This window comes from Ranitomeya imitator, chromosome 4 (genome assembly GCF_032444005.1).
Source record: "Ranitomeya imitator isolate aRanImi1 chromosome 4, aRanImi1.pri, whole genome shotgun sequence".
Classification (NCBI taxonomy): domain Eukaryota; kingdom Metazoa; phylum Chordata; class Amphibia; order Anura; family Dendrobatidae; genus Ranitomeya; species Ranitomeya imitator.
In genome coordinates, this window is record NC_091285.1 from 44,107,444 (window position 1) to 44,179,532 (window position 72,089).

At 43.7% G+C, this 72,089-nt stretch overlaps 2 protein-coding genes and 1 long non-coding RNA gene across 3 annotated transcripts in view; 2 read left to right on the forward strand and 1 right to left on the reverse strand.

Moving 5' to 3' along the window:
- PCDH12 (protocadherin 12) overlaps positions 1–2,463 on the forward strand; it is a 16,736-nt gene extending 14,273 nt beyond the window's left edge. Inside the window, exon 4 of the mRNA XM_069763612.1 lies at positions 1–2,463. This exon is cut by the window's left edge and continues 1,066 nt beyond it. The gene's annotated coding sequence lies outside the window, so the exon portion shown is untranslated.
- Positions 2,464–17,207: 14,744 nt separating this feature from the next.
- DELE1 (DAP3 binding cell death enhancer 1) lies at positions 17,208–40,376 on the reverse strand. The gene is made up of 12 exons (XM_069763613.1): positions 40,284–40,376; positions 33,676–33,784; positions 32,564–32,687; positions 30,440–30,581; positions 29,271–29,429; positions 29,088–29,176; positions 28,877–28,979; positions 27,175–27,320; positions 25,264–25,410; positions 25,038–25,130; positions 24,369–24,528; positions 17,208–20,902 (listed from the first exon to the last, which is right to left on the reverse strand). The coding sequence occupies exons 1-12, from the start codon at positions 40,357–40,359 to the stop codon at positions 20,643–20,645; spliced, it is 1,608 nt and encodes a 535-aa protein (XP_069619714.1). The 5' UTR covers positions 40,360–40,376; the 3' UTR covers positions 17,208–20,642.
- An 11,435-nt stretch (positions 40,377–51,811) lies between these two features.
- On the forward strand, positions 51,812–52,180 carry LOC138673936 (uncharacterized). The gene is made up of 3 exons (XR_011320379.1): positions 51,812–51,894; positions 51,964–52,031; positions 52,107–52,180. It is a non-coding gene; the product is annotated as an uncharacterized lncRNA (long non-coding RNA).
- Positions 52,181–72,089: the final 19,909 nt, after the last annotated feature.

Genomic DNA, 72,089 nt, shown 5'->3' on the forward strand with positions numbered 1-72,089 from the left:
GTCGACAAAGGAAATGTTGTTTTGTGTCGAATGCAAGCTGGAAGTAGACATAACGAGGACTAGGACTGGAACTGATGCCTTAAGTTCAGGGAACACTTGAAGTATTGAGACATGTTAGTAAGTTATATAAATTACTATTTTGTATGTGTTTATTAGCCAATATCAATTACACTTAAAAGAAAAGAGTAAAAGAAATGATACTCACCCTCACTGTTCTCCTATATGAACTGTCTTGGCCCGTAACCCATCTCCGGTGGTCTATACTTCCAGGTTCCATCCTCAACAGAAAGGATGACATGCCAATGGTTAGCTGAGCTGCCTTTTCCTGGTCCAGGAAGCACAGTCCGTAAGGACCAGAAAGGGACCTGCATGAGATCAGTATGGGTATCAGTTCTTTATTCACCTGTATGAGCCAAGTTAACTAGAATTTTGATAAACTGGAAAACTCCTTTAACCACATTCAAGAAATTTGACTGATGATAGTTGTAGAACAATTGTGGCATATTGTGTATAAACTATTCACATGTCTACAGATGTTCAACTGAACCCGGCACTTCTGAAGCTAATGGACATGTATGACAATTCATAAGATAGAAGGCGATTAAACATACAGTACTTAAGTGAAATGGTTTGACAACCTAGACTAGACGACTTATCTAGAATTACTTTCTGCGGTATTTTGTAGCCTGGCGTATCACACCATATTTCATTTAAACACAGTTTATCCCAGAATATTTGTTATTAAAAAAAAACTAAAAATTTTTTAGATTACATTGAAAACTCACAAGGCTCTTTCCAGGGTCAAACTTACAAGGAAAGTTTCCTCCAGTGAGTGGTGCTAGCGAAGGTTTTCTTGTGTTCTGGGTAATTTGTATAGTTTATTTTTTCCATGAAGCACTGCCATTTAAACTCCACACAATCCTTAAAGAGGATCTTTCACCAGGTCAAAAGTGGCCCATTTGTTTACCTTATTTTAAACCATTTGGTCCCCTATGTATTACGTATATATATTTTTTTTAATCTGCCATATGGTTCCAGAGATATGTGCCTTTTCAGTCAGTGTTAATTTTTATAAACTTTCCCAAAGGGTGTTGTAATTATTCAGAGCAGCCTAAATACACGCCCCAGAGGATCCTATGGGCCACGCCTGTTTGAAAAGCCCCTTAAAATTTGCGGCAAATAAAAAGGCCCTTATCGCTGGAGCCAAATGGCAGATTTAATTTAAACAAAAATGAAATATTTAGAGAAACAGTGAGAATGAAATGCAAGGAAAAGCTGGCCACATTTGAGCTGGTGATAGATCCCAAGTTTATTAAATGTTTTACATTGGCTGTAAAGTAGATCCATTCCTTAGCATTACATTTTTATGCCGACATGCAAATTGAAGGTATTTAATAGCATTTCAATATACAATGAACATTTTTTTAGACATGTTTTTTTCGTTTTTTGCATATAATGTATATAATTTTTCACTGTATAGATCAGTGTGTAGGTCACAATATGGAGGCCTCCATTGCCGACACTCTGTCAGTCACTCAGCTACTGTGATATATGGGAGGAACAAGGATCACAAATACAGTTGTGTGAAAAAGTGTTCGCCCCCTTCCTGATTTCCTATTTTTTGTATGTTTCAGATCACCAAACAAATTTAAATATTAAACAAAAGATAACACAAGTTTAGACAAAATGCAGTTTTGAAATGAAGGTCATAATTATTAAGGGAAAAATAAATCCAAATCTAAAGGGTGCTATGTGAAAAAGTGTTAGTCCCCTATGCATAATAACTAGTTGGGTCATCCTTAGCAGCAACAACTGCAATCACGCATTCGCGATAACTGGCAATGACTCTTTTACAACAATCTGGAGGAATTTTGGTTACTCATCTTTGCAGAACTGTTGCCTTTTTAAGTTCATGCCACAGCATCTGAATCAAATTAACCTCAGGACTTTGACTGGGCCACTCCAAAGTCTTAGGGTATGTTCATACGTTCCTGATTTCCATCCTTTTTTTTCAGGACTAAAAACCGCAGAAAACGCAGGTCCTTTTTTTGGTGCTTTTTTGGTGTGTTTTTTTATGCAGTTTTCTATGCAGAGTCTGTGTGTTTTCTAGGAAGTTTTTTAGGGTTAAAATGGCTGAAAATACCCTAACCCTAACCCTACCCCTAACCCTACCCCTAACCCTAACCCTACCCCTATTCTAACCTTAGTGGAAAAAAAAAAATTCTTAATTTTTTTATTGTCCCTACCTATGGAGGTGACAAAGGGGGGGGGGGGTGTCATTTACTATTTTTTTTATTTTGATCACTGAGATAGGTTATATTTCAGTGATCAAAATGCACTTTGGAACGAATCTGCCGGCCGGCAGATTCGGCGGGCGCACTGTGCATGCGCCCGCCATTTTGCAAGATGGCGGTGCCCAGGGAGAAGACGGCCGGACGGACACCGGGAGGCCGGGTAAGTATAAGGGGGGGAGATTAGGACACGGGGGGGCATCGGAGCACGGGGGGGCATCGGAGCACGGGGGGTGGGCATCGGAGCATGGGGGGGTGGGATCGGGGCAGCCACACTCCACCCACGCAAATCCGCCCGCTTCCCCGCACTTCCTGCTGCAGCGGTTCGGCACCACAAACCGCAATAAAACCCGCAGATATATTTTTGATCTGCGGGTTTTACTGCGGGTTTGACCTCACAATGGAGGTCTATGGGTGCAGAACCGCTGTGGCTCCGAAAAAAGAAGTGACATGGTACTTCTTTTTTCCCGCAGCTATTCAGCGCGGCTTTTTTTCTGAATTTCAGGATCGTGTGCACAGTGGTTCCTGTTTTCCATAGGGTACATTGTACTGTACCCTGCATGGAAAACAGCTGCGGAACCGCAGCGGCAAAAACGCTGCGGTTCCGCAGAAAAAAACGCACTGTGTAAACATGGCCTTAATTTTGTTTCACTAAAGCTATTCAGAGGTGGACTTGCTGGTGTGTTTTGGATCATTGTCCTGCTGCATAACCCAAGTGTGCTTTAGCTTGAGGTCACGAACAGATGGCAGGACACAATCCTTCAGTTTTTGGTTAGACAGCAGAATTCCATTTACCACAGCAACTCTTCCAGATCCTGAAGCAGCAAAACAGCCCCAGACATTAAACCACCACCATCATATTTTACTGTTGGTATGATGTTCCTTTTCTGAAATGCTGCTTTACTTCTACGCCAGATGTAATGGAACATACCCCTTCCAAAAATGTCAACTTTTGTCTCATGAGTCCAGAGAGTATTCTCCTGAAAGTCTTGGGGATCATCAAGATGTTTTCTTGCAAAACTGAGACAAGTCTTTATGTTTTTATTGCTCATCAGTCATGAACACTGATCTTAACTGAGGCAAGTGAGGCCTACAGTTCTTTGGATGTTGTTGTGGGGTCTTTTGTGACCTCTTGGATGAGTCATTGCTGCATTCTTGGGGTGATTTGGTCAGCCGGCCAATCCTGGGAAGGTTCACCAATGTTCCATGTTTTTGCCATTTGTGGATAAAGGCTCTCGCTGCAGTTCACTGGAGACCCAAAGCTTTAGAAATGACTTTAGAACCTGATAGATCTCAATTACTTTGTTTCTCACTTGCTCCAGAATTTCTTTAGATCGTGGCATTATGTCTAGATTTTGAGAATCTTTTGGTCTACTTCACTTTGTCAGGCAGGTCCTATTTAGGTGATTTCTTGATTGAGAACAGGTGTGGCAGTAATCAGGCCTGGGTGTGGCTAGGGAATTTGAACTCAGCTTCCCAAAGATGCAATAAACCACAGATAATTTATGTTTTAGAGGTGTGTGTGGGGCAATTACTTTTTCACCCAAGGCCCTGTAGGTTTGAATTTCTTTTTCCCTTAATTATAAAGACCTTCATTTAAAAACTGTGTTTTTTGTTTACTTGTGTTATCTTTGTCTAATATTTAAATTTGTACGGTGATCTGAAACATTTAAGTGTGACAAACATGCAAAAGAATAGGAAATCAGGAAGGGGGCAAACATTTTTCACACAGCTGTATATTTAAAAAGAATTATAAAACACACATAATAGCAAACACAACTTTCCTTGGAAATGGTGAATATACCACAATGCCACCATAGCAGAGAGAAGCAATGCTTGCATAAATGGGCACGTATGTGCCATATGCACCTCCCTTCCATTGGAGGCATCACACCAGGCACTTGAGAGCTCCATGTGGCCTCCCATCACTGATCTACATGCACTATATCAGGTCTTCATTACCATAAGTTACTAATTACCATAGCTCTTAGTGAACTACAGCTAACCACTAATCATCACCGAAAAAGTCAATGGCTTTCTCTCCGTGCCATACTATTCTTTCTGTTGAGCCAAATCCAGACCATTCAACATCCCGGGCTGAGGACATATGTTAGACTCGTGATATTCTTTCTTTATTTATGTTATTTATCGACGTTTAGCTTAGTTTTCTAGGTTTTTTGTACCTTTACATTGTTGCCTTATATGAACTGTGTTCAATTCAATAAAAATAATAAAACTCTACCTTGTAGTGGAAAATGATTTAACACGCAGGCGAGGGCCTGAGACATTTAATTAATTAGTATTTTGATGTTCAGGAAGTTTTCATAGGCCAATCATTCATGTACATTGGCTCAATGTTCTGTGAGTAATTGGCGGTGAGTGATATCTGTGCACTCCCAACCACCGAGCGCTTCCTATAGTCAGAGGACATGCCTGATATCAGCGAGGCATTGCTGGCAGAGAGTCTGTGCAGCGTGGTGAGGCGCGTCACTGACAGCTCAGCAGATAGGAAACGTTAATGACGTTGTGTCTTTATGGTCGTTGTTTCCTTCATGAAGAAACTGCACTTCAAAACTCACGGAATAACTTTTCAGGTTGGAATCTGCTTTCCCTGGGAACGCTCATCTACAATAGCGCTTACAAAATAAAGGGAAATTCCCCTGTATTTGGTCCTTATGGTTAGGACATCCAAGATCATCGAGAAATTGAGGAGCTGCTCATGACAGCCATGTCTAAACCTCATGAAAATGCATCTATTTCTTACCTACATTTTTTTCTACCCTTTTCCCTTGTCTTATATTTGCTCAGTTGTCTTCCAGCTGCTGTTCTCTCTGTCACAGTACATAGATTGCAGAGTGCCTGCAGCTTCATCTCCCCACCCTCCCTGCCAAGTGTGTACATCAGTTTTTCACAGCACAATTGAAGCTATTGAAGAGTTTATTTAGGACTAAATTATTTTGTTACTATTAGCCAAAAAACTAAATAGCTATCAAAAACTTGCCTGTTGTATCCAGCGCCTGCTCAGAGCAGTCACTGGCCATTCCTGCCGGCGATTCAGCTGCTCCATGTCAATAGAGCAGCTTTTCTTCTTTCAGGCTGCTCTGTCAGCAGGGTGTGACTGCCACCATCATGCTGATTGACAGCCAGCTTCCTGCAGTTATGCAGTGGACAGCCGGATGTCAAACAGCATGACTTCGGCAGTCACACCCTGTCGACAGAACAGCCCAAAAGAAGAAAAGCTGCTCTATTGACATGGAGCAGCTGAATCGCCGGCAGGAACGGCCAGTGACCACTTTGAACTGGCACTGGATATAACAGGAAAGTATTTGCTAACTATTTTGGTTCAACTAATTTCGCAATATCAACTGCCTACATTAGTAAACAGATCACTTGGATCTGATGAGGTGGGTGTACTTACTTTTAAAATCCATGCCGTAAGAGTTGTACACTCTTTTTTGATAGTTTCCCTGACTAATAATAAAGTGGTCATTTGTATGTCAGGATTATATGGCCAATCTAAGACTAGATACTCCAGGCTCATCAGGTCTAAAAGAGCTATTTAGTAGAGTATTTAGTTTGTTTTGATAAATCTGGTGACAGATCTGCTTTTTCTGCAAAGGGACTGTTCACTATTTGATACCATGATGGTTTTAGTTTTGTGCTCATAAATTTTGGAATATTTAATTATAGGTGTCCAATAGAAAGCTCAAAATCCTGTGTTTCCTATCAGACAGTTGGTACGGTATGCGGTAAGCGCTCCCTAGTGGTGGCTGAAGGCAGCCAAAAATATTCTTGTTTATGAGGGGTTCACTTTAAAGGCGTGATCACAAAAGTATAAGGGGCTATCCGTACATTAGTTAATCATTATCTGATGGGTAGATACTAGTAATGAGCGAGCACTAAAATGCTCGGGTTCTCGTAGCTCAGGTCGAGCAAATTGGAATACTCAGGTACTCGACCCGAGCAACGAGCCCAATGTAAGGCTATGGGAGACCCAAGTATTTTTACCACGATCCCCCCGGGGGTCATTTTAAGGTCTAAAAATGTCTGAAGATGATGGAAACACTGCTCAAATGACACAGGAACATCATGGGGATCGCCCCTGGAAGCATTCCTGGCTCCTAGGTCACAGCTGTAAGCAATGCTGTCAGAGTTTCACGCCATTTTTACAGGTGCACCAAAAAACATACAATAAAGTAACCAAAATGGATTTTGCTGGGAAATATGTTAAGGTACATCCTTTCCAGGCTAATGACTTGTATATAAGGCAAAATAATTTACCCCAGACCAAAATGTTCCTCCACCACTTGGGCTATGTTCACACGCAGCATTTTTTATGTGTTTTTCAACTTTAACATTGTTTTCAACCAATACAAATGCATTCACTGAGAAATGTCATTGTGACATATAACAACCATAGCTGGCCATGTGGTGTGTGACACATAAGCAGATACATCTTGTTTCATTTATGAAGAAGGGACTCCTAAAGTCACAAAGCCTACTTTTAGAGGGGCATCAGGCAGCATTAATCTTCTTAAAGAGCCATTATTAAACAGTCTCCTATGCTGTTATTGCCTATGCAGTGAGTGGCTGGGCTGCCAAGAATTACGATGCACCCCAATACCCCTTTCACGAGAGGTACAGGAGGGCTTCCTGAAAAAATGTTGCATTGAATGCAAGGCCTGCCCTGCTATCAAGTCATATGCACCCCAAGAATCCTTTGAACCCAGGTACTGGATGGCCACAGGAAAACCCACTTCACATTGTTCAGTTGGTCCTACCATACTGTTTTCTTATATATTGACTGCAAGGCCTGCCCTGCTACCAAGTCATATGCACCCCAATAAGCATTTGAACCCAGGTACTGGATGGCCACAGGAAAACCCACTTCACATTGTTCAGTTGGTCCTACCATACTGATTTCTTATATATTAACTGCAAGGCCTGCCCTGCTACCAAGTCATATGCACCCTGTAACGGGGTCTACCAAGCTGGGGTACCTCTTTCAGTACCACCCCGTGTTTCAGGAGGTCCACTCTGCTTTGGCTGGAGTCTGAATGAAGGACGCTGGCTGGAATTGCTTGGTTACATGGGCGCTTGTAAAAGATCACTGCTTCTCCACGTATTTCCAGTCTGACAACCCTTTACTCACAGGACACAGAATATATCATACAGATACAGAGGGCAGACCAATAGAAAAGCGGCAGGCCAGACATACATTACAATAGCCGCAGGTGGCCGGAGCCTGCCGATATTTACTGTGGGAATTACAAAGGTGGGGGGCGGACAAAAGGGGAATATCGTGTCCCCTCTGCCCAGGGGCGCAGCGTGTGGGCTGATGCATTAGGGACATGCATCTCACATGGAACCTATTATACATACATATAACTGCACAACATATTCTGGGTGCTGAGTGGTTCCGTAACACGTAACACACCCCAATAAGCCTTTGAACCCATGTACTGGATGGCGACAGGAAAACCCACTTCACATTCTTCAGTTGGTCCTGCCATACAGTTTCCGGTCCGCCTTGACCCAAATTTGCACGCACCCCAATCCCCCCTTGGAAGAAACATGGAGGAGGGCCTCATAGAAAAAACTGTCCCATTACAAAGGAGCGGGTCTCCTAGACTGGTAATGCCCATACACTAAGTGCATGGGCTGACAAACATTTCCCCATGGGGGGTAAATTTAAAAAAAAATATTTAATGGGGATTATAGACACCCTTGCCAAAAAATTGACTGTCTGTAGCAGCACGGATCACGTGAACCCTGGTGATCTAGTGGTGGAAAATGATGAGAGGTGGAGAAAGGCCTCATTAAAAACTAGGCCCAATTTAAAGGAGTGGGTCTCCTAGACTTGTAATGCCCATACACTAAGTGTATGGGCTGACAAACATTTCCCCATGGGGGGTACATTTTTTAAAAAATATTTAATGGGGATCATAGACACCCTTTCCAAAAAACTGACTGCCTATAGCAGCACAGAACACATTCAGCGTGTTGATCTAGTGGTGGAGAATGAGGAGACATTGTTAAAGGCCTTATTAAAAACTAGGCCCAATGTAAAGGAGTGTGTCTCCTAGACTTGTAATGCCCATACACGCAGTGCATGGGCTGACAAACATTTCCCTAAGGGGGATGCATTTTTTAAAAATATACTATGGGCATCATAGACACCCATGCCAAAACTTAGATTGCCTGTAGCGGCACAGAAGACATTAAGCCTGGTGATCTAGTGGTGGAGAATGAGGAGACATAAAGATAAATCATAATGAAATCAAACAAAGAAATAAAGGATGTGAATCCACAGATGAAACTAAACAATAAAAGTGAGGGGCGAACACAGGTTCATAGATTTGAAGCCAGAATGTGTCCAACGAGATATGTTTGTCCCTAGCAACAGCTCAGAGACAGGGCTATAAATAAAAATATAACATAAAAGTCTTTAAATAATTTTCTATTGTAAAGGTATACACTACATCATTAGAAGACTGTCCAGAGATAGGGAAAATGGAAAATATAAGAATAAATGGGAATAATAGACATACAGTATATCTCTTTTTTATGACATTTCTCCCTGTGGGAGTAACATTTGTTTTGGTTTCCAATTAGTAACAGGCATCATAAAAACACCCTTGCACAAAAAAATTTGTGACTTTGGCATCACGGAATCCGTTCACACTGGTGTTCTACTGGTTGTGGATGATGAGGATAAGGAGGAGGATAACAACAAACAGACCAAATCTGGAAGCGTATACCCATGTGTGTTTGTGAAGAGGTGCATGAGAATACACCACCCCAAAAAACAGAATGTTTTAGAGGTTATGTTTCGCTGTTTTCACTTGGTGGTGTACAGAAGTATTGCCCAATCCAGCCCTTGTTCATTTTTATAAGAGTCAGCCTGTCAGCATTTTCAGTTGATGGGCGGATGCGCTTATCTGTTATAATTCCACCAGCGGCACTGAAAACCCGCTCAGACAGAACGCTAGCAGCAGGGCAGACCAGGACCTCCAAGGCATAAAAAACTAGTTTATGCCACGTGTCCAGCTTGGATACCAAATAATTAAAAGGCACAGAGGAATCACGGAGGACATTTGTATGATCTGCAGGGTACTCCTTCAGCATCTTCCCAAACATTGCACTTCTTGTGACAGCACCTCTTGCCTCTGTGCCGGCACGATGGGAGGGTCTGAGAAAACTGTCCCAGAACTTTGCCATTGTTCCCCTTGTTGTACTTCTCACATGAGAATTTTCTAAGTAATCTCGCTACAAGGGCCCTCTGGTACTGCAAGATTTTAGTTCACCTCTCTGCCTCTGGCAGAAGAGATTGAAAGTTATCCTTGTAATGTGAGTCTAGAAGTGTCACCAACCAGTAATGAGTGTCACCAAAAATTTTTATAATGCGAGGGTCACGTGAAACGCAGCGCAACATAAAGTCAGCCATGCGTGCCAGACTGCTACCAGCAAGATTTCCGTGTCCTCACCAACAGGATGACTAACCATGCTGTCCTCCTCTTCCTCCCTGTCCTCAGGCCATCCCTGCTGAACAAACGGTATGACAGCTGTGCTTGTAGTACCATCTATAGCGCATTAAAGTAGCTCCTGTTCTTCCTCCTTCTCATTGCCTACCAATCCACGTTGGGAAGACATGAGGCTGGGCTGAGTGTAATCCCCCTGTATGGTTCCTTGATCCATGTCCTCGTGCTCTGCCTGCAATGCATCCTCTTTAATTGTGAGCAGAGAGGTTTTCAGAATGATGAGAAGCGGGATGGTGATGCTAATTATGGCATCATCGCTGCTCACCATCTTGGTGTAGTCCTCAAAGTTTTGTAGGATGGTACATACAGTATGTCTGACATCCATGTCCACTCCTGAGGTCTTATGTGTGGAGACTGAACTGAATATCGATGAGCTTGTTGATGTTGGTAGTCAACAACTGCCCTCTTCTGCTCACAAATCCTTTCCAACGTATGCAGTGTTGAGTTCCAACGCGTGGGGACATCACACACCAGTCGGTGAGCCTGAAGCTGCAAACGCTGCTGAAGCGCGGCAAGGGTGGCTGAAGCTGTAGCTGACTTTCTAAAATGGGCAGACAGACGGTGTGCTTTCACTAGCAGATCCGGCAGCTCCAGGTAGCTTTTCAGAAAATGTTGAACCACGAGGTTAAGCACATGGGCCAGACAAGGTATGTGGGTTAGCTCACCTTGCCTCAGAGCCACCACCAGGTTTCGGCCATTGTCACACATGACCATGCCTGGCTGTAGGTTCAGCGGTATCACCCAAATATCTGACTGCTTTTTAAGCGCGATCCACAACTCTTCAGCATTGTGCGGTTTGTCACCTATGCAGATTAGCTTTGCACAGCCTGTTGCCGCTTAGCTGAGGCAGTGCTGCAGTGCTTCCAGCTCCTGACTGATGTGTTGATTTCAGAGATGGAGGCTGAAGAGGAGGAGGTGCAGGAGCTGTCCACTTTTGGGCAACCCTGATTGACGTAGAGCAAGTGCCGAGTAGTGGCGAGCACGTTCGCTCATCACTTGTGTTCAAGCTTTTAAGCTTCAAAAATGCCAAGAGGATAACATAAGAGATCCGACCATTTTTCTGGCATTTTCAGCTTAGAAGATGCTGAATACACCCAACATAAAAGTCAATGAGAAGGCTAAAAAGACTTTCAGGATACATCTGGGGTTTTTAGAGTGTTTTTGGAGTAAAGAAAACTTGTACTTAGCCTTTAATGCTTAACGAGCTGAAAAAAACACCTACAAATCTCACTAAAAGACGCTACAAAGAAATTTGAAGATGGAGGAAAAATGTGCAAAGAGAGTATGCAGAAAAAAAACCACAAGCATTTCTTGAAGTCGTTTTCTCTTGAAAAACCCATTGGTTTGGTGGCAGAGACTTCACGCTTGACCTGAAGCCGGAAAACCCTAAGAGTTTATGTGGATCTACTCTACCTCTACTCTGTCATTCACATTAGTGATATAGTTGTTTTTTTTTTTTTTTTAAATATTCTCAATTCATCCATACCGACCCTCTGAGGATTTTTTGTTATGTGCTGTATATGTGAATTTGAGAAACCAAAACAAACAGAAAATAACATTTACATCTAAGAAGGCCAAGAATAGCAGTTGTTTGACACTTGAGAGATAGGAAGACATTCCAGGAACATAATATTTAGGTTTGACGCAATCTGAGTTTTGTTTCCTTACAATGGTGAATATACTGTAAAAAAAAGAAAAATATTAACATTGCCCCAAACATAGCGAGTGAGACGACAAACAAGAAAATAAAGGGAAGAGGTAATGAGCGATGGCTTCCTGTTGGTTTGTGTCTTGTGGTTAATGGCTATCGGAAGAGCGTAGGATGAGACATCCGGTGCGAGCTTCCAAACAAGCAGTAGAATAAGTTGACGTCTGGCGACATGCCTTGACGGAATGCTCAGTTTCCTTATTCTGTTTAGCAAAATTCCTTCATTATTTAGGGTCTGGTAAAAGATGTCTAACCTAACATAAAGGCGAATATAACTGAAATAATAAAAAATAGGTTTTTTTTTCCCGAGTAATAGTGGGGTGACCAAAGGCAATGGTACTCACCTGGTATGGTTGTGCGACCACAACCACAAATACTGTTGGCTTAAAGGGGTTTTCCTATGAATAAAAGTTAATTTTAATCAATAGATCTTGGAATAATAAAAATTTCCACAATTGGGTGTGATTAAATAAAATGTTCCTGTGCTGAGATAATCGCATACCTGCTGTGCACTGTGTAATGGCCGTGTCTGACCGTGCAGGGACATGGACTGATCATACCACAGCTCCTGGGCAGGGAGAGGGTATACAGACAGCACAGGGTCACAGCTGATTCTTTCTTTGAACTAAAACATTTTTTAAAAACAGACAGGGAAAGGTTTTACCTCACAAAAAGAATTATTTGTGATCCTGTGCTGTCCTGTCTGTGTATTCGCTTTTTCTCCCCCGCCCCCCAGGAGCTGTGGAATGATCAGTCCATGTCCCTGCACAGTCAGACACAGCCGTTACACAGTACACAGCAGGGACACATTTATAAGATTATCTCATCACAGGAACATTTAATTTAAACACATTCATTTATAGAGGTTATTATTATTCCAAGATCTATGGATTGAAATCAACTTTTGTTTGCGGGGAAAAACCCTTTAAGGCTGATGCAGACCCACAAATCGATATAAACTACAATAGAATCAAAGGGTTAATGCTGAGCCACCAGTGGATGAAGGACGAGAGATGTCAATGTCAGACATTGGCTGGGACCAAAACAAAGATTTTAGTTTTGAACCACAACGCGTTTCAACGGTTAAACCGTCTTCATCAGGTGGAAGTTCCACCTGATGAAGATGGTTTAACCGTTGAAACGCGTTGTGGTTCAACACTAAAATCCTTGTTTTGGTCTCATTTCCAGTGCTCCTAGGACCGTTATTACTATTTACTGCATTTTGTATCCTCCTAGAAGGTTAATGGCTGGAGCTGCGGTGGACCTTTTGCTTCCAATTGTAACTGTGACCCTCACAGCGCTCCCTAGTGACCGCTTTCTTTTCCCTTGAATTTCATAGACATTGGCTGGGGTCACACACAGGCTACTTTCAGACTAGCGTCGGAATCTCCCCGTCGCAATGCGTCGGGCCGAGATTCCGATGCTAGCGTTTGATGCGCTGCACAACGGGTGCAGCGGATGCATTTCTCCGGCACATCCGCTGCCCCATTGTGAGGTGCGGGGAGGTGGGGCGGAGTTCCGGCCGCGCATGCGCGGTCGGAAAAAGCGGTCCGTCGGCAGCAAAAAATGTTACATTTAACGTTTTTTGCTCCCGGCGGTCTGCCACAACACGGCGCAACCGTCGCAAGGCGGTTGCGACGTGTGGCAATGCGCCGCTAATGTTAATCTATGGGGCAAAAACGCATCCTGCAAACAACTTTGCAGGATGCGTTTTTTGCCGTAAGCGACGTATTGCAAAAAACGCTAGTGTGAAAGTAGCCTAACAAGTGCAATGCGAAAAGCTCGCATCAATACCTGGCACTCGGGACCAGAGCATGCGGCTGCGTGTACAGTATTGCAATGCAGCCGCATGCTCCGGCCCTGAGTGCTGGCGGCAGTGCCGAGTATTGATGCGCGAGTTTCTCGCATTGCACTCGCAAGTGTGACCCCGGCCATTGTGGTTTGTCCCGATGAAGAAGTTGTGAACTTCGAAACGCGTTGACAACCCGCATTTCTGGATATCAATTATCGCTCATCCTTGATCCACTGGCGGCGCAGGATTAACCCTTTCATTCCATGTTAGTTTATCACTTATTCTAGAGGAGTCCTGCGTTTCACTAGCTACAAAGAGCCTCTCTTGGGACCAAGAAAGTGCAGTAAGCCTCATTTATGTGTTCAAAAACAGTCCGCATTTCATCAGTATTTTTCAGCTGTGTTTCAACAGTATTTGGTGCGTAATTGTAATTTGTATGAAAAAATAAATTGCCAAGATTCATTACAACAATAATCATGGCAGCACACAGATTGGACATTTTCCAGAACCCATAGACTCATGCGAGTAATTTTGATGATGATGATGGGGATCGTACTGACATGTCTCAGATTTTTTTTTTTTATGGACACACGGCACGTGTAAAAACACTGACATATGAATAGCTCCAAAGATTATTATGGGTACATGTTCTGTGAAAATCACAGATAGAAGACATACGTGGATGTCTGAATAAGACCATACAGTCTATTGTTTTAAAAAAAAGCTTTTTTTTTTTTTTTTTCACCAGAGGGGGCACTGCAGGGAAATTGCAAATCAGCAGAATTTTGCAGGGAATTATGCCAGAAGCAATGTTGAACCAAGTTTTGGGGATTTTGGTACCAATATCCATCTGTCAGCTTTGCAGAAAAAGAAATATTTTATGCATATGTCCGTGGAAGAGCAGGAAATCCACAGAATATTTTGATTTTGTTGTGTATTTTAACTTCTGTAATGAGAAAATCTGCAACATACAATGAAACGAAAGTGCCATGAATTTAAAAATCTGACCATTTTGAATGGAAAATATTTCATCCTCTTTGCTGCTACTGCAGTCCGATGCAGATCTTAATGGATATTTTGATTCTTGTCATCATATCCTAAATCCACTGCCTAATTTGGGGTACATTAATAAACATTAAAACACTACTCCTGTGTTTTTTGTTTTTTTTTTAGTGCCAGTGTAAGTTCCCTGACCCTAGTCTTCACCTTTTAACAGCACTGCTTGGGCCCCGCGGCACCATCTTGTGACCCTGGAGCGATCCGACAGGTCACAACCTTCTGAAAACCAATCGAAGCAGGACTGATCGAAGGTGAAGACGGCGACTGGTAATTATGATACTAGGGTCAGAGACCTTAGATTAGAAGCACCACTCCAGCACTGCCCTAAAAACCCCCGCTGGAGTGGTGCTTAAATTATTTAAGGATATGTTCAAGATTTAGCCTACAGTCAGTAGCTCTGTCATGGCTTCTGTCTGAAGCCCTGAAAACAGGATTCCGGCTTATTCTCCAATGCGGCCATAGACTTTAATTTAGGAACATACAAGTGCTTCTCACAAAATCAGAATATCATCAAAGAGTTCATTTCAGTTCTTCAATGCAGAAAGTGAAACTCATATTATATGGAGTCATTACAAAGAGTGATGTATTTCAAGTATTTATTTCTGTTAATGTTGATGATTATGGCTTACAGCCAAGGAAAACCCAAAAGTCATTACATCAGTAAATTAGAATACTTTATAACACCAGCTTGAAAAATGAAAAATGATTTTAAAATCTGAAATGTTGGCCTACTGAAATGTATGTTCAGTAAACGCCCTCAATACTTGGTCGGGGCTCCTTTTGAATCAATTACTGCATCAATGCGGCGTGGCATGGATGAGATCAGTCTGTGGCACTGCTGAGGGGTTATGGAAGCCCAGGTTGCTTTGATAGCAGTCTTCAGCTCTCCTGCATTGTTGGGTCTGGTGTCTCATCTTCCTCTTGACAATACCCCACAGATTCTCTATGGGGTTAAGGTCAGGCGAGTTTGCTGGCCAATCAGGCACAGTGATACTGTTGTTTGTAAACCAGGTATTGGTACTTTTGACAGTGTGGACAGGGGCCAAGTCCTGATGGAGAATGAAATTTACATCTCCAAAAATGTTGTGGACAGAGGGAAGCATGAAGTGCTCTAAAATTTCCCGGTAGACGGCTGCACTGACTTTGGTCTTGATAAAAACACAGTGGACCTACACCAGCAGATGACATGGCTCCCCAAACCATCACTGATTGTGGAAACTTCACACTAGACCTTGGAAATCAAGGTCGCAGAGTCTGGAGGAAGAGTGGAGAGGCCACAATCCAAGCTGCTTGAGGTCTAGTGTGAAGTTTCCACAATCAGTGATGGTTTGGGGAGCCATGTCATCTTCTGGTGTAAATAAATTTGCCCCGATTACTTTTCGTGTTATATTTTAGAAATTACATTTAGTTTAACCCCTCCCGCCATATTAATGTTTAAAGTGGAACATTAATTCAATCTTTGTTATATCAGCACATGCCATTAAGATTACTCCCAGGACTAATCTGTCCGTGTCCCTTAGCGTGAGAGGACATTTAGTCATTTGTTGTGTTCTGTAACCAATCACAGTGAAGCTTTGATTTGCCCAGAGCAGTTTAGAAAATAAAAGCAGTGTTCCCATTGGTTGCCATGGACAACGAGGCCTGCTCTTCTGCTAGACAGATTTAATACATAAGGCCCATGGGTCGGGCTTGTCTGGCAGCAGATGTTATGGTCCCAGGTGGTTGCCATGATGTCATTGGGGGGATTCCTTCTAATAGAGTAGTTTTAGGGCAGCCTGTAGTCTCTATCCATGCTGGCGTGTAGACACCAGACATTGGTCTGACAACAGGATGACCAATAAATATGACTGTGATAATATGAAAAGGAGAATTTATAATATTGAGGTAAAGATTCCCAGGTCCGGCATCCATTCCTGCTACGGCTGGTGTACTAGGTTCTGTGATGTAATGACCTTGCTGGGACCCCAGGATGCCGGCTACCTGCACACTACGTTGATCTGCACATACATTTCCAAAAACCGCAATCTAAGACGGGGGTACCTCTATTTGGCACTGAAAGCGCCACTCCCATTTTTTTTTATTTCAGTGCTGGAGTGGTGCCACTAATTTGTGCTCTGTACCAACCTGCACCTCTGGATTGGAACGTGGCATGACACAAACGCTAAACAAATCAAAGAATATGAGCCCCAATTCATCATTTCTCTGAGAATCTGCCTCCAGACTAACTGAAAAGGGGCATTACTAGGGTGAGACATGTAATGATTGACAGTCTGCTCTCCTATCACCCTGTCGCACACTGTTAATGCCCCTGGAGCAGATTCTCTGCCAGATCTATGTACCGCCCATAGATCTTAACAGCTTATTTACATATTAAGAAAAACCTGGATTACTGTGGATCACAGATATGAAGGTCTCATTTTATTCAGCTTCCTATGACCTACATGCCCATATAGACGGCTTAGGGGGGTTGATGCCCTTTAAGAAGTTTTGCTTGATATATGTAAGGTCACTTCTGGATTTTCGCGCTGTTTTACGTTTTTGCTTACTTTGATTCTCTGCACTATTGGTCTTACCACTATTATTATAAGTTATCGATTCTATGTTCTACTGATATCATCACACTGATTATCTGTACGTTCAGTATGATGAAGGTCTTCTAGACAAACATCACATGTATTCAGATTGTCTACCTACATGTAATTCTGGAGAGTTTTTGTCAAGTACAAGACCACCATTAAGTGTGAACTTGGCCTGAAGACTGGACAGAGTCAAGATCTAACAGTTTTTAATTCCATTAAATCAAATTTCTATAAAACTGGGTATTAGAATCTTATTTATTATATTACAGTGGATTAAAAAGGCACAAAAAAGATGAAAGATTCAATACAATAAAATAGGACTTGTAGTAGGTTTCCTATTATAAAGCTTATCAGAGTGCATATATATTTTTCTTACACTTATGTGGTTCTTTGAACACTTGACATAAGTGCAATCCACGCTAAACATCTCATCATACCGCAGCATCAGCACAGACCACGGTTATGGCTTCTAGTGGTAGATGAAGGCTACCAAACCTCTTTAGATGAGCAGGTCACATCTACGCTTACAATGGGACCGCTGCAGTAAGTGCTAGAAAAGCATTCACACCAGACACCATTCACATTTGTGCGTTACGTTTTTACCATTCTGTGCCAACGACGCTGTGGTACCATTTGGGTTCTGTGCACACTTTACGATTATTTCTGTTCTACTGAGGACCCGGTAGCAAAATCACAGCAGATTGCCGTTTTATTTTTGCAACCTCAATGGAAACTTGACCAAGTTGATTTAAAGTACTCAGACAACCTGTTTTGAATCCCTACGTTTTCCCCCATTAAAATAGTAACACTTACAGTGGTTTGCAAAAGTATTCACCCCCTTGGCCAACCAAAGTTAGATTTACTCTTTTCTATGGGGGCAATTGACAGTAAGATCATCAGCAGCTCTCACTTCCCGCGCTTGTCTTGATTTGTCCGAAGAGAGGAGAGTGAAGCCACCACCGATTGGCTGCAGGGGTCACGCAAGCCCTGGGAAAGCCAGTGCTGACACCACTGGAACGAGGTATAAGTGTTATTATTTTACTGGGGACAAATAAAAATTCAGAAGGGATTGTCCAAGTAACGGACAACCCCTTTAAGTTAGGAACCATCAGGACACAATGAACATCATACATTAAAAGGGCGATTCCCATCTTCATAGGCAAAAATTGTCAGTGCTTGTAAAAACAATTTACCACTTATTAAAAATTTCAGCTGCTATTGAGATAAACACTTTTTTCCTTCCGTTTACAACTTGTCGTTTAGGAGACCGACCACCGCTGCTGTCCAGCTAATAAGCACTGCGCCGGGACTAGGAGATATCAGCACGCTCCTGTGATCCTGGCCTGCATAAAAACAGTGCTTACAAGCTTAATAGAAAAGAGCCTGTAAGCAATGCGTATGTTCTTCTGTCTAGCAGTGGTGGCCGGTCTCCAAGGCAACTGGGTTAAAAACAAAAGCAAACAAAAATGTTAATATTTCAAGAATGGCTGAAATTTTGATAAAGCGGTAAATTGCAAAACTGCTTGCATTTACAAGCGCTATCTGACAACACCCATCAATGAACAAGGGGAGGATAACCATTTAAGGGTATGTTCACACATGTTGGGTTTCTGTGGGTGGAAAATCTGCAGTACAGTAGCATTAAAGTGGATGACGTCAAATGCAATTCATGTGCTGCGGACATTAAATATATAAGGTGAAATCTATGGTGAATCCCTACCAACAAATCTGCATCTGCTTTGGCAGGATTCACTAGTGGCGTGCTTGGTTGCAGATTTTCCACATTTTCAATCTGCAGTAAAGTGAATGAGTTTTAACTTAAACTCTTTGTCCACTAGTCACACAAGCCCTTCTGAATCCCTATGTCCCCCCCCTCCAAGTAAAATAACACTTCTACTCATCCCCGGGTTGGGCCCTGTTCCAGCGGGTTGGGCCCTGTTCCAGCGGGTTGGGCCCTGTTCCAGCGGGTTGGGCCCTGTTCCAGCGGGTTGGGCCCTGTTCCAGCGGGTTGGGCCCTGTTCCAGCGGGTTGGGCCCTGTTCCAGCGGGTTGGGCCCTGTTCCAGCGGGTTGGGCCCTGTTCCAGCGGGTTGGGCCCTGTTCCAGCGGGTTGGGCCCTGTTCCAGCGGGTTGGGCCCTGTTCCAGCGGGTTGGGCCCTGTTCCAGCGGGTTGGGCCCTGTTCCAGTGGGATCACATGAGATTGTTAAAATGCACAACCAAGTGTGGAAAGTATATTAATTTTAGATGCAGAAATTCTGCGGATTGTAGCTTGTATACAGTCCACACTAAATACACAATGTGTGAACCTGGCCTAATGCAGATTCTTTGGGAGGGGGGGAGAGAATATTAGGATTCCATGCAAATACACAGCAAAACATTGCACGTGTAAATATACCCCAATACCAGAAACCATGACAGTAGTGTGAACAGAACTCTAAGAGCTGTCCGAAGAGCAGATACGTCCTTTACAAGGGTTATCCTTAAGAAACAGAAGACAACATGATTTTTGGTAAGGATGTGTAGTAAAATAAACGAATATTTGCTACTCTGCTGAGCCTATCCCCCTTTGGCTGACTGGTGACTATTAAAGCCAGATATATATGGCCTAAAACCATTTATAGGATCTGAGTGATCGCTACATCAGTGTAAATGAATGTGACTTATAACATGGGCACTAATACGACACCTGTGTGAGGCCAGCAGGGTACGGGTGACACATTGCCAAACACTGATCATGCTAATTACATGTGAATGGCCGTCATCAACCCATTAGTCGGATCATGGTTTTATAACTGTACGGAAGGATCATTAAGCGACGGCGATCGCTCAGGCTTTTTGAGCAAGTCGATGCCTAAAAGCCATGTTGTATATAGTGTTTGTACAGTCGCTTTGTGCAAGTGTTTTATGTTTTTTCTCTTTCATCTGAGGTTCATGAACAATTTGTATAAGACAGTGCACCACAATTGTGGAGTTACAAAGTTGCACTCGTTTTGATGCCCTTTCCGCATTTTTGGTGACTGGCATTAGTTGGAAGTGCGGGGCTATCTGGACGTATTAAAGGGCTTTAGGGATTTTGGAAATCCCGTCCCCTAGATTAGTTTGAGGAGACCACTGATTGGCAGCAGCGCTGTCAATGTGAAGTCAGAGCTGCAGGCAATAACAGAGCAGCGGCGGATACTCAGCGCTGGACCCTCGGCGTTGGAGAGGGGGATGTTGGGGTAGACTTTGGGATGTGGCGTATGGGCTCTGCGCGAGGTTTTTGGGTCTCCTGGGACCTGGAGGTCTACACCCGCCTTCGGGGTCCAATATTAGGCATCAGCAGTCTCCTATGAAGGAACAGGCAGGAGCGTATAAAACCAGATGCATTGCAGAAACAGACGAGCAAAGATCTGTTTTTAACCCTTTCGCTGCTTAGGACATTTGTAGTTGGCCATGATTATAAGTTGGCAAGCTCGGCTCTAGGCTTAGTACAGTCCATCAGTTACACAGTACGGATACAGGAGCTATTGCCGATACTGAATGAAGGCTCATTAATCATATACACAGCTTATTAACACCAATACATCAACCATGGTACGAGGGCAGCGGCTTGTCTCAGGTCCCCAGGCCACCTACACACATAGCCCATGATTGCGGTGAAGGGTGACGCATCCTGACCCGCCAACCAGAAAGCTCATCCAACTCCGATAGCTCTTAGCGTGGCCATTGGAGGGGCCAAGCCTTTCATGTGAAGAGGCGCCAGGAGGTAGCTGCGGCTCTCTGCTGGGGACATCAGCAAGTTCCCAGTGCTCAGTGAATGAGGTAGGCCCAGGGGGCTCGCGCCGATGGCAGAGAAGCCGAAGTTGGGATCCAGCCGGACCTTCACCCGCTCCAAAACAGGAAGGCAGGGGCTGGAGGTTGTTGTGCGAAGACTGGAGAGCGGAGAGCCGAGTCCTGCGGAGGAAACAAGAAGAAGTCAGTCTACAGCAGACAACAATGGCTCCGGAGGAAGCACCGAGGAATGCTGGAGCAACAGGAAAAGCCTGGGAAGCCACAGAACAAGACCGAAATATTGCTTTCTAAAGTGCAGGTGTGGGGGTCCGACCATAGATGTAGAGATACAAGAACTGCATAAGTAATTCCTTAAAGGGGACCCGTCACCAGGTTTTTGCTACGTAATTTGGGAGCACCAAAACATATGGACAGAGACCCCAATTCCAGCAATGTGTCATTTACTGGACTGCTTTAATAAAAAAAAAATAAAAAAAATCAGCGTTTTATCAGTAGGAGATTTATCACTACACAACTAGTTGATCTGTGCCATACAGTCCTCAAGCTCAGTGCAATCACAACCCCATCACCAATTAATAGCTTTCTGCCTATGCACAGTTTACACAGAAAGCTGCCAATCAGAGCTGTGAATGGGGTTATGCAGAGAACGGAGATCTGCAGCAGTGATTTTATCAAAATAACATCAAGAAGCAAAGTAACTGACAACACTGGAATCAGGGTCTCTGTCCCTATAACACGCTGCTTTCAACTAGTACAAATCTGGTGTCAGGTTCCCTTTAAAAAGTTTTGCTACCCTATATAAGAGCACAATAATGTAGGGGCAGAGATCCCGATTCCAGAAATGCGTCATTTTCTTTACTGGTTGCTGCAATTTCGATAAAAATCACTGTTTCTTCTGCTGCAGATCTAGTGGTTCTCTGAATGCCGAGCTTTGTATAACCCCGCCCACACCAGTGATGGCAGCTTACTGTGTACACTGTGCATAGGCAGAAAGCTGCCAATCAGTGATGGGAGCCCGGTTAACAGAGCTAATAAATATGGAGGATTAAATGGCAGCAGGTTTACTAGGCCTCAAGTAATCTCCTGCTGATAAAACTGCAATTTTAATAAAAAACTACAGCAAGTAGCCAATTAATTGACACACAGATTTCAGCTACGGTATGCTTCTCAGACTAGGTGTCAAAAACCTGGTGACAGATTCCCTTTTAGTAGATATAATACAGCAATTAATACTACTTTATAGACATCCATCATGCATCATCACATACACAACAAATGCAGAAATATGTGAAGATTTAATTCCTAGAAATTTTATATTGCTCAAAAGTTTATTTTATCTGTTAAGAAGCTGCAAGTGTCCTACAGACACAGTAAGTTACAGGGAGTGTCCATTACAAAATGACTGTTCAAACCAAGCTCAGGTGCTCGGTGCACCCTTGGTGTGGCCAAACAGCTCAGTGCCGCTTCCATCCTACTTTTTTTCCCCACTTATCTCCATCTACATTTTCTTTCTTGATTGACAGCTTTCTGGCTTTACAAGAGCCCTAGAAGGGCAGAGATAAACGGGAGGAAGGTAGGCTAAACAGTTTGGCCATGCCAAGGGTGAGCTGAGCGCCTTTGGTTTGAACAGTCATGTTTTTTTGCAGTTCTTGAGCGCACGCCTTTCGTTTTGTTTACAGCTAGTCGCTTTGGAGACCGACCGCTGCTGCTGGAGAGAAGGACATCTTTCTATCGAGATTGTAAGCAACGTTTTGAAGCTGGCCAGGATCGCCGGAGCGCACCGTAATCTCCTAATCCGGGCCAACTACAGCGCAGTACTTACAAGCAAAACAGCAGCGGTGGTCGGTCTCCTAGGCAACAAGCAGTAAACAAAAGAAAATTGTTAAAAGGAATCTGTCTAAGAATCAACCCTCCTAAGCCGTAAATAACAAGACACCTAGATATCTGGGCTCTGATGTCTTATTTCAGATAAATCCAGATTTTTCTTAATATGTAAATGAGCGAAGATCTAAGGGCCGGACATAGATCTCACCGAGAATCTGCCTCCAGAGCATATTATAAATCACAGGGAAAGTTACCAGTGTGAAACATGTAACGACTGACAGTCTGCTCTCCTGATCTACATGTCTCACACTGGTAACTTTCCCTGTCATTTATAATAATACGCTATGGAGGCAGATTTTCGGGGAGATCTATGTCCGGCCCGTAGATCTAAACTTCTCATTTACATATTAAGAAAAATGTGGATTTCTCTGGAACAAGACGTCAGATTGCAGATATCAAGCTCTCATGTTATTCAGCTTCCTATGACCTACATACCCATAAAGACTTTAATATCTCAAGAACGGATGCAAATTTTAACAAGCTTTAAATTGCAAAAGTGCTCGTATTTACAAGAATTAGCCGAGATTATTCATCTATGAAGATGGCAGTAACCCTTTAATTATGGTTCTCAAATTCAAGGACTATCAGAGTTAAATCCTGATTAAATTGTTCTATACATATGGGAACTTTCAGGAAGTTACTGCAAAACACTGGGACAAAGCCACAAGTGTCCTGACACTAAGCCATCACATGTATAAGGGGTGTAGGGGGTCAATCACCCGACACTAAACACCCTGGAGTGACGACCTGACGTGTCATTTTACGCTTCGAAATCTCTAATTTGTGGAGTTGACAGCGAAATGTAGCACAACCAACGAATTGCAGATTTAGCCTATTTAATCACACAGATTTTTACAATTAACATGTGTGGTGCACCCTTATGTGTCAGCCAGTGACAATAATAAAAGCCAAGTCTTTGAAAATATCCTTAAAATTACTGTTGAATATTTAGGATTATGTGGATTGTGAATCCGAGTCAATGTGTTCTATGCAATTAATTGCCAAAAATGTATGAAGAAAGCAAGGGCGCCCCCTAGTGTCTTCATCATAATAGACCATGTATGTGCCAATGTAACCATCATGGGAGCTTATAATAATTTTCATTACTGAATATATAAGTAATTTAATACAGTAACGACTATTTACTGAAGGTAAACTAATCAAGTTTTCGGACGATACAAAGCTAGAAGGGATAATAGCTAACACGAGACAAGACAGACAAAAGATTCAGAAGGATGTTGATAAACTTGTACAATGGGCAGCGAGTAATAGAACGGTAGAAGGGAGAAATGCAAAATTCTACATCTGGGAAAGAAAAATGAAAAAAAAAAAAAAAAAAAGATATATATTTATCATTTACGAGAGAGAGAGCGAGAGAAAAAAAAAAGAAAGTAAGGAAGAGAGAGAGAGAGAGAGAGAGAGAGAGAAATGCAAGAACAGGGCTTTTTCGGTTACTGCATTCCCCACAAAAAAATGAAATAAAGAGATATAAGATGCTGTATGTATGTCAAAATGATATAAGTGAAAATAGGAGCTCGGAGAATAAAAAAAAAAAAAAAAAAAAAAAAATAAGACGCCCTGTCTAGTTCCAATAATGGAAAAATAAAAATGTTATGGGACTCATAATGGCAACAACAATTTGTTTTTGTTTTTTTTTATAAACAAAGTTTAGAAGTTTTTTTACTACAAAAATATTCCAAAAACCACCCCAAAACATATAAAGGTTGCTATGGCTTCTGCTCACCTTCAGTCCCGGGAGGCTGCAGCTCCAGGAGTTTCTGCCGAGAGGCTTCATGTCCCGATTTTGCAGCCCTCTCAAAATGTCTCACAGCTTCCGGTCCGCTGGTTGCAACGCCGAAGCCTCGTTCATAACACACTCCGAGGTTGTACCGGCTCTGAACATCCTGATGAATCAAGACAAAAATATTAATAAAATATTAATAAAATATTAATAAAATAAAGTGAAATTCCATCTAACTATGAGAAACCCGATTCATTATTTGCCTTTTTTTCTTTTTAAAGGGCAGCGTTTCCTTTTTTTTCCCTGGTAGTCAGTGGAGCACAGTCTTGGAACGGACAGCGATCTTAAGCAGACCCCTGGCTGCCATGACGGCTTGTCGGTGCTCTGATCAGGTGCTTTAAAATGTCGATGTTAGAGATCGACGTTGGAAATTAAGTGGTTAACAGCACTGCGTTGAGCTCAGCACCATCAGCTGCTATTAGGAGCGGATGCCAGCCGTGTAAAACAGTCAGCGCCTGCCGGCAATGATGCGGGCTCAGCTGCTGAGCTTGTATTAAATATGGGGACCCGACATATGAGGTAACAGACCGTCATATGTCTGGAAGGGGGTAAAGAGCCTATATCACCTTACTAATCCTATAATCGTGGTAAGATTACATGACCAATACATACTCCATTTTCAGCTGCCATCCAAAAATATTTTGCCGCCTTCTCAGGATCCAAATGAGATTTTTTACTATAGAAGACGCCCAGATAAGCTTGTGCCTGACAAGAAAACAAAAAGCCTGAGTACGGGCTTCATAGGTGATCATTAATTTCACTATATACTACAATGCCGAGGTTACGCACAATGTAGTACAAGTGATCAGTCAATGCAGAGTATATATTTTGGACCCACCTCCTTCACTCCGGCTTCAGCAGCTTCTTGCAGCATTTTCACTGCTGACGGAGTGTCCTCAGGTTTGACATTCAGGAGGTAACGGGCATAGCGATATTTGGCCTGCTGGTGCCCCCCTCTGGCAGCCAAGAGGTACAGCTCCGCAGCCTGTAGGAGGGAAAGCAGAAACATTAGGTGTGCTGCAAAGAAGAAGATAACTGCTGCAAAAGACATTTCTTGGCGAACACCAACATATCTGCAATGACCTAATCTCCAAAAAATGAGGCCGCACTAGAGGAGATCAAAGAAACCAACATGCGGGTGGGTGAGGGCGACTACACCTAATCACTGGTTTCTTGGATCTTCTGAAGCGCTGCCTCTATGTATAATCCAGAAAGGAGTTCTGCACCTCTAACCTGTATGACTATGCTGATATATTGTTAGAAAAACTAAATATAAATATATATGTACTAGCTATTGAACCCGTTCTACGCCCGGGTGGCGAGCATTTATATTGGTATATGGTCTCCATCCTGGTATGTGCTGCTCCATCCTGCGCCCCCATTCTGTCATGTGCTGCTCCCATCCTGCGCCCCCATTCTGACATGTGCTGCACCCATCCTGCGCCTCCATTCTGAGCCTCCATTCTGTCACTGGCTGCTCCCATCCTCCGCCCCCGTTCTGTCATGTGCTGCTTCCATCCTGCACCCCGTTCTGTCATGTGCTGCTTCCATCCTGCACCCCCGTTCTGTCATGTGCTGCTTCCATCCTGCACCCCCGTTCTGTCATGTGCTGCTGCCATCCTGCGCCCCCGTTCTGTCATGTGCTGCTGCCATCCTGCGCCCCCGTTCTGTCATGTTCTGCACCTCTAACCTGTATGACTATGCTGATATATTGTTAGAAAAACTAAATATAAATATATATGTACTAGCTATTGAACCCGTTCTACGCCCGGGTGGCGAGCATTTATATTGGTATATGGTCTCCATCCTGGTATGTGCTGCTCCATCCTGCGCCCCCATTCTGTCATGTGCTGCTTCCATCCTGCGCCCCCGTTCTGTCATGTGCTGCTGCCATCCTGCACCCCCGTTCTGTCATGTGCTGCCCTATTCTGTCATATGCTGCTCCCATCCATATGCCCTATACGCTGCTCCATAAAGGTTTATGACCCCCATCAGGTGTCTTCAAGAAAATGGCGCCGGTAAGCGCGGACCGCGCAGGCACCGATTCCAGCACCGGGAGGAGCAAGACAATGGCGCCGGAAAGGAATGGCGTAAGTAACAAATTGCTGTGGCATGAAGTGCCACAGCCTCATGGCACAGCAAGTTTTTACTTACGCTATTTGTTTCGGGCGCCATTGTCTTGCTCTTCCTGGTCCCGGAATCGGCGCCTGCGCAGTCCGCGCTTTCCGGTGCCATTTTCTTGAAGACACCCAGCACGCCCGAAACGAATAGCGTAAGTAAAACTTACTATGGCGGCGGATTATTTGCATAATCAAGGCGCACATATGTAGACGGCGTCCCCGTGCTCCCGACCCCCTGCTCTCGGCGGCATTTTTTCTATAATGTAACGCTAGGAGCGTCGGACAGAGTGACGCTCCCAGCGTTATATTATAGATTTTTCACTTCAATGCGAACTGAGCTGCAGTATCCCAGAATGGCCACAACGTGTGTGGCACTGTGGTGCTCCGTTCTGTACATTGAATGACTGGGGCATAAGATGTAGCTGACTATTAATCAGACCCCGCCTGACCCCATACAGATGACCTATTTCAAAAGATGGTTATGAGTATCTCAGTACCGGAAAGCCCAAACTGGGCTTCTGAAGACATGACCCATGAATTCCCATTCCAGTAGGCCTGGAGGCCTCATCTTGTGGATTACAGTTTATCTAGAGAGCCACACTCAGAGGAAGCTACACTGCAGCACGTACTTTTGACAGGTCTTTGCCGACTCCTTTCCCCCTCTCATAGCACACAGCGGTGTTATACTGAGCCTTGATGTATCCGGCCGCTGCAGACTCCTGGAAGAAGTGGAAGGCAGATCTGTAGTCTCCACTGTCCCGAGCACTGATGATTCCTGGCAACAAAACAAGAGATAAATTGAGAAGGTCATTTTAGGTTAAATATTCCATTCATATATGGCCGCCCCTCTAAGCGTCAAATTAGAGAGCAGCTAGAAGCCAGTCATTAGGTAGTCAAAAGAAGAGCCGGGAAGGAAGGAGAGTCACAGACGTCCCGTCCAGCAGTCACAGATGATCGAAGTCTTGAGGATCAATTGTCTCATCTCTAATTTCAATATATTACACATATTTTTTTATATTCATCTAACATCTGCACTGTCCCTGTCCATACCATTGTTTGCCTTAGCTTCTATGGGAACTTGAGTACTTGCTTTTGCCGAATGCCAGAGACTGTGCACCATCATCCCCAGGCATGTGCGTGATATGGCATTAGTGAGATGTATTTCTCAAATTTTATACATCCTGTGTTTTTACTCACTTCCTGATGAAGCAAGGGCATTGGCGAAACGCACATTGAGGTTTTGTCTTAGGCTACTTTCACACTTGCGTCGGTACGGGTCTGTCGCTAAGCGTCAGCGCGACTTACCGACGCACGTTGTGAAAATTATGCACGACGTGGGCAGCGGATGCAGTTTTTCGACGCATCCGCTACCCATTCTAAAGTCCAGGGAGGAGGGGGCGGAGTTCCGGACGCGCATGCGCGGTAGAAAATGGTGGACGCGACGTACGAAAAAAACGTTACATTGAACGTTTTTTCGTGCCGACGGTCCGCCAAAACACGACGGATCCAATGCATGACGGACGCGACGTATGGCCATACGTCACGATCCGTCGGCAATACAAGTCTATGGGAAAAAAACGCATCCATTCACCTATTGATTATTTTTTGGCAATGTTGGAGCGGATATACTTTTATATTCTGGACATAAGACACGTTTCACCACATACCGTACTACTGCCGCCTGTGTTCTTGCATTGCTTACCTGTAAGAGTCGCCACTTCTCTCCTGCTCAGTTGACTGCTGACGCCGTGCTGATTGACAGCGGTCAGTGATGGCTCCGAGTCGGTGCCAAGTAGTTTCCTTTGTTAGCAGCTACCTGCCTGTTAATTTTTACTTCCTTAGTAGCAAAAATAAAACCGCCCTGGACAACCCCTTTAATTGGTCTTTCCTGCTTACATCAAGGGATACATTGTCGTAGGTTCCTTTTTGGAATATAGGTTTGGCACTTACTACTCAATGAAGTGAAATCATTTCTTGTTCCCATCCATGGAATTAAAGACTATTCAGACCCCGCATTCACACGCAAAAGGGGGCAACCACAGGAATATTCACCCCAATACTGCTCATTGCTTAAAGAATAACTTTTTATATACTAAAGTCATCCAAACCGGACAATTTTGGTGGCCAATCGTCTAATGTGTATGGGCGTGTCAGGCTAAATGGGCATCTCCCAATGGCAGGCGTTGGGAAAATTGTGGATCAGACATGTTGGATTTCAACAAACCCGATCCCTTCTTCTTACAGTCAACAGCCGCAAGTCAGAGCCTGGTGTGCATGTGTATGGAGGGAGCAGTGGTGGTTTAATAATATATTACTACGGCAGACATTTACCGAAGATATTGAGCACTGTAGGCACGCTGGTCTCTGTGACGTCCAACAGTCGTGAGGCAGCGCCCTGAAGAGACTCTCCAGATTCTTCCTTTGGTTTCAAGGGCTAAAAAAAAATAAAAAAAAAATAAAGACAGTAAATGTATACATATGATCACCTTTCATCAGCCTATTAGGACGCAAGATAAGAGCTGCATGCTCCCTACGCCATTACCTCTCGAGCGGACGAAGACGGTTCATCCTCTCTCGTCACTGGTCCATATGTGGCGCCGACATCAAGAAAGTCTTCAGTCTGTGATACTTCTGGAGCAGGAAAGACAAGTATGAGTGGATCATGTAAAGGAGGAGACTTGTAGTAAACCCAACAGTCTCACCAGGCCGTTACCCCCAAGGTTACCTGGCACAGCAACAAGGTGATGGCGGCGGCCACTAGCGGGCGCTGCAGAGTAGGGCTGTAGAGAGGCGTCTCCGTCCTGCTGATTCGCTCCACCATGTAAGGGGAGATCTTTCCAGGCAAGCGGCTGGACGGCTTGTGGGACAATGTGACTTTTCACAGCTTTACATACAACAGAAAAAGAAAAGAAACAGATGAAATTATATATTATAGATGATATTTCCCCCACATTTCTTGCTGGATGCCTCCGTATAGACCAATGGGGAAGACCATCCCAGCCAGAAGGTGTACAGACAATCCATTGGCCTTAGTCAAGCTCATTAAGGGCTTATCGATCCATTTAATATATGTGTCGGGGGCTTTTAGCAGAAAAATCAAATATACAACACTAAAGCAGCATATAAGTACCCCAATCTTTCATCTGTTGCTGCATTTTCATTGATATACAAATGTAATATTATGTGCTCTGGGTGTGACTGAGCACTTATCAAGCCTCTCTCTCCCCACCCAGCATCAGCATCCTTAGCTTTATTTATAACTCACTGTCTGATTTCCTTGCCTGACATTACACAAACCGTGAGCCATCAGCCAAGCTAAAGAGGCTGGTACTGATGGGTGGTGACCTCCAGGAAAGGCAGAGGTTCAGGAAGTGCTATGTCACACAATAAAAACACAGTGCCTCATTTGATATGAACTAAAATGCAAAAAAATAAATAAAAATTTGCAGAAATGCAACAACAGTAAAAAGTTATAAAGGCGTCATTGGATTTACATGTCAAAGACCTGCACACCAATATATACAATTTGGTGGGACAAAAAGGAGCATTGTAAAGTGTGCAACCAGAGAAAACAAAAAATAATATGTAAGGGCACCTTCATGTGAGACACACATCCTTGGCTCTGCCCACAAGTATCCAATGTTTAAAGGGACTGTCAGCACAGAATGACTGTTATATTCCCAAATTCATGTTTTTGCCTCCATCTGGCTGGAATTATTCAGGGCAGCATTTATGTACCTGTATAGGGCTTGCCTATTAGGGGAGCCATGGTAAGAAAACAGATGGCATGTGGTCTCTTATTAATGAGCCCCCATCACAGATCGATGCTGTGGCATCCATGCAGACTGTAGCTGCAGTACACATAAATCCCCATCCCTGGATGATCCCACTTACATAGCTGGTGGCACTGGGAGAAGGATTTCAGGATCTGCTCCAGACAAGTTCGGCGAGGGGCTCGGTCTTCCTGAGAAGAGTTGATCGAGCAATGGAAGGAAATCTGCCGAGCCAAGTGCAGGAAGAAGACGGCTGCTGCTCCCTAGATCACCAGGAAAGGAATGACAAGTTTAGTATATATCCATCTCCTAGGAAGAAAGATTCACTTTTAGCGATTTTCAGCATCCAAACCTTCCGATAAATAAAGGATCTGCTCTTCTTGGAGAGGCAGGTAAATAAAATCTATGAGCACGCTCTATGTGACTGCACACTTGTCGATCCTTTAGGGCGCGCTGTCAGGATTCTCCAATGCCGGCCGCAAGTATGTGATTTGCATACATGTGGTCACATGCCGACTAGACGTGCGCAGCCTTGCTCAATGCAATTGTACCGAGTGAGGCCAGACACGTCTAGTCAGAATGTGGCCGGGAGTATGCAAATCACATAATTGTGGTCACATGACTGCCCGCGGCTGGCGAATCCTGACAGTGCGCATTGTGAACACGGAGGATTCACAAGTCTGCAGTAACAGAGTGGCTACAGAGTTTAGCCCCAAGCCTGGACACCCCCTTTAAAGTACCACTGCAGTGTTTTGTTTTTTTTATTGCACAGTTGGAGTGGCGTTTTAAATGTGGTTCTCCTACCCCGTCTGATACTCGCCTTCCGGCGCTTTCCTTGCTGCTTCCTTCAGTCTCCGGCAAATAGTTACCCGCCTGCAGCTCCAGTGTTTCATGGAGTCGGAGGTCAAAATTCCATACAGGTATTTGGGAGCCTCGTTTTAGACTTGGTCTGGCTCTCAGATTTGCACTGAGAGCTTCTGACTTCTGGTGCAGGGGGACCAGAGCGGCATCGACAAACGGTGAAGACACTGGAGGGTGACCATACGACTGGCGGCAGGAGACTTACATTTAAAGCAGCATAACATAGGGGCAGAGACCCTGATTCCAGCAATGTGTCACTTACTGGGCTGCTTGCTGCAGTTTTGATAACATCACTGTTTAATCCGTTGCAGATCTATCAGCTCTCTAAATGCTGATCTGTGTATAACCCAGCCCACACCCCTGATTGGCAGCTCTGTGCCTAGGCAGAAAGCTGCCAGTGGTGGGGGTTACATAGAGCTCATGAATCTGTACAATTACATGGCAGGAGACAGTTAGTCCTCTAGCGATAATCTGCTGATAAAGCAGTGATTTTATCAGAACTAAAGCAAGCAGCTCCTACGTTATGCTGATCTCAAATTATACAGCAAAAACCTGCTGACAGATTCCCTTTAAAAAGTGATTATTCCCAACAGTTAAGGTTATTACCTACTGAAGATTAGGGGACCCCCTGCAGATCAACAGGGGTTCGATGTTTGGACCACCACAGATCCTGAGATCAGGGCTCTATGCTCTGCTATCTCTGGTAGTCCTGCAGAGGATGAAAGGAAGGGGCAGTCTGACAGCCAGATCCCCACGACTGTGTGCAGCTGCGCTACTATGAAGTGATATTTTCACTGCAGGGTAGGAGCCAGGTGGGCTGTTCGGGTAGTTAGAGAATGTCAGCACAAAATGACTGTTCAAACCTAGCACAGGCACTTGGTGCACCCTTGGTGTGGCCAAGCAGTTCAGTACACCCTACCTGTTTCCCATCTATCTCCATCCCCCTCTTCCATGATTGACAGCTAAGATTTTACAAGAGACAGAGGAGGGTGGAGATAGATGGGAAACAAGTAGGTGGGTAGATGCACCAAACTGCTCGGCCACACCAAGGGTGCACCAAGTGCCTGTGCTTGGTTTGAACAGTCGTTCTGACTCGCTTTAAATCAATCTATGACACATTTATGGCAAACTACTTTATAGTGATGTCCCTAGCATTCAGTCTGCCCCAGATGAGTTGGGGACATAACTCAAAGCTAAACTGACCAAGATAAAAAAAAAAAAAAATAATAATAATAAAACGGCTTAGCCAAAATAATAGAGTTTTCAGTTGGAAAAATAAAATCTGCCGGACTGTCCCACAGTCCTTTTTAAGTGAAAAAGGCAAGGTATGGGGGATGTATGTAATAAGAATGCACCCCCTGCTAATAATGAATGTACCCCTCACCAGTCCAACAGCATCCAACATGCAGTACTGCGGCAGCTGGCCAGTGCAGAACTGAAAGCTCCCTCTTCTCTTCTGCTCCTGTCCATTCTGACGACCATAGTCACCTGAAGACTGGGAGCTGTAACTAAAAAACAGAATATTATGATCAATTTATGGTGAAATATAAGAGCAGCAAACATGAACATTCAGAAAACAATGCAAGAAAATAAATGTGATACATGGGATGACCACTAGGGGCAGTGGTACATAAGATCACACTTTTCTAGGCTGAATAAGCCGATCAGGATTCGTCAGGTGACCGCTATGAATATTCTGAGAATTATGTTGTATATAATAAATTAATTCTACAAAAATGGTTACTTACATGCTTAAAATAAAAACAAGTGTTGTATCGGACTATAATGATACAGATTGTAGAATGCCCTTTAAATCTGATCAACTCACATGATGGCCTACTCCTTTAAAATGGATGTAAAAGCCTGTAAGCAGAGAGGACGCCGTTTTGGGATAAGGTCTTACTGATTCTCGACAAAACCTTTAAGTGGTACGGGTGCAAGAGGTAAGAGTCTGTGACGGAGGTGTAAACCGGGGGGTTCACATGTAGCCCCCAGATCTCTGAAGAATAAACACTCGGGTATACGACATGACGTGAGGCTGTAATAATATAGGACCATGTTGTCTTTATAAACACAAAAGTACGTCACCGAACATGTAAACTATGGGGTAACCGTGCAGCTGGGTTATATCAGTGGCACTCTCCATCCCGGGACATCTGCCGAGCTTGCCCCGACGCATCGGTCTGATTACACAACGGCATGTTCACGTTTATGGCCGACTAATAAAAAAATAGACGGAGCCGAGTACTGGAAAGGCATAAAAAGCTAAATCAATGGGCTTCTTCCAAAACCTTCATAAAGGAAGGGATCGTTATAAAATGGAGGAATCAGTGGTACCATGGCTCCCGGTCTGATACATCCAGATGTAGACTAGAGACAGTTGGCCAGGACCCCTCCCATTCAAGTCTATGGAAGTCGAAACAGGGGAAGAAGCCCACCTGAAGACACATTGTGACTGGGGCTGACAAGAACAGTTATCCCCCACTTTCCACGTACCTTCTGCTACCTGCATTCTGTCCCAAGGGTATCAAACACGAAGGGTTCAGTGCTTCAGCCTCCCCATGGACACAACCCTGGACGTTGGCTGCATGGAAGCGGTTCAGGGCTGAAAGACAAAGAGAACGTTCCCAGAACCATAATCTGCTCATCCATGTCATGGCTTCTCCTTCACAATTTTGTCTACGAACACGGCCATGAATAAGGTATGGGATGTAAACCTCCTCCAAGAGAAACTTCTCCCAACGATCTAAGAGTCATTTTGGTGATGAACAATGTGTTTCCCAACATGATGGAGACCATGTCCCAGGGCAAGTGTGATGACTTAGGTGGGTCAGTGAACAAAACATTGACATTTTGGGATCACGGAGAGGAACCCCCCTTCCATGAGAACCTGTAGGCAATCCTCAAAAAGCAAGAGGACAAAGAAAATCTCAAATTATAAGAAATTCCAAACACTTCAGAGAAGAATGGATGGGATAAGGCATCTCCTCATAGAGAGTGACATGCCAGGTCTGGTATTCCAGTATGAGGAGACCTTGCATGCTCCTCTGGGAAACTAACTATGCAAATGGTCTCTTCAGAGAGGAAGAGGACTTGGACTCTAGTGCCACCTATTGGAAGTAGGTTTGCAACTTCCAACAGGTGGCGCTAGTGATCAAGTCCTCTTCCTCTCTAAAGAGATAATTTGCTTATAGAGAAGAATAGGTTTTCCAAGAAGTCTCGAAAAATAAGCCTATGTTCACATGTTGCATTATTTCATGCAAATTAAAAGCTGTTTTTACAGTACCAGCAAAAACTATGAGATTTCAGAAATCTCACGCACTCCATTGGTTTATTTTTCCTGACCGAATTGGAAAACTGCTGCTTCTTTTTAAATCTACAGAATGTCAATTCTTTCAGAATTTCTTCAAGAAAAAAAAGCAACAAGTAGCTGCAAAAAGGATGAAAAAAAAACAAAAAACAAACAAAAAAAAAAAAACACACACACGACCTTGCATTTTTCTTGTGGCTTTGCTGTGTTTTTGGTGAAATCATACTAACTTTGTCAAACAATGTAAACGACTGACACGTAATATGCACCAAAAGAAAAGAAAAAAAAGAAAACATAAAAAACAGCAAAAATGCACCAAATCCTGCTTCTTTACTGCAAGGTTTCGCTTGCAGAAAAAAATACAACGTGTGAACATAGCCTAAGGGTGAACATTGTAAATATGGAGTCTTTCCATAAACTTGATGCATTTGTCAGCAAAAGTTTAAGAATTGAAATACTGATAATTTTACTTCACTACAAACACTGAATCTACCATATGTGAAAACCAAAATTTGTGCTCGTCTCAAAATTCTTGTTAGTAGAACATCCGCTTTAAGATTTATTTGAAAGAAAAAAAAAACAAAAAAAAAACATTCATTTAGTGGCAATCTGCCGCCAGAGCCCAAATTTCTTCTGTGCTTTTTTTTCTTTATTTTTAAAGTATTTTCTATCTATTATGCAGCGGTTATGACACTTTTATGCTCTAATGATATACGATACACACTTGGGTCATGAATATTTAATTGTCGCCGTGTATATAAAGAAGCCGGTAATTGATGGAGCCATTTAGCCGATAGCAGCGCTGGGTTAGGTAATCGCCCTGGCACAGGCTCTATGCTGTGCTGTAATTACAAGCCCCGTACAGATGGCCGCCCATCCACAGATTACGAGACGGGATGTGGGGACAAAAAAAGCAAGAAATGAGCAGAAAAGTTAATTTTACTCCTTATATCCAATTATCGAGGAGGGAAAAATATTGGCGTTTAGACGTGTAAATTGTAATCTCAGAATTGCAAGAAAGGACACACAAAGATCATGAGCCAAACGGTACAGGAAAAAAAAAAAACAGGAATTTTTTTTTTAACAAGGTAATGGTCCATTGATCATCTCCATATAGTCTGTGTCCAATCATCAGCATTTCAATGGTTTATTTCCAATTAATCAAGAATTAAAAAAAAATAAAATAAAAAAATTCCCTCAAGCCTCCCTCTTCAGAATCGGTGTCTCATGGACGGTACTTTTGCGCTGTCCAAAGTTTCTGCTTCAATGATTGAGTTTGGTCAGCAAATCTGACCACTGTAGGACGTCTCCAAATTTTCGCATGGAAAAGAAAAAGAAAAAATGTTATGCGTTTATAGCCCAATAGATTATAATGGGTTAGCGAGCTGTCCGAGGAAAACTGATCTCCAAATAAGGCCTAATTCATATTAAATGAAGATTTTTGATTTGTATTTTCATAGATAGAAAATGTCGCCATTAGGGCACGTGCTGAAAAAGCGCTAAGAAGAATGAATATATGCACTGCGATGTCAAAAGGACTTGCTGTGCACACGGCCAGTCTTTTTGTTAAGGCCACGTGGACATGTTCAGTATTTGGTCAGAATTTTACCTCCGAATTTGTAAGCCAAAACCAGGAGTGGGTGATAATACGGAAGTGGTGACCTGTTTCTGTTATACTTTTCCTCTGATTGTTCCACTCCTGGTTTTGGCTTACAAATAGTGAGGTAAAAAACGAACCAAATACTAAACGTGTGCACGTGGTCAAAAGTGACTAAAAGAAAATGATTGAAAAAAACACTAGAAAGGGACGGTCAAGGACAAGAGATAGCAGCATGTCCTGAAGTGTCTTCTTCTGGCAAAACAGTCTATAGAGGTCTTCACGTGTCCTTTTTGTGGTCAATTGTCCACCAAAAATAAGGCCATGTGCACATGTTGAGTATTTGGTGAGTTTTTTACCTCAGTATTTGTAAGCCAAAACCAGGAGTGGAACAATCAGAGGGAAAGTATAATAGAAACACGTCACCACTTCTGTATTTGTCACCCACTTCTGGTTTTGGCTTACAAATACTGAGGTAAAAAAAACACTGAATACTCAAGGTGTGCATATGGCCTAGGGGAGTCATTTTTATACAAGCCACAGATCAAACTCGCTCATTTTAAACAATAAAAGAAGGAAAAAAAAAGAAAAAAAAACGATATCACACAGATGCCATTCTAGTCTCACCCAATTGCAGACTGTTTTTTTTTACTGTTTAAGGGCAGGTGCAGATGACGGCGTATTCTCTGATCCAAGAGAATCGGGTAGATTTTGCTAATCAGAGTGTGATCTGATTCTCTCAGATTTCTCCATTCTTTCAGTCCCTGGAAATCGGCCTGCACTCGGATGTCATCTGAGTGCAGTCCAATGCTTCTGGGCACTCATTGACTGTTTAATGACTTAAAGTGTAAAAACCTGTCAATTTTGGGTAGCGGGACAGGAAACTACTTTTGCACGATTTCTGTGCCTATTACTGAATTGTAAATGACACCTATTTTCCTGCAAAAGAAAAAAAATACACCAAAAAACAAACAGATGTGTGTGAATTGGGTCATATCGCTAATGTAAAGCCTCTAAATGCTGTTAACAGGCAGGTCAGGTAATACGTCCGCCCCCGTAATCATGTACAGTAATAAAGAGGATCCCCCCCCCAAAAAAAATCTACAATCAGAAAATAAAATGTTACACTATCTGGTTTTAATTTGTAGAAAATAAAATAATCCTTAAATCTAAGAAAATAAGCGTTATTGGATTGCGGTAGTTCTCAGTCATCGTGGTAACAAAAACAAGTTGTGTAACTGAACTCCCTCCTGTACATGCAGAAGTTCAGGGTCACACAGGATTATACATTGCATGCGGAGGCGGCTGCTCCTCTTCCTCCTCAGAGTGGATTAACAACTTTTCTTTCAAAAACTATTTTGGCTTTAGGCTGTATTCACACATCCGCATGTGTCACAGTCCAAGCACAGATCGTCCATGGGTCTCCTGACCCAAACATGGAGGCCTCGGAACACGGCCGTGACGCATGGACTGTCCGCAGGTCTCCTGACCCAAACATGGCAGCCTCGGGGCACAGCCACAACACACATGGACTGTCTACAGGTCTCCTGACCCAAACATGACAGCCTTGGCGCATGGCTGTGACACATGGACTGTCCACGGGTCCCTGACCCAAACATGGCAGCCTCGGGGCACAGCCACGACACATATGGACTGTCTACAGGTCTCCTGACCCAAACATGACAGCCTTGGCACATGGCCGTGACGCATGGACTGTCCGCGGGTCCCTGACCCAAACATGGCAGCCTCAGGGCACAGCAATGACACATGGACTGTTCACGGGTCTACTGACCCAAACATGGCAGCCTCGGGGCAAAGCAATGACACATATGGACTGTCTACAGGTCTCCTGATCCAAACATGACAGCCTTGGCACATGGCCGTGACGCATGGACTGTCCAAGGGTCTCCTGACCTAAACATGGCAGCCTCGGGGCACAGCCATGACACAAGGACAGTCCATGGGTCTACTAACCCAAACATGGCAGCCTCGGGGCACAGCAATGACACATGGACTGTCCACGGGTCTACTAACCCAAACATGGCAGCCTCGGGGCACAGCAATGACACATGGACTGTCCACGGGTCTACTGACCCAAACATGGCAGCCTCGGGGCACAGCCACGACACATATGGACTGTCCACGGGTCTCCTGACCCAAATATGGCAGCCTCGGGGCACAGCCACGACACATATGGACTGTCCACTGGTCTCCTGACCCAAACATGGCAGTCTTGAAGCACGGCCGTGACGCATGGACTGTCCACGGGTCTACTAACCCAAACATGGCAGCCTTGGAGCACGGCCGTGACACATGGACTGTCCATGGGTCTCCTGACCCAAACATGGCAGCCTCGGGGCACAGCCACGACACATATGGACTGTCCACGGGTCTCCTGACCCAAACATGGCAGCCTTGAAGCACGGCCGTGACGCATGGACTGTCCACGGGTCTACTAACCCAAACATGGCAGCCTTGGAGCACGGCCGTGACACATGGACTGTCCATGGGTCTCCTGACCCAAACATGGCAGCCTCGGGGCACAGCCACGACACATATGGACTGTCCACGGGTCTCCTGACCCAAACATGGCAGCCTTGAAGCACGGCCGTGACGCATGGACTGTCCACGGGTCTACTAACCCAAACATGGCAGCCTTGGAGCACGGCCGTGACACATGGACTGTCCATGGGTCTCCTGACCCAAACATGGCAGCCTCGGGGCACAGCCACGACACATATGGACTGTCCACGGGTCTCCTGACCCAAACATGGCAGCCTTGAAGCACGGCCGTGACGCATGGACTGTCCACGGGTCTACTAACCCAAACATGGCAGCCTTGGAGCACGGCCGTGACACATGGACTGTCCACGGGTCTCCTGACCCAAACATGGCAGCCTCGGGGCACAGCCACGACACATATGGACTGTCCACGGGTCTCCTGACCCAAACATGGCAGCCTTGAAGCACGGCCGTGACGCATGGACTGCCCATGGGTACAATATGGATCAAACATGAAAGTGTGGAGGGCCTCTACACTAGACGCATCACTACTAGGAGGAGCACCCTGTACAGGGGCACTGGGGGGCCCTCTTGTCACGATGCCCCATAATCCTGTGTGTTCCCCTAAAGCAAAAAAAAAAAAAGGAACAGCTGAAGTATGAATGGCTGATACCGGCAACTTCACTTCTCCTTTCTACTGTTTTTAATGAATCCCCAAAACAAAAAAAAGGAGAAAAAAATTGATCCATCTCGGTGAAAAAAAATTGTCAGAAACCCTTTCCTGCCATTCCAGGTTCATGTATGTCAGACATCGGCTGCTGCGTCTGTTCCGCAAGGGGCCGGTGCCAGCCGGGTTATACAGCCACCATCTGCCTCTAACAGCAGCGACTGGAGCCATTTCCTATTGCTGCCGTTTAACCATTTAAGCGCCACTGCCAATTTCCGCCACAACTGCTCCGATTAATCGTTCTGGTGCCCTAAATGAAGTAAAAAGTTACTGATTTTTTAAATTTAAATATTAAAACAAGGAATATAGAAAAGTTTTAATCACCCCTCTACCAAAATCTAAAAATATATTTTGCACGGTTGTTTCTGCAAAAAGTCTGGACTATCAAAATGTACAATCAACCCCCAAAATTTATGTAATCTAAATAGCCAAATTGCAGTTTTTTGGTTACTGCATCCCCCAAAAAGCAATAAAAATGGATAAAACCGTAAAATGGTGCCCCCCACCCCTCAATCCAAGGGTCTGGAAGGAACGTGTTAAATGAGCCCTGTCCTGTGGGGTTTGTAAATTCTGGGATTCCCCTTGAAATAATAATTATTATTTGACAGTGGGCGTGTCCTCTTGTTAAGGGGTGTGTCCCTGCAGAGTGGGCCCTGATTGGTCACTTGTATGGACACACCACCCGCTGATAATGTCCACTGCAAAACTTCTGAACAGGGGAATAAATCGCATAAATCCATGCTGGGAGTTGTAGTTCCCACGGACTGGAACCACAGACCGGTGGTGGCAGTGAGATCTCGCTCCATACAAGCTAATTTCTATACTACAAAGGTGTTAAGCAATATCTAGGAAGATCAGATCGCATGCAATCGGATCGGGCATCGATCTGGGCCGGTCATTAGTTCCATAGCACCGGGAGTCCCATCGGCCCCGCACACCGAGGGCCCCGCGCCAGCTGTCACACTCACCTCTAGCGAAGAGCCCCGGAATCCGCCACATTGCTGCCGCCGTCCTGATCACAGGACCGCAGACGGCAGCACGCATGCGCCGCCGGTCATAGAGGTGAGACACCTAGAGCAGAGCGTCTGCAGTGATCAAAGTAGGCGGGACCGGAAGATGGGATTCTGGAGGCGTCGGCGGCCATATTGGAGTCTGGCACGGAAGCAGCGGAAAAGGCTGGACCTGTTGGTGCGGATCTATAGATCCATCAGATTGGTGGGAATGCGACCCCCGGCTTCCCTGCCGATCACCTATTTCCAATTCCGTCAGAGGCTGAAAGAGCCAAATTGGAGAACTGCACATCTTCGCCTACCGTATAGTGGCCGGTCAGGGTACTGCAGATCTGCCAGCCCCTATTGGTTCCACTATGGCCGTGCAGTACCGGCCATGGCCACTATACAGTTAATGGTGCAGTTCTGCCACTGAGCACATACAGGTGATGAGTGTGGATGCTGGGTGTCTTCTCACCACCCTGATATTGATTACCTGTCCTAAGGGTCTGCCAGTCACTCACCTGTGGGTTTAACCCCTTCATGCCGCAGCCTATTTTCGTTTTAATTTTTTCCTTCTCTTCTTCCCAGAGTCTTAAAGGGAATCTGTCACCACATTTTTGGCCTATAACCTAAGGCCACCGCCACCAGGGGCTTATCTGCAGCCTTCTGTAATGCATTCTGTAATGCTGTAGATAAGCCCCCGATGTATCCTGAAAGGTAAGAAAAACAGGTTATATTATACTCACCCAGGGGCGGTCCCGCTGCGGTCCCGTCCGATGGGTGTCGCGGTCCGGTCCGGGGCCTCCCATCTTCTTACGATGACGTCCTCTTCTTGTATTCACGCTGCAGCTCTGGCTCCGGCGTACTTTGTCTGTCCTGTTGAGGGCAGAGCAAAGTACTGCAGTGCGCAGGCGCCGGGAAAGGTCAGAGAGGCCCGGCACCTGCGCACTGCAGTACTTTACTCTGCCCTCAACAGGGCAAATCAGTACGCCTGCACCGGAGCCGCAGCATGAAGACAAGAGGAGGACGTCATCGTAAGAAGATGGGAGGCCCCGGACCGGACCGCAGCACCCATCGGACCACAGCGGGACCGCCCCTGGGTGAGTATAATATAACTTGTTTTTCTTATCTTTCAGGATACATCGGGGGCTTATCTGCAACATTCCAGAATGCTGTAGATAAGCCCCTGATGCCGGTGGCCGCAGCTTATAGGCCAGAAATGGGGTGACAGGTTCCCTTTAACTCTTATTTTTCCATCCTCATGGACGTATGAAGGCTTGTTTTTTGCAGGACAAGTTGTAATTTTGAATGACGCCATTCATTTTATCACATACAGGAAAAAATTCTAAGTGGGAGAAATTGTGAAAAAAAACCCCACAATTCTGACATTGTTTTTGGGAATTGTTTTATGGTGTACATTTCATGGTAAAAATGACCTCGCAATATGATTCTCCTCATCAATACGATTACGGCAATACCAAACATGTCCAGTTTTTTTTACATTTTGTGAAAAACAAATCTGAAGTATGGAAAAAAAAATGTTTGGAGTTGTGTCGCCGTTTTCCGAGACCGTCACATTATTATTTCTCGTCCAATGAAGCCGTGTGTTGGTTTATTTGGTTTATTTTTTGCGAGGCAACGCACACGCCAATATAAGTCTATGGGTGCGTGTGAAACATCGCACTGCACTCGGATACACCTGCTTCCGACTTGTACTGTATATATATGATGCAGGTCGTGAAAGCGTTAAAATGCTCACTGCACCCCTAGATAAAGTTGGGTATATTCTCTAAAGTTTTTTTTTTTTTGCTACTTTGGCACCCCAGGGCTCTCGGAAAATGAGATGTCATCTGTAATCTGTTGTAGCAAAAACTGCACTTCAAAAGACAAGTGGCGCGCCATCCCCCCGAGGATTTCCGTTTACCCACACAGTAGTTTCTGATTACATATGGGGTAGCAGTGGACTGTATTGCACAACTAACTGTGGGCTCCATTTTCTCCTGTCACCCTTGCTAAAATGAGAAATCTGTTGCTAAATCAACATTTTTGTGGAAAAAAAATCATAATATTTCATTTTCAGGGCTCACTATTATAAAATGAGCAATACCTGCAGTAAATAAATAAATAGCAATAGTGCATGAACATGACATAGGGTACTTAGTTAATATAATTTTTTATAGAAATGTAAAAGCCATCCCACCACGTCAAGGTGATCTTATTCGGAATGGTCCTAACCTCTAGTAATCGTACCATGTGTAAAATGTCGGAAATGTGTATAACAGCTGAGCAGGAACGGAACCCAACTATGGACACCCAGTAATTGGGAGCTATATAAACGTAATGTCCAGCTCAATGAAAGGGAGGCCTCACCCTTACCTGCATTGAATACAATAACCTGAAATATAAAAAGGTGAACTGGAATACATGTTGAAAAACAACCCATATATAGAGTCATTACAAACAGAGTGATCTATTTCAATTGTTCATTTCTGTTAATGTTGATGATTATGGCTTACAGCCAATGAAAACCCAATAGTCATTATCTCAGTAAATTAGAATGCTTAAAAAGCAGTCTAATTTACTGAGATAATGACTATAATGATAATGACACCAGCTTGAAAAAGGATTTTAAAATCTGAAATGTTGGCCTACTGAAATGTATGTTCAGTAAATGCACTCAATACTTGGTCAGGGCTCCTTTTGCATCAATTACTGCATCAATGTGGCGTGGCATGGAGGCGATCAGTCTGTGGCACTGCTGAGAGGTTATGGAAGCCCAGGTTGCTCTGATAGCAGCCTTCAGCTCATCTGCATTGTTGGGTCCATGTGGTATTTCTGTAATTGCACCAATCCGAAGAATAAAGTCGCCTAATCACTTATACCGTACGAGGAACGGCGTAAAAAATAAATAAAACCAATTCTTCACATTCTGTTGATTTTTTTTTTAATTCTGTTTCCCAAAGATCTCAGGCTCAGTGTACATTTATAACCCTCCCAAAACTATTCATAGTACAAATAGAAAATATATCACTTTATTGACTATCAATAAAGTGATATATTTTCTATTTGTACTATGAATATTTTTTGGGGTTATATATTGTGCTTGGTATTCTTAGTTTTTTGTGATCAATGCATTTGTGGTATTTTCTGTATGGGTGTTTTCGGCGTACATTTATCCTGCGCTCTACGCTGAGCGCTTACACTGGGGTTTCCGTGTAAATCTCTAAAATACGTGATTTAGACGGAACCTCTGGCGGAAGATTCCCTATATTGAGGCACATGGAGGCACTGTGGACGCTATAGGACCTGTGATCTGGTGGTGTCCGTCTAGGATTGTACAAAAGTGCCGTCTGCCACAGTTTTGTGCACTTCTGAAAAGAAGGACATAGCAGAACAGAGGCCAGACGGAGTCCAGAGTAACTCTGCTGCCTCATTATAGTGAACGGATCCATCACTAAAATGAATGGTTTCCATCTGTCACGGAAAACTCAGGAAAACTTGCACATCACATTTTGGGGTCCATTTTCTCCTTTTGCCCCTGTGAAAATGCAAAATTTGGAGCTAAAAAAGATTTTTGCGGGGAAAAATGTGATTTTATTTTCACGGCTTAACGTAATATACTTATGTGAGGCACCTGGGGGTTCAAGGTGCTCAATACACATCTAGATAGGTTCCCTAAGGGGTCTAGTTTCCAAAATGGCGTCACTTGTGGGGGGTTTCCACACTTTAGGCACATCATGCACTCTCCAAACATGACATGGCGTCCGCTAATTATGGAAGCAAATATTAGATTTAAAAAGTCAAATGGCGCTCCTCTTCCGAGCCCTGCCGTGCGCCCAAACAGTAGATTTCCCCCACATATGGGGTATCGGCATGCTCAGGAGAAATGATACAACAAGTTGTATGGAGCAATTTCTCCTGTTATCCTTATGAAAATGCAAAATTTGGAGCTAAAAAAGATTTATCTTGGAAAAATGTGATTTTTAATTCTTTTTATTTTTACGGCTTAACGTTATAAACTTCTGTAAAGCACCTGTATGTTCAAGGTGCTTAATATACAACTAGATAAGTTCCCTAAGGGGTCTAGTTTCCAAAATGGTGTCACTTGTTGGGGGTTTCCACTGTTTAGGCACATCATGCACTCTCCAAACATGACACTGTATCCGCTAATTATGCCAGCAAATTTTACATTCAAAAATTGAAATGGCGCTCCTTCCCTTCCGAGCCCTGCCGTGCACCCAAACAGTAGATTTCCCCACATATGGGGTATTGGCATGCTCAGGAGAAATTGCACAACAAATTGTATGGTCCATTTTCTCCTATTATCCTTGCAAAAGTAAAACAAATTAGGAATAAAGGAACATTTTTGTGACAGAAAGTGTTTGTTTTTTCCTTCCACATTCCAAAAATTCCTGTTAATAATAATAATAATAATATGAAGCACCTGAAGGATTAATAAACTTGAATGTGGTTTTGAACACATCGAGGGGCGCAGTTTTTAGAATGGTGTAACTTTTGGGTGTTTTCTGCCAAATAGACTCCTCAACGTCACTTCAAATGTGAGGTGGTCACTAAAAAAATGGTTTTGTAAATTGTGTTGAAAAAATGACAAATCGCTGGTCAACTTTTAACCCTTATCACTTCCCAACAAAGAAAAAAATTGTTACAAAAATTGTGCTGATGTGACATGTGGAAAATGTTATTTATTAACTATGTTGTGTGATATGACTCTGATTTAAGGGCATAAAAATAGAATTTTGACAATTGTGAACTTTTCTAAATTTTTGCCAAATCTCTATTTTTTTCACAAACAAACGCAACTCATATCAAAGAATTTTTACCACTATCATAAAGTACAATATGTCACGAGAAAACAATCTCAGAATCAGTGGGATCCATTGAAACGTTCCAGAGTTATGACCTCATAAATTGATAGTGGTCAGAATTGTAAAAATTGGCCCGGTCAGGAAGGTGAAAACAGGCTTTGGGGTGAAGGGGTTAAAAAACCCAACCCCCAAAAGACACTTCTCACCACACTCTGTTCCCCTAGTGTGATCATTGGGTCTGAGCAATATAACAAGTGAAGTCTTTGCACAGGAGGCACGTAGTAGTGATGTCTCTACTCCACCATTTTACAACCAAATATGCTCCAGACTCCAGAGCATAATAAATGTAACATGGAACAAATGGTAAAGAATTCTGATACTCACCTTTCCGCTCACCTCACTAACCCCTCGGCTCACCGTCCGCTGCCCCCTCCTCGTTGCATCTTCTGATCCCTGCCGCTCACTTGAGAATCTCTGGACCTTTTACAATGAACCAGGACTTTTGGCTCTGATCTAGTCCATGTGTGTACAGCGTAATCGTGTGAAAGCTCAGTACATATCCCTACATCGTGTGCAGTGACCTTGCGCGCATGCGCGGAAGACCTGGCTCAGTATGAAGGACCTGTGAACTTCAGAGATGGCAGTGGGGATCAGAAGTGATGACAAGGTCTACATGAGAATCGGAAGAGCTGGAGAAGAGAGCATTGAAGAGAGAATAAGGATTTTATTTTTTTTTAAATTTTGATGGCCCTTTATGGCTCAGATAAATGGTAGCCTGATATACGCAGAAGTGAATTACAAAAGATCTGCGTTTGGTAAATGTGGAATTTTTTGTAAAATTTGAGTAGAATTCAGTTTCTTTCAAATTTCTTCACTCATCCTAGTAGATGCCAGTTCTACAGAACATGTTAAGAGATTGAAGAACAGTTCTAGATGGTGACTTACAGGTCACACTCTTTCTTACAGAGTTCTCCGGAAAACACTTTATTTCTCTCGCTGTTACTGCACCATGTTGGTGGCCATCACCTGGGTCAGAATGCAGAGGTAATGCACCCTGAAATAAGGAGGCATAAAGACATTAATTAAAATTGACGGAGCAACGACATGTTACCTATTCGTAATGATTCCACCATTTCATCCTATGATGCATGTATATGAACTTGATTATGAAGAATTAACTTCTTTTCATAAGTTCACGGGAAATTGCACAGAAACTTTTTTTTGCTGCCTTCGACTTAATTTGCTCGATTTCATGTTTGCTCAATATCTCTGATCTGTATTTAATTTCAATTAAATCTATAGACCAGAGATAGAAAGTGACATAGATTCTCTCCCCCACACCTTCCTTTCCCAGCACCATGTCTCTCATCCTATTTTTTTTTAGACATGGTTTCCTCGCTGTCTGTCTCCACTAATGACCTTAGATTGAGATGTCGCTGCGCTTAGGAAAGGAAACTGAAGGCTGATTGATACCCGCTCTGACAGCAATTATCCTGATTATGGGAATGGTGCGCCGTGCTGCCACCAGCAGGGGTCTACATGCGTGTTAGGGAGGTGGGGGGCTGGATTAATTCAGGCAGAGTTTTCCCCGGGGGGATTTAGATTAGAGAGCGTACCAGGAATAATACTGTCTCGTCTCTGTAGTATAAAAGCAGATATAATAATGTGGATCTGTAGTGATAGTTATAAAAACCAATACAAATCTTCAATGATTGCATCCAAGCTATAAGTGCTGTGAAACTGTGAAAACTCTGCAATTCCGACATGTTTTCTTGGGTTTTGTGTTTTCGGCACACATTTCGTGGCAAAAATTTTTCCACATCATGACTCTCCAGATCAGTATGATTGCGTGGATATCAAACTTGTATAGATTTAGATTTTTCATGTAAGTAGAGAAAAGAAAAATTCAGAAATTATTAAAAATGTTTTGGCTTGTGTCGCCATTTTCTGAAACCTGTGAAGTTTTTATTTTTCTGTCAATTGAGCTGGTTGATGGTTTGTTTTTTTGCTCGACAAGTTGACTGTTTTATTCTGACCAATTTTGGATGTTAAAGGGACTCTGTCACCTGATTTTGGAGGGAACAATCTTCAGCCATAGGGGCGGGGTTTTCGGGTGTTTGATTCACACTTTCCTTACCCGCTGGCTTCATGCTGGCTGCAATATTGGATTGAAGTTCATTCTCTGTCCTCCGTAGTATATCCCTGCACAAGGTGCAATCTTGCCTTGCGCAGGCGTGTACTATGGAGGACAGAGAATGAACTTCAATCCAATATTGCAGCCAGCATAAAGCCAGCGGGTAAGGAAAGTGTGAATCAAACACCCGAAAACCCCGCCTCCATGGCTGAAGATTGTTCCCTCCAAATTCAGGTGACAGAGTCCCTTTAACAACATTTTGATCTGTTTTTATTGCATTTTTTAGGGGGTATATGGTGATCAAAAAAACGAAATTCTGGCGTTTTGATTGTTTTTATATCATTACTTGATTGTTTTTATATCATTACTTGTTGCCGATCAGGTTAATTATTTTTATACTTTGATAGATCTAACTTTTATAAATGGGATGATAGAATATATACTGTTATTACATTTTTTCTTATTGACACCTCTCCATTACTGGACTTGATGTCACCAGACAAAACAAAGGTGACATCAACCCCACAGCTACAGTTAGGTCCATATATATTTGGACAGAGACAACATTTTTATAATTTTGGTTATAGACATTACCACAATGAATTTTAAGCAAAACAATTCAGATGCAGTTGAAGTTCAGACTTTCAGCTTTCATTTGAGGGTATCCACATTAAAATTGGATGAAGGGTTTAGGAGATTCAGCTCCTTAACATGTGCCACCCTGTTTTTAAAGGGACCAAAAGTAATTGGACAGATTCAATAATTTTAAATAAAATGTTCATTTTTAGTACTTGGTTGAAAACCCTTTGTTGGCAATGACTGCCTGAAGTCTTGGACTCATGGACATCACCAGACGCTGTGTTTCCTCCTTTTTGATGCTCTGCCAGGCCTTCACTGCGGTGGTTTTCAGTTGCTGTTTGTTTGTGGGCCTTTCTGTCTGAAGTTTAGTCTTTAACAAGTGAAATGCTGCTCAGTTGGGTTGAGATCAGGTGACTGACTTGGCCATTCAAGAATATTCCACTTCTTTGCTTTAATAAACTCCTGAGTTGCTTTGGCTTTATGTTTTGGGTCATTGTCCATCTGTTGCATGAAACGACGACCAATCAGTTTGGCTGCATTTGGCTGGATCTGAGCACACAGTATGTCTCTGAATACCTCAGAATTCATTTGGCTGCTTCTGTCCTGTGTCACATCATCAATAAACACTAGTGACCCAGTGCCACTGGCAGCCATGCATGCCCAAGCCATCACACTGCCTCCGCCGTGTTTTACAGATGATGTGGCATGCTTTGGATCATGAGCTGTACCTCGCCTTCGCCATACTTTTCTCTTTCCATGATTCTGGTAGAGGTTGATCTTGGCTTCATCTGTCCAAAGAATGTTCTTCTAGAACTGTGCTGGCTTTTTTAGATGTTTTTTTGTAAAGTTCAGTCTAGCCTTTTTATTCTTGATGCTTATGAGTGGCTTGCACCGTGCAGTGAACCCTCTGTATTTACTTTCATGCAGTCTTCTCTTTATGGTAGATTTGGATATTGATACGCCGACCTCCTGGAGAGTGTTGTTCACATGGTTGGCTGTTGTGAAGGGGTTTCTCTTCACCATGGAGATTATTCTGCGATCATCCACCACTGTTGTCTTCCGTGGGCGCCCAGGTCTTTTTGCATTGATGAGTTCACCAGTGCTTTCTTTCTTTCTCAGGATGTACCAAACTGTAGATTTTGCCACTCCTAATATTGTAGCAATTTCTCGGATGGGTTTTTTCTGTTTTCGCAGCTTTAGGATGGCTTGTTTCACCTGCATGGAGAGCTCCTTTGACCGCATGTTTACTTCACAGCAAAACCTTCCAAATGCAAGCACCACACCTCAAATCAACTCCAGGCCTTTTATCTGCTTAATTGAGAATGACATAATGAAGGGATTGCCCACACCTGTCCATGAAATAGCCTTGGAGTCAATTGTCCAATTACTTTTGGTCCCTTTAAAAACAGGGTGGCACATGTTAAGGAGCTGAAACTCCTAAACCCTTCATCCATTTTTAATGTGGATACCCTCAAATGAAAGCTGAAAGTCTGAACTTCAACTGCATCTGAATTGTTTTGCTTAAAATTCATTGTGGTAATGTCTATAACCAAAAAAAAAATGTTGTCTCTGTCCAAATATATATGGACCTAACTGTATTACCCCACTTGCCACTACTACAGGGCAAGTGGGAAGAGAGAGGCTAAGTGCCGGAATTGGCACATCTTAGAGATGCACCATTTCTGGGGCGGCTGAGAGCTGGTGTTTGTAGCCGGGGGCCAATATCCATTGCCCCTTCCTGGGCTATTAATATCAGCCCGCAGCTGTCTGCATAGCCTTTTCTGGTTATTAATTATAGGGGGACCCCACGTCATTTTTGGGGGGTTCCCCCTATTTAATGGCCAGTAAAGGCTAATTATACAGCTATGAGCTGATATTAATAGCCTGGGAAGCTCCATGGGCATTACCTCCTCCCAAGGCTATAAACATAGTAACATAGTAACATAGTTAGTAAGGCTGAAAAAAAGACATTTGTCCATCCAGTTCAGCCTATATTCCATCATAATAAATCCCCAGATCTACGTCCTTCTACAGAACCTAATAATTGTATGTTACAATATTGTTCTGCTCCAGGAAGAGATCCAGGCCTCTCTTGAACCCCTCGACTGAGTTCGCCATCACCACCTCCTCAGGCAAGCAATTCCAGATTCTCACTGCCCTAACAGTAAAGAATCCTCTTCTATGTTGGTGGAAAAACCTTCTCTCCTCCAGACGCTAAGAATGCCCCCTTGTGCCCGTCACCTTCCTTGGTATAAACAGATCCTCAGCGAGATATTTGTATTGTCCCCTTATATACTTATACATGGTTATTAGATCGCCCCTCAGTCGTCTTTTTTTCTAGACTAAATAATCCTAATTTCGCTAATCTATCTGGGTATTGTAGTTCTCCCATCCCCTTTATTAATTTTATTGCCCTCCTTTGTACTCTCTCTAGTTCCATTATATCCTTCCTGAGCACCGGTGCCCAAAACTGGACACAGTACTCCATGTGCGGTCTAACTAGGGATTTGTACAGAGGCAGTATAATGCTCTCATCATGTGTATCCAGACCTCTTTTAATGCACCCCATGATCCTGTTTGCCTTGGCAGCTGCTGCCTGGCACTGGCTGCTCCAGGTAAGTTTATCATTAACTAGGATCCCCAAGTCCTTCTCCCTGTCAGATTTACCCAGTGGTTTCCCGTTCAGTGTGTAATGGTGATATTGATTCCCTCTTCCCATGTGTATAACCTTACATTTATCATTGTTAAACCTCATCTGCCACCTTTCAGCCCAAGTTTCCAACTTATCCAGATCCATCTGTAGCAGAATACTATCTTCTCTTGTATTAACTGCTTTACATAGTTTTGTATCATCTGCAAATATCGATATTTTACTGTGTAAACCTTCTACCAGATCATTAATGAATATGTTGAAGAGAACAGATCCCAATACCGACCCCTGCGGTACCCCACTGGTCACAGCGACCCAGTTAGAGACTATACCATTTATAACCACCCTCTGCTTTCTATCACTAAGCCAGTTACTAACCCATTTACACACATTTTCCCCCAGACCAAGCATTCTCATTTTGTGTACCAACCTCTCGTGCGGCACGGTATCAAACGCTTTGGAAAAATCGAGATATACCACGTCCAATGACTCACCGTGGTCCAGCCTATAGCTTACCTCTTCATAAAAACTGATTAGATTGGTTTGACAGGAGCGATTTCTCATAAACCCATGCTGATATGGAGTTAAACAGTTATTCTCATTGAGATAATCCAGAATAACATCCCTCAGAAACCCTTCAAATATTTTACCAACAATAGAGGTTAGACTTACTGGCCTATAATTTCCAGGTTCACTTTTAGAGCCCTTTTTGAATATTGGCACCACATTTGCTATGCGCCAATCCTGCGGAACAGACCCTGTCGCTATAGAGCCCCCAGTCACTGGCTTTCCCTCTCTGTTTGGAAAATTGCACGGGAGCCCATGCCATTTTTTTCCCCAATAAGAATCTTTAATTAATAATTGTATTGGTCACTGACCTCTATATAACTACCTATTCTGCATGGATTTGCTGTATGTAAACCATGTCTTCTATCCCGTCGGCTCCTGCATTGATTTTACAGATGCTGGCAAATGAATTACCAGCTAATCTTCTATCTACCTCTCTATGAAATATAACTATATATATTCCGTATATGTGTATATATACTGTGTATATATATATATATATACATATATATATATTTATATATATATATATATATATGTGTGTGTACAGTACAGACCAAAAGTTTGGACACACCTTCTCATTTAAAGATTTTTCTGTATTTTCATGACTATGAAAATTGTACATTCACACTGAAGGCATCAAAACTATGAATTAACACATGTGGGATTATATACTAAACAAAAAAGTGTAAAACAACTGAAATTATGTCTTATATTCTAGGTTCTTCAAAGTAGCCACCTTTTGCTTTGATGACTGCTTTGCACACTCTTGACATTCTCTTGATGAGCTTCAAGAGTTAGTTAGATGCGCAACAACTGTCCTTCATCTGGGTAAGCAATACCTTTTCTTTTCACCTGCATTCTAGAGACTATGCCCCTTACCATCCATATATGTTACAGGCACGCTGATCCACTTGGGACACCGTCCTTAATGTTAGTGACGTCTCCTATTATACTCTACAATCAGGGTGAGCCTTACATTTAATATATGATTCTGGTCCATACAACATGGATTGCTCATTACATGTATATACATTTTTTAGGTTTGGCCCATACATCCTGTATATCTGGTCCACGCCATATGGTTACATGGTTACTGTTCCATGTCAAATCTGAAACCTTATACCTTCATGTCTCATTAGACTACTGGTTACACTTGGTTAGTATACCACTTTTTACTAGTACATTGTTTCATGGTACTACATTCGTTGTTCTGTCTCCGCCATCTAATATTGTTACCCTGATTATTTGCTTGCATAATTGCAGTTTCCTCAGTATACAGTATTGATATATTCATGCCTTTATTCATCTGTGATGCTTTGGCTCCCTCTAGCGGTCAGAGTTATGTTGGCAGTTCAACCTTGTTTTTGTATTATCCATGTCTGATTCTCCTCCTCCTTTGCAATGCATTATGGTAGCTCAGCCTCCATTTCCCTCCATTTTTCCTTTCACTTTCTTCAGTTTGCCTTCAAGGAAAGACGCTTCACTTCATCCCCCTTGCGATTGCATTGCCGGTATGTCTTTATGCTTCATATAGATATTCCTGCTCTATATTAGCTTAGTTTAACCGGTTGTACTCCCAGTTTAGTCACTAGCTTTCTAAATGTTATGCATAATGTATATCATGTGTATTATGTATCTGTTCTATGCCATGCACTGATTCTATGTATATCATTGTTCACAGTTTCACCGCATCAATATACCACTACGTTTAATAAAGCACAGACTCAACCACAGTCTCCTTATTGGACCCCGGTATAGCGGTTTAGCTGACTGTATAGCTACGTATGAGCCTGCCTCAGCTAGTGAGGACAGAACAGTGAAACGGCAATCATCCAACTAGTGGGATTCATCAGTGAAACGGCAGCCATCCAACTAGTGGGATTCAAGTCACCGGCTACTCAGAGACTAAATACAGCTACAGCAATCTCTGCACAGCCAAGCACTTTCCCAAGACATCATGTCTCACAAATCACATAGGACAAGATCTGTTACTTCCGTCTCCTCAAAGACAACATCCATCAGCAGCGCGGTCGCCATTGCCCGCGCAAATGCTGAAGCCGCCAAAATACGAGCGAGCTTTGCTGACCAAGAGATGCAACTTAAATTAGAAAAAGCACGCCTAGATGATGAAGAGAGAAGGTCACTCTTAGAGAGAGACGAGCAAGAGAGAAGGTCACGCTTAGAGAGAGCCGACCAAGAGAGAAGAACGCAGTTAGAGAAGGCACGTGTGGATGCCACCTTAGAAAGCCTAGCAGCAAAAAGGGAAGCTGCCGCAGCCCTCGCCGAAGCAGAATCGCTAGAAGCCACGCAAAATCCCAAGCTGCATAGCCAAAGCAGTACGTCGAGTCTGGAGTTTCCACTGCAAGACTCACCACAACGCACATCTCAGTATGTTAATGACCTTCCTGATCCAAACTATAACCCTGAACCAGTACCAAAACCAGAATACGACACCTCCAGTGAAGTGAGCGAGAGTCGTCACGAGGCTCAGGACAGAAACAAACTCGAAAATGTGAGGCAAAACAACTCTGCTAATGACTACCTTGCCCCTCATCAGGTAACCAACGTGGATCACCCTGCTGACGCACCGTACATCAGGCCGAAGCAATACGACACCGGCTGGCGCCACCATGAGGACACTAACAGGTACGAACGCACCTCACATCACTATCAGGGCGACCCATCACCAGTATACTCTGCTGACAACCGGTTCACGACAGAATTTGCCAAGTTCTTCACACGACGTGAACTGGTTGCCAAGGGACTCATGAAATTCACTGACCGAGCTGAAGGTTACAGAGCTTGGAAAGCTTCCTTCCAAAATGTCATTAGAGACTTGGGGCTACAACACAGGGAAGAGATAGACCTGTTAGTCAAATACCTGGGAGAAGAGTCAGTCAAACACGCAGTAAGGATCAGAGACATTAATATAAACCGCCCTGAGACTGGCCTCAAAGAGATCTGGAAAAGGCTGGATGAGTGTTACGGCTCAGCAGAAGTAATAGAAAGAGCCTTGTTCAAAAGAATCGATGACTTTCCTAAAATATCTAACAAAGGTCTCCAGAAACTTAGAGAGCTAAGCGACTTGCTAAAGGAAGTCCAAGTTGCCAAATACGAGGACGACCTACAGGGACTTGCATTTCTCGACACAGCCAGAGGTGTTAATCCTATAGTCCAGAAGTTGCCCTACAATCTACAGGAGAGGTGGCTCACACATGGTTCCACGTACAAATACAAACACAGCGTTCCATTCCCTCCCTTCTCCGTTTTTGTTGACTTCATACACCAACAAGCAAGAATTAGAAACGATCCCAGCTTTGACTTTGCAATACCATATGCCACACCGTCACCACCTGCAAATCCACGCAGAACATCTGTGGAAGTACACAAGACTTATGTTTCTTCTCCAGGTTCTAATTACAGGTCTGCTGGCTGCTCCCAATCAGAGACAAAGGTGCAGGACCCTGACAAGCAGTGCCCACTTCATCAGAAGCCTCATCCTCTCCTGAAATGCAGAGCCTTCAGAGGAAAATCTATGCCAGATCGCAGAAGCTTCCTGAAAGAAAACGGTATCTGCTACAAGTGCTGCTCGTCCACAGCTCATCTCGCCAAGGATTGCAAGGTCAGTGTAAAATGCACAGAATGTGGCACCACAGATCATAACACCGCTCTACACCCTGGCCCAGCTCCATGGAGTACACAAAACACGCCAGCTGACAGTGAGCATGGCGGGGAGGAAAGGAACACTGATACAGCTACGCCAGAGATCACTTCACAATGCACCGAGGTCTGCAAAGGGACAATAGACAGTAGGTCCTGTTCAAAAATATGCCTCGTCAGAGTGTACCCGAAGGGCCATAGAGACCAAGCTGTAAGACCGTATGCTATCTTGGATGATCAAAGTAATCGATCCTTGGCTAGATCAACGTTCTTTGACCTATTTAACATCAAAGGGCCAAGCACACCCTACTCATTAAAGACGTGTGCCGGTACTGTGACAACAGCAGGCAGGAAAGCTACTGACTACCAGATCGAGTCTTTAGATGGACAATTCTGCCTACCGCTACCTACGATCATCGAATGTAACCAGATCCCAGACAACAGATCTGAAATCCCTACGCCAGATGTAGCAATCCATCACGCTCACTTAAAACGAATAGCACACCTTATACCGGAACTCGACCATCAGGCCCAGATAATTCTGCTGTTGGGGAGAGATATCCTACAGGTTCATAAAGTGAGACGTCATATCAATGGACTTCACAATGCTCCCTATGCCCAAAGGCTAGACCTAGGATGGGTCATAATTGGCAACGTATGCTTGGGACGCATGCACGCCCCATCTTCTGTGACAAGCATGCTGACAAATACATTGGAGAAAGGACGTCCATCTCTGTTTCAACCTTGTAACAATGAGTTTCATGTCAGGGAACTGCCACACAGCATCCAACTACCTGATCATTTAATAGACTTTACTCACGACAGCAGTATAGTGTCGGGAAGCTATGAGGATCAGTTAGGGTGCACAGTCTTCCAGAGAACTAAGCAGGACAACCAAGTGGCAATGTCGGTAGAGGACAAGTTGTTCTTAGAGGTAATGGACAAGGGACTCGTTAAAGATGAGACCAACAGCTGGGTCGCACCTCTTCCCTTCAAAACCCACAGACCACGTCTACCGAACAACAGAAATCAGGCATTACAACGTTTCTCCTCTCTCATTCGTAATCTGCAAAAGAAACCAGAGATGAAAGATCACTTTTTTTCCTTCATGTCAAAGATTTTTGAAAACCGTCACGCAGAACTAGCTCCCACTCTCAAAGACTCTGAAGAATGCTGGTTCCTACCCATGTTCGGAGTATACCACCCTAAAAAACCAGGCCAGATCAGAGCCGTGTTTGATTCCAGTGCTAAGTTTAATGATGTCTCCCTGAATGACGTTCTACTGACAGGACCAGACCTCAATAACAAACTACTGGGTGTACTTATGCGCTTCCGTAAGGATTCCATTGCCTTCATCGCTGACATCCAGCAAATGTTCCATTGTTTCCTTGTGAGAGAGAGAGACAGGAACTTCCTAAGATCCTTCTTGTACAGAGACAATGATCCTACTAAAGAAGTCACAGAGTATCGCATGAGAGTGCACATCTTTGGCAACAGTCCTTCACCTGCAGTCGCCATTTACGGACTCAAAAGGTCAGCTCAGGAAGGAGAACCAGAATACGGAGCAGATGTCAGACAATTCATAGAAAAGGACTTTTATGTCGACGACTGTCTAAAAACCATGCCTTCAAATGAGACTGCCATCAGTCTTCTCAGGAGAGCCCAGGACATGCTTGCCTGCTCAAACCTTAGGCTTCATAAAATAGCCTCAAACAGCCAAGAACTCATGGAAGCGTTCCCTTCTCAAGACCTATGTAATGGTCTCAGAGACCTGGACCTGGGGTCAGACCCCGCACCAATGCAACGCAGCCTTGGGCTTCTCTGGAATCTACAATCAGACACTTTCACCTTTCAGGTCAGCCAGGAAGAAAGGCCTTTCACACGTAGAGGCGTCCTGTCTACCATCAACAGTCTGTACGATCCGTTGGGTTTCGCAGCTCCTGTTACTATACAAGGCAAGGCCCTACTAAGAGACTTAACTAGGGAAACATCTGACTGGGATGCACCTCTGCCACCTGACAAGAGGATCCAGTGGGAAGAGTGGAAGAACTCGTTAGCGGCACTCTCCAACCTGCATGTGCCAAGACCATACACCCCTGTGCCATCTACTGAGATACAGAGCCAAAGACTGTACGTATTTGCAGATGCTTCTGTCAAAGCAATTGTCGCTGTTGCCTACCTCAAAACTGTAGACTCCAAATGTCAGTGCCACATTGGTTTCGTCATGGGAAAGGCCAAACTCGCACCACAACCAGAGCACACTATACCCAGGTTAGAGCTTTGTGCCGCAGTCTTAGCCGTTGAGTTAGCGGAGTTCATCGCATCCGAAATGGATATCGACCTGACACAAGCCAAGTTCTACTCAGACAGCAAAGTAGTCCTGGGATATATCCACAACGAAACCAGGCGATTTTACGTTTATGTCAATAACAGAGTGCTACGAATCAGGAGATCAGTTCACCCACAGCAGTGGCATTACATACCCACAGACCAGAATCCCGCAGATCATGCAACTAGAGCAGTTGACGCAAGTCGACTAGGAAGCACAACGTGGCTCTCTGGACCAAAACTATTGTACATTGAGGAATGTTTTCCAGACACCTTCGAACTAGTAGGAGAGGACTCAGATGCTGAAATCTGCCCTCAGGTGTCTACACTACATACAATGACCTCTGTTATTCAGCTTGGATCTTGCAGGTTCGACAGATTTTCAAGTTGGAAGTCACTTACTCGAGCCATTACCTGCCTGACTCATATAGCTCGCTCATTCAGGACCACCAGAACTCGTGACATGGAAAAATGTAAAGGAGCAGCAAGACTCACTCACGAAAGCCTAATCACCTTCATGGCTGAAGCTGCAGCTATAATCAATGCAAGACCCCTGGTTCCAGTTCCTAACGACCCTGAGGAGCCCTTGTTATTGACTCCAGCTACTCTACTTACCCAGAAAACGGGACTGTCCAGTGCCCCTCCAGGAGGATTCGACGCGAAGGACCTCTACAAGCGCCAATGGAGACAGGTACAAAGTCTGGCAAATACTTTCTGGGACAGGTGGCGCAAACAATATTTGTCTACCCTGCAGCCACGGACGAAGTGGCAATCTACTAAACCTAATCTAACTGTAGGTGACCTTGTTCTTGTGAAAGACTGTCAGATTCACCGGAACCAGTGGCCACTTGGTCTAGTTACCGCAACGTTCCCGAGCAAGGACGGCAACGTCCGCAAAGTTGAGCTAAGGATGACCAAAGGGAATGAACCTAAGACATTTTCCAGACCGGTATCTGAACTGGTCCTATTGTTGCCTTCGGAAGAAAGGAGTAGTGACATCCGTTGATGCCAGACGGGGAGTGTTCTGTCTCCGCCATCTAATATTGATACCCTGATTATTTGCTTGCATAATTGCAGTTTCCTCAGTATACAGTATTGATATATTCATGCCTTTATTCATCTGTGATGCTTTGGCTCCCTCTAGCGGTCAGAGCTATGTTGGCAGTTCAACCTTGTTTTTGTATTATCCATGTCTGATTCTCCTCCTCCTTTGCAATGCATTATGGTAGCTCAGCCTCCATTTCCCTCCATTTTTCCTTTCACTTTCTTCAGTTTGCCTTCAAGGAAAGACGCTTCACTTCATCCCCCTTGCGATTGCATTGCCGGTATGTCTTTATGCTTCATATAGATATTCCTGCTCTATATTAGCTTAGTTTAACCGGTTGTACTCCCAGTTTAGTCACTAGCTTTCTAAATGTTATGCATAATGTATATCATGTGTATTATGTATCTGTTCTATGCCATGCACTGATTCTATGTATATCATTGTTCACAGTTTCACCGCATCAATATACCACTACGTTTAATAAAGCACAGACTCAACCACAGTCTCCTTATTGGACCCCGGTATAGCGGTTTAGCTGACTGTATAGCTACGTATGAGCCTGCCTCAGCTAGTGAGGACAGAACATTCGTATATCTTTTCCGACACTTTAACTTTTTTAGGAGAGTTTCTCTCCCGTGAGGTCTCTCTGGGTCCAGCCCCCTACACATATGGGCCTATATTGATGTACAGTGATACCTACTAGATATATCACAAGAGCAGTCGGGTATGTAATGCATTCCCTCTCATCCCTTCCATATTTTTCCTACCCTCACCTCCACCACTATGCACTTGTTTGGTATGAGATTTACTTTGTTATTTATTTGTTTTTTCTACTTTTTTGTATACACGGATATGTATCCTTATTATTGGCTGGAACTCCTGGCTGACAGGCGGGCATGACTGCCCCCACTATGTATGAGGGGCCCCCATAGTAGCCCCTACAATGTATAAGGGAGCCCTCATACTCTATAATGCTCCAAGATAACAAATTTTGAACAAAATAAAAAATATTGTATGCTCACTGTACCTGACTGGGTGGTGGAACCACTGTGCCGTGGTCTGAGGAGAGCCTCCATTCACCAAGTCCAACATCGGGTGCATGGAGGCAGACAATACCGTGATCTGAGGAGGAAGGCGGGACCAGGTGCTGCACCAGGACTGACCTTGGATGCATGGCAGCTGACACCCAATGGACAAGAAGGAGGAACGTCCTGGAATAGTAGGCAGGCAGGCACGGCTGATAGGCAAGCGAGAATGGCTGATAGACAGGCAGGTATACAGTAAAATGAGCACTGGGACCTGAGAACTAGCAAACATGTTAGACACAGTATACAACTGTACTCATCAAATAGTACATATCTCCCCGGGCCACTGGCTGGGGACACATTAGGACAGTGCATATGGACCCTTTAAGAAGGGTGAGCACAGTACATGAGCGCCCAAAGCACAGTACCCAGGGATCTGCTCTCTGTGTGCATACCTCGGACGTCAGCAGCAGGAGAGGAGGGAAGAAGTGCTGGACCGCGGAAGTGAGTGAGTCGGAGTTTCTGCCGGGAATGGAGGCATAGGGAAGAGAGGCCAGTGCTACAGTACTCCTCTTTACGTCCCCTCTTTTTCAAAGCCGCAAGGAACCTCTCCAGGAGGAGGGGGCATGGATGTTCTCCCTAGGCTCCTCAGAACGAAACCCGTTCCATTCCACAAGAAAAAAGGTCTTTCCACTTACCCTTTTGGTGGTCAGAATGTTCTCTACCTCAAAAACGTTTTCAGTGCTGACTGGAACAGGAGTTGTACCAGGATCTTTGAAAAAAGGGCTGAGGATGACCTGCTTGAGGAGAGACCCATGAAAAGAATTGAAGATCTGTAAAGATGCCAGAAGTTTGAGCTTGTAGCCTACTGGATTGATCTGTTTTAGAATCTCGAATGGTTCGATGAACCGAGGACACACTTTATAGGATGGTACCTTGAGTCGGACATACTTAGAGAACAGTCAGACCCTGACACCAGGATGAAACAGAGGCAGATCCAGACGTATCTTGTCTGTGTGTTTTTTCATCCGTTCCGTGGAATTCAATAATGTGGACTTTGTGTCCGCCCAGATTTTAGTAGAGACAGGAGGAAGTAGAGACAGGGAACGGAATATTGGGATGTTGACTGCAGACTACAAAAAATGGAGATATGGCAGAACATTCACTCATATGGTTGTTGTACAAGATTTCGGCCCACGCCAGGAATTCAGACCAGTCACTGTGGTGGACGTTGACGAAGTGCAGTAGGAAGTTGGTCAGGATCATATTGACCCACACTACATGGCCATTGGATTGAGGGTGATAAGCCGAAGAGAAATCCAGAGTGACATTAAGTAATTTGCAGGTGGCCCTCCAGAAGTAAGAAGCAAACTGGACAGACATCTCTGTATGGAACAGGAGACCATGGAGATGGAAAATATATAGAAAGAATCTCTCTGCAAGCACTGGAGCAGATCGGAGACCACATAATGGAGTGAAATGGGCAATCTTGGAGAAGCAATCCACAACCACCCAGATAACTGTACACCCGGCCAATATTGGAAGATTGGTGATAAAATCCATTGCAATATTGTCGGGATCACACTCAGTCGGAGCATCCTTTGGAAGTGGAGAATCACCAGAAATAATACACAAGACACGTCTTGTATAGTGTATCACTGGGAAGTCTCTGAAGCACGCCTGCCTTCAAAGTGCTATCCCTTCTTTATATAGTGGTTTCAGTAGGTTTAGTGGTTATACAAGTTTTGCATGTTTAAACAAAGAGACAAAACAGGAAAGAAAGAAAAGAAAAGAAAACAGTTTCGTGGGCGGCAGTTTCACAACAAACAGTACAAAGGCAATTCCACAGACAAGAAAAACAGGATTTCATACTATAGCTAAAATGTCCTTGAATGGACAGGTCAATATTTATCACAAATTCTTTTTTTTTATTTTTGTTCATTGAGGTAATCATTTTTGTTCTGCTCTTCACAATCCCCCCTTTGACATATTCCATTCAAAACCTTGTCGATCATTTTAGTCATTCTTTTTGTGATATTACAAAAAAAAACTTTATATTCTCGCATCCATTACACAAAATTTATTTGTGCATACCGAGATACCCTTGAGTACAACCTTGAATAATACATATATAATTACAATAACCATAACTGTATGTATTAGGCTTTGCATAATCCCGGTAACCCACCCACCGATCCCTCTGAACCAATTGGCCGGGTTAAGAAAAGAAAAGGTATCTGACCACCAGCTATCCTTATTTTGGTCATTGTCTTTGTCATACTGATCCCTGAGTCGTTGTACGTCTTTTAATTTAAATCTCATACTCATAGTACTATTCGGGTCTATATAATGACAGCAGGTGGGTCCGATGATTTGACACATACCCCCTTGTGAGGCAGTTAGGTAATCCAATACCAGGGTATGTTGGTTAGTGACTAGTGTTGAGCATTCCGATACCGCAAGTATCGGGTATCGGCCGATACTTGCGGTATCGGAATTCCGATACCGAGATCCGATACTTTTGTGGTATCGGGTATCGGTATCGGATACATAGAGATGTGTAAAATAAAGAATTAAAATAAAAAATATTGATATATTTACCTCTCCGGCGGCCCCTGGTGAGTCCGCGGGTAACCGGCAGGCTTCGTTGTTCAAAATCAGCGCTTTTAGGACCTGAGAAACACGTCCCGGCTTCTGATTGGTCGCGGGCCGCCCATGTGACCGCCACGCGACCAATCACAAGCCGCGACGTCACCGCAAGCTATTAGCGCGCTCATTTTTGAAAAATGAGCGCGTTAATGACTTTCAAAGACGTTGCGGCTTGTGATTGGTCGCGGCCACGCGACCAATCACAAGCCGCGACGTCACCGCAAGCTATTAACGCGCTCATTTTTAAAAATGAGCGCGTTAATGGCTTTCAAAGACGTAGCGGGTTGTGATTGGTCGCGGCCGCGACCAATCACAAGCCGCGACGTCACCGCAAGCTATTGACGCGCTCATTTTTAAAAATGAGCGCGTTAATGGCTTTGAAAGACATAGCGGCTTGTGATTGGTCGCGTGGCCGCGACCAATCACAAGCCGCTACGTCTTTGAAAGTCATTAACGCGCTCATTTTTAAAAATGAGCGCGTCAATAGCTTGCGGTGACGTCGCGGCTTGTGATTGGTCGCGGCCGCGACCAATCACAACCCGCTACGTCTTTGAAAGCCATTAACGCGCTCATTTTTAAAAATGAGCGCGCTAATAGCTTGCGGTGACGTCGCGGCTTGTGATTGGTCGCATGGCGGTCACATGGGCGGCCCGCGACCAATCAGAAGCCGGGACGTGTTTCTCAGGTCCTAAAAGCGCTGATTTTGAACAAAGAAGCCTGCCGGTTACCCGCGCTGAGTTCAGGGGCCGCCGGAGAGGTAAATATATCAATATTTTTTATTTTTATTCTTTATTTTACACCTCCCTATGGATCCCAGGGCCTGAAGGAGAGTTTCCTCTCCTTCAGACCCTGGGAACCATGAGAATACCTTCCGATACTTGATGTCCCATTGACTTGTATTGGTATCGGATATCGGTATCGGCGATATCCGATATTTTTCGGGTATCGGCCGATACTATCCGATACCGATACTTTCAAGTATCGGACGGTATCGCTCAACACTATTAGTGACTATTATAAGCTGATTCTGTACAGCTATACTAGTATTTAATATGTCCAATATATCCCAAATCTGATCATCTAGATAATCCGTGGCTCTAACTAATTTATCCCACATTTGTGTTAACATAGGATAAATAAAAATGGTACTAGCAATTTTGTTGGGAATTCCCATTTGTACTATATGCGGCCTCCCCGAGGGACGTGGTGAGTTATCTGCAGCTCTTTTATACAGTGTGTGCTTGGGCACGGCTTGCATATTCACTTGTTTATTTGAAATTATGAAAGTAGCCGGGGTTAGGCGTCCTAATGTACAAGTACCCTTTATACCTACGGGAAGCCATTTATATGCTCCTTCTCCGCATATCCAAAATGTACCCTCAGGCAGATCCCACAAAGCTGAGTGCTGCAATACCAATCTGTGAGCCAAATCCACAAAACTAGATACATTCTGAAGCATACACCAAGAGGGTTTTTGTCCCAAGGGGCTACAGTACCCGGCTGCGGGATTCCCACATACATGCATTCCGTTGACATACTCATTGGATTCATTACAAACCAGGTTCCCCGGCTTACTTGTACAACTGTTTGCATCACCTTGGGGGAACAACTCAGAATGTTCCCATTTTCTATTATGTATGTATCTTTCCAATACTGTAGGTTTGAAAGCATCAGAGGAAGGGGTGGTTGTACTGAAACTGAGCTGTAGATTTTCAGTGGGGACCTGTCCTAAATCAGTTAATCCAGTCTTATTCCTAGGTACCCATTTTCCTCCCTTGAATGCTAAATATTGTAAGTTGTCTATTTTTCCTGTAAGATTGCCCTGCCACCAAGGAAATTCTACCCATCCCACAATTGGTATGGCGATTGTAGTATTCCATAGTCTAGTATTGCCAGGTTGGTTGTTGGCCAGGTTGTCTGAACAATTAGGCCAAGCGAATATTTCTTCAGCTGACACGGGAACTGCTAGAAAAGGTATACTTGTGGCTGATACTGGTGAATGGGTACAGATCCAACAATCTGCCAGGGGTTGCGTATTATTTAACCAGTCATGCACTAATTTTCTATGATGTTGTACGAATCTATTGTTCAAAGGGGCTAGAGAATTCAGTCTTTTCCATGCCTCCGTTGAGGTTAACATTATTAACATCAATATCATGAGTCTTATACTGCTTTTTTGCAATGGCTTGCATGTATCCATGATGCCTTTCCTTCAAGCTTGACTGCTGTTGGAGTTGTTAACAGGACTTGGAAAGGTCCGTCAAATCTCGGTTCCAGAGTCTTTCTGGTGTGTCTTTTCACGTAGACTTGATCACCAGGTTCCAACTTGTGGCCTCCTTCGAGATTTTCTGGATCTGGAAGGGAAGCAAAAACTTGCGAATGCACTTTAGTTAAACGTTTTTGTAATTCTTGTACATAAGCAGTTAAAGTCTCAGTATTCAACATCAGTTGTTGTGGAAAATAACAACCCAAATTTGCTGCTCTACCAAAAAGAATCTCATGTGGTGACAGCTTAGCCTTCCCCCTTGGGGTGTTTCGGATGGAATACAGGGCAAGTGGTAGACACTCGGTCCAAGGCTTTCCTGTTTCTGCCATGGCCTTCTGGATTTTTAATTTTATTGTCCCATTTAATCTTTCCACTTTACCTGAACTCTGTGGATGATATGGAGTGTGAAACTGGTTTTCTACTCCCAACATTTTCATAACATTCTGGAATATTTCCCCAGTAAAATGGGTACCCCTATCTGACTCGATCACCTCAGGCATGCCGTAACGGGGTATCAGTTCATGTGCATATTTTAATGGCAGTAGTTTTTGCTGAGGCTTTACGAACTGGATAAGCCTCTGGCCACCCTGAGAACATGTCCACACACACAAGCACATATTCGTATCCATTGTACCTAGGAAGTTGGATGTAGTCGATCTGGAGTCTTTGAAAGGGATACAGTGGTCTTACATGATGCTTGGTTGGGGTTTTAATGGCCTGACCTGGATTGTGTGCCAGGCATATAGCGCATGCAGCACACATGTTCCGAGCAAAATTACCAAAGCCTGGAGCCAACCACCTTTCTTTTACCTTGAGCGTCATACCATTTGCCGACACATGCGTGGGTAGGTGGAGGTCACTTGCCACTGCGGGGTACCAGGCTCTGGGTAAACACAACAAAGTTCCTTTTTTCCATAATCCTTGCTGATCTTCTGCCCCTTTTTTCTGCCACTGCCCTCGTTCTTCGTCGTCTACCTGTTTCTGAGCTTCCTTCAATCTTTCCTCATCATCTTCAGAGATATCTAGTGTGTGGGCATGATGTAAGGGTTTACGTGCTGCCTGTTTTGCTGCCTTATCGGCTTTATCGTTACCCCTGGCTTCCTCGGTGTCGAGTCTCACATGTGCAGCTACCTTTATCACCGCTATTTCTTTAGTTTCTTGTGCTGCCTCCAGAATCTGTCTAATGAGGGAGGCATGTTTAACAGGTTGGCCTGAAGCAGTCATATAACCTCTGGCTCTCCATATTACGCCAAAATCGAAAATAATGCCATGTGCATATCTAGAATCAGTGTATATGTTTGCTGTCTGATCTTTGGCTATTTTTGGAGCTTCAACTAATGCCGTAAGTTCTGCTTCTTGTGCAGACTGATTAGCAGGGAGAGGTTCTGCTTTCAGCACTTCATGCTGAGTTACTACCGCATAACCTGTATGAAATTGTCCATTCATATCTGCATATCTACTGCCATCTATGAAAAGTTCAAATGTAGCATTACAGAGTGGCTTGTCACGTACATTACATAAGCCCTGAGTCTCTTGTTCCATTAATTGTACACAATCATGCATTGACTTTGATGGGTCAAAGGAGTTGGAGAGTGCAGTTTCAAAGGAGTTGGAGAGTGCAGTTTCCTCAGGTATGGTACCCCCCTCAGACTCTAAAGGGAGCAAAGACGCGAGATTAAGAGTCTGAATCCTGGCAAAGGAAATGTTGGGCGGCAGTAGTAGGGAACATTGGAGACAGAGGTGTCTGGCCATTGAAATATGTTTAGGTTGGACCTGGTTAAGAATGCCATGTACATCATGAGTGGTCTGAACTAGAAGTGGGTGATCAAGAACAATCTCAGAAGCTTTATCTAATAACAGTGAAATTGCGGCTACTACTCTTACACAAGAAGGTGCGGCTCTAGCTACAGGGTCCAGATGAGCTGATATGTATGCCACAGGTCTCTGTTTGTTTCCATGTTTTTGTGTGAGCACCCCTGTAGCATGTGAGGATATCTCAGCTGCCAATTGAAAAGGTTTAGTGTAGTCTGGGAGTCCCAAAGCCGGAGCTGATACCAGTGCTGTTTTCAAAGAGGAAAATGACTGTTTAGCCTCTTCACTGAGTGAATATGGTGTGTTGGCAATACAGTCATATAAAGGCTGCATGAGTTGACTTGCATGTATGATCCACTGTCTACAGTGTGAAACAATACCTAGGAAAGCACGCAGCTGTTTGTGATTCCTGGGTTCAAGCATGTTACGTATGGCTTCCGTACGTTGAGGTGTGAGGTGTCTGATGCCCTGTGATATGCAGTGACCTAAAAACACGACTGTTTGTTGACAAGCCTGGAGTTTCTGTCTATTTACTTTACAGCCTTCTTGCGCTAGGAAAATTAAGAAATTAACAGTTGAGGTAACTGCCGTCTGCTCATCAGGGCAACAAATAAGTAAGTCATCTACATACTGTAGAATGACTACTCCTGGTTCTGGGATGAAATTTTTTAGCACGGTCTGCATTGCTTCAGAGTACAAAGTTGGTGAGTGTACCATACCTTGTGGCAATCTTGTCCATGCTAATTGTTTACCCTTGAATGTAAAGGCAAACAAATGCCAACAGTTCTTATATAGTGGCACAGAAAAAAATGCGTTTGATAAGTCAATTACCGTAAAATATGCAGCAGTGCTGGGAATTTGAGACAGTAAGGTATGAGGATTCGGTACCACAGGGGTGACCGGTGCCAAAACCTTATTGATTTCCCGTAAGTCGTGCACCATGCGATATTTCACCATAGTTTCTTTGGAGGACACTTTCTTTTTAACAGGATATATTGTCAGGATATGGTAAAAAGTCCTGATTTAAAATGGAGGATGTTGCTCCCGTATCTATCAGAAAAGGTACATTTTTACCCTCAACTTCAACTTGTATTATTGGTCTTCTAGAAGGAAGAGAGACCTGCATAACTTTCAGTCATTCTGAGCTGTCTGTTTGATCAGGCACTGGGTTATTTATCCTATTTTTGGGTACAAAGGTTCCTGAATCTATATCTGCTTTTCTCTTCCTACATTCCCTTTGGAAATGTCCTGGCTTCTTACAGTAATGACAAGTAAACTTTTGATTAGCAGAGCCAGTATTAGCCTGTGCAATTCTTACTGGCTTAGAATTTTCTCTTAAGTCCATTTCTATCCCTACAGCTTTCTGTCTAGCCAGGTGTGGGTCTTCCAAGGTTCTCCAATCAGGGGTTGCGGCCTTAAGCTTTTCCTTCACTTTTGGAGACAATCCATCTATAAAGGTTTTTGTAACTAACCTCATCATTCCTGGAGCGGTTAGATCCATGCCTTCATCTCTGAAATTATTTTCTACACTTAGATAATATTCGTCTACTGATTGTCCAGATTTCTGAGCCACCACTCCCGTTGTTCCTCTCTGCCTCTGTCTCTCCCTCATGAAAACCATTAAGTGATCTACAAATTGTGTACCTGATTCTATCGTTTGTAAGGCACCATCTCCTGCTTGGGGCCTATGTACCTGTAGATTTGCTAATAGCTCCTGGAAGAGTCCAGGAGTCATTTTCATTCTACATAATTCTTCTCCATCTGCCCAAACTCCAGCGTGAGTCTGCATAATTTGCTGTATATATTGTGCAAATCTAACTGGACACTGGGTGGGATCTGGTGCGTTATGCAAGAGAGACATGCCTTCAGCGGGGGACCAAGGGAAATATTGTCGAGTTTGGTGATATCTAGTTCCCATTACTCCGTCAGCACCAGGTTCCCTAAAGGGTCTTGGTACTACCCTAACAGGGGCAAGTACAGCGCCATGTCTAGGTGTACCACAGGCTAGGCAATCATTTCTCCAGTCTGGATTTTGTTGTCCACAGTGCGGACATACCCATCCTCCTGGTCCGGCTAAACTTTGAGGTGGTGTTTGGAGAAAAGATGGGGCATGTGGGTTAAGGTATGGGGGTGGGGTATTTTTAGATTCCACATTTTGTTTTTCTCCACAGCCTGTGGGTCTAATACACCACTTTTTACTCTGTTGATTATATGTCCATCCCTCATTTTCTGCTACCCTAGAGACATCAATCAATGCTTGGATCTGATCTATCCATTTCTTGTCTCTGATTATGCCTTTTTTCCTTTCCTGAATTCCTTCCCATAGTTTTCTACTAAAAGCTTCTGCCCTAGTAACTCCAAACTTACTAAAAATCTGTTTCAGCCCCTTAGTGGCATCTTCACCACTTCTCTCCTTTATGATAGTATAGATATCTAATTCTTCTGGTTCCGACTTTGTTTGCTTATTCCCCATTTTCTTATCCTGAGCTTTCTTGCCCTAGGTGGCGTTTGGGTATGAGAATACCTCGTTACCTTCTTCCTAAGGAGCTAGGATGTCTTTTTCTTGCCCTAGGTGGCGTTTGGGTATGAGAATACCTCGTTACCTTCTTCCTAAGGAGCTAGGATGTTTAAACTGTGTTGATGTAAGAAAATCCTGATTCCTACACCTATAGCAAACAACACAAATGCAACCAGACAGAAAAAGAAAAAGAACATACAACGTATCTTGTCCCAGGCTAATTTATCTGTCCTGGGCTTATACTATCACATACAACGTATTCTTGTCCCAGGCTCATTTATCTGTCCTGGACTCATACTATCATACACTTATCTGTCACCAGGTTTTTGTCAAAGACAGGATCAGAGATTGAACATAGGCGCGGAGGTCTCCCCGAAAGGACGCAACCACGTTGCCCAGTGGGACAGTCACTTCTTCTGTTTCAACCCCCTGGGCGGCTTATAGGGCTATTCCCAACTTCCACACACCTTCTATTCACATTCACTCTCATTCAATGCCGTACTCCGTGAGGTGATCAATTCCTAAATAGTTCAAGAACCCGAGCTATAGGTATCCTCCTCTACTAGAACTACCCGCTAAAGAACACGACACAGAAAATCTTATGGACAGTGCAGGGCAGATATAAGAGATCTAACAGTGTCTCTTACCTGGCCAGGTTTTTGTTCATCTGCCGTCCATTATCCCAGATTCTCTTTTCGTTCGTATTCTGCCGGTGTTCTTGAAGGAATACACAGACCTCGGGTCCCTGTTCAGGCGCCAGGAAATGTCGGGATCACACTCAGTCGGAGCAGCCTTTGGAAGTGGAGAATCACCAGAAATAATACACAAGACACGTCTTGTATAGTGTATCACTGGGAAGTCTCTGAAGCACGCCTGCCTTCAAAGTGCTATCCCTTCTTTATATAGCTGTTTCAGTAGGTTTAGTGGTTATACAAGTTTTGCATGTTTAAACAAAGAGACAAAACAGGAAAGAAAGAAAAGAAAAGAAAACAGTTTCGTGGGCGGCAGTTTCACAACAAACAGTACAAAGGCAATTCCACAGACAAGAAAAACAGGATTTCATACTATAGCTAAAATGTCCTTGAATGGACAGGTCAATATTTATCACAAATTCTTTTTTTTTTATTTTTGTTCATTGAGGTAATCATTTTTGTTCTGCTCTTCACAATATGCTACCAGTTTGCGAAAGGTACTGGCAAAGAAAGTAACCGACCGGTAGGAAGCTGTTTTGGGGTTTTGTTCTGGGCCAAGAGGGACAGGTAGAGACAAAATCTGCAATATCCTTGCCCAAGGATGGCCATCAATAGTGTCGGGAGATGAGGAGAGCCGTCTTTTTCTGTCCAGTGTGGCCAGCCAACTTAGACGAGTGACCCCAGAGAAGGCCTCGCTTCCTATCAGGTTCAACATCATAAGTCTTTCCAGATGGGAATTGAGACAATTCCAACTGAGCGCCTGGAAGGATCTAGAGAATGCATCGACCTTGATGTTCTTGTCTGCCAGCCAAAAATGGAGTGTGAAGTTGAAGCGGGCGAAGAACAGAGACTACTTGGTTTGTTGTGGGTTAAGGTGCTGTGCTGATTGCAGATATGCAAGATTCTTGTGTCCGTGTTAATAACCACCGTGTTATGGACTGACTTGGGTTGGAGTAATGGTATTGCAACCACTAGGGGCAGCATCGGCAAGTAGAGTAGTCATGAATAGCCAAGGGGTTGATACACAGTAGAAGCAATGTAGTTTAAAGGATCAGCAGGTAGCATAGTCAGGAATAGCCATGGGTACACAGAGCAGCACTTTAATCTTGGACTGACGGAGAAGGTGAAAGGAATCTTGACTAAAGGCTGGTAGCTGAGTAATCTCGCAAGGAAGGAAGTGAAAGGCCAAGTTTAAGTAGGGTGTTCAATCAAGATGGAGCCAATCAGAAACCACATAGTACTTGTATCTGGGTTAGCAAGGAACTGTCCAGAGAGCTGAATAGCTCAGAGGGATGAGCTGCTGCCTGATGCACAAGAGCTGCTGGGTTTGAATCCATATATCCTTTCAGCAAGAAACGCCACTTCCCTAGAGCCAGTTCAACCACCAATAGTTCTCGATTTCCTATAGAGTAATTTTGTTCTGGAGCAGAGAAGATCTTGGAAAAGAAGCCACAGGTCACCCTGTGACTGGAAGAAGACTTCTGAGTAAGAACAGCTCTGTCCCCTGAAGAAGAAGCATCCACCTGCAGAAAGTACTGCTTGTTATTATTTGGACCATGCAGCACAGGAGCTGAGGAGACGTCCTGTTTTAAAGAACCAAAGGTGTGCTCTGCCTCTGGAGTCCATATCTTAGGGGGTCAGGGCAGAAATGGGAGCAGTCCGAGAGGAGAAATGTGGAATAAACTAGCGGTTATAGTTCCAAGATTTCAAGACAGAGGAAACTTTCACGGCATCCATTTTGAAGCTGGTCTTGCAAATTGTCTCTTCAGAGAGGAAGAGGAAACAATACTTCTTGGAAGCTGGTCTTGGAAATTTTGTACCCAAGAAACGGAAGAGAGGTCTGCTCAAAGACTCATTTTTTTTATATTTGGCGTACAGACAGTCCTTCCTTAACTTCTGCAGGGCCTGGCGAACAGGTGTGAAGGCAGATTGGAAGAAAACACCAAGATGTCATCTAGGTATACTACCTCACACATATAGAGAAGATCCCAGAAGATGTCATTCACCAGTTCTTGGGGGCATTACAGAGTCCAGAACAGCATCTATGGGATGTGCTTGAAAACATGTTGAATCCAGGGAGACCCCACTTTGCTTCTTACAGGATTTAAAGGGAACCTTTTAGGTACCTTATGATCAGTGGCGTAACTTGAAACTCATGGGCCCCGATGCGAAAGCTCCAATGGGGCCCCCAAATATTTTAAATCTTTAATAGCAATAGTCTTTTTCTATAGGCCAAAGGGACTTTTAGAGCCCCTTAGGCTCCAGGGCCCAGGTGTAATTGCAACCCCTGCACCTGTTGTAGTTACACCTCTGCTTATGATGATCTATCTGTCATAGAACCCTCCTAGAAAGCAGCAATTATTGATGGTTTCTTCTTTGTGACACTGGGATGCTCTGGATAGATGGAGGCCTCACTTGCAAAGGAAAAAATCAGGGATTGGATAATGGGTTTAGAAATGTGAAATGGGTATGGCTTCCAAAAGGGTCACTGTAAAAAATGTTTACGTTGGCTGAAAATAACATTATTCAAGAATGACGTATTTGAAAATTTTTAAGTATAATACACCATATAAGTCTGAAATAAGGGTGTCTGGACTGCCATGCATTTCCCTTCCCACATGCATACAATTGTGAAATTAAATGCCCACCCATGTCGGTATAAATGTGGAAACATTACAACATTACTGGGCTCATTTGAATTACAGAAATACTTGATTGACAAAAGGTTTAATACCGAACTGCAGAAAGAAAAATGCTTACATTTATAATAACTTTATTATATTCATTGTCTGCCTTATAGTTTTTGTTTTTCCTGATAAATGTTTAAGCTAGACCTACCAAAAGTTAATATTAAGTTGGGATTTTGGGAGCCTTGAAAAATATGGATTATTTCCAAAGTATTCTGCAGGAAATATATTATTCGTGTTCTGCGCACACAATAGAAGACTCCAGCCACATTCTGACTTCCTATTGTCTTTTTACTGTGAAGAGCAGGTACAATACAGACCATTATACCCAAGAGTTCTCT

Excerpts from the sequence above, each read along its gene's own strand:
- DELE1 (XM_069763613.1), bottom strand. The coding sequence starts at position 40,359 with ATGCGTGCTGCCGTCTGCGGTCCTGTGATCAGGACGGCGGCAGCAATG. Across the intron at positions 33,785-40,283 it reads TCCGGGGCTCTTCGCTAGAG|CCCTGAACCGCTTCCATGCA; the intron begins GTGAGTGTGACA and ends TTTGTCTTTCAG. Across the intron at positions 32,688-33,675 it reads CAGAATGCAGGTAGCAGAAG|TTACAGCTCCCAGTCTTCAG; the intron begins GTACGTGGAAAG and ends TCTGTTTTTTAG.